General features: G+C 40.0%; 2 protein-coding genes and 1 pseudogene across 5 annotated transcripts in view; all 3 read left to right on the plus strand.

Moving 5' to 3' along the window:
• Window positions 1-1195: 1195 nt before the first annotated feature.
• LOC126689507 (UDP-glycosyltransferase 87A1-like) lies at window positions 1196-24893 on the plus strand (annotated as a pseudogene).
• Window positions 13705-17453, plus strand: LOC126689516 (uncharacterized). Of its 2 annotated transcripts, XR_007644542.1 has the most exons (3): window positions 13705-15980; window positions 16065-16736; window positions 16809-17453. XR_007644542.1 is itself a non-coding variant. In XM_050384761.1 (2 exons), exons 1-2 carry the CDS (start codon window positions 16635-16637, stop codon window positions 17061-17063), a joined length of 357 nt encoding a protein of 118 aa, XP_050240718.1. In that variant the 5' UTR covers window positions 16314-16634; the 3' UTR covers window positions 17064-17453. The 2 variants fall into 2 exon arrangements, 1 of the variants encoding a protein (XP_050240718.1); XM_050384761.1 differs by lacking the exon at window positions 13705-15980 and having other exon boundaries at window positions 16314-16736.
• Window positions 24894-59570: 34677 nt separating the features above from the next.
• The window catches only part of LOC126689525 (LEAF RUST 10 DISEASE-RESISTANCE LOCUS RECEPTOR-LIKE PROTEIN KINASE-like 1.1), a 13596-nt gene continuing 1077 nt past the window's right edge, over window positions 59571-72089 (plus strand). The window contains exons 1-6 of one of the 3 annotated variants that reach the window (XM_050384779.1): window positions 59571-60174; window positions 64989-65066; window positions 65382-65462; window positions 70238-70270; window positions 70693-70947; window positions 71096-72048. In XM_050384779.1, the coding sequence (XP_050240736.1) occupies window positions 59571-60174; window positions 64989-65066; window positions 65382-65462; window positions 70238-70270; window positions 70693-70947; window positions 71096-72048 (2004 nt within the window). Of the gene's footprint in view, window positions 60361-64988; window positions 65067-65381; window positions 65463-68942; window positions 69917-70237; window positions 70271-70692; window positions 70948-71095; window positions 72049-72089 lie in introns of those variants that run through there. The other 2 variants (XM_050384770.1, XM_050384786.1) reach the window with 2 other exon arrangements.

The raw sequence follows: 72089 nt of genomic DNA on the forward strand, positions 1-72089 counted from the left end.
TTAAGGATGAAAAAAGAATTTTTTAAAATTTAGAGAGGTAAAACAAACATTTGATAAACTTTAAGACCAAAATAGTATTTATAAAAAAAAAAAAAGGAAAAAAAAATTGTAGCTTTTTTGTGCCTCCGTCAGTAATAATATATATAAATTAATCTTATACATGTGCACTGTGCAGGGACAATTTACTCGTATAAGCTTGAATAAATTAATCTCATACATGTGCAATGACAATTTCGGAGTTTCCTCGTACAAGTAAGAGCATCCACAGCAGTGGAGCTAAATTTTTAGCAATTTAGCTCCACCAAAAGTTACTTTATCTATTTTACCTACACACATACTGCAGCAGTGGATCTATTTTAGCTTTCAGCATAATAAAATAATATAAACATTACAATAAAATATTATAACTACTACAATAAAATAATATATTCCACTACCAAAAAAAATATTACACCACCAACCTCAACCACCTCTACCATCAACCACAGACACAACCACCACCACCACCACTACCGGCAGTCCGCAGCAAAAAAAAAAAAAAAAAAAAACCACAACGAGCACAAGCCCACTGCCACAAACACAAACACAAGCCCACTTGCCCACAACAGATCGGAAAACATAAACACAAACCCACATCGGCGCTGGGCCTCGCAGAGAGAGGGTGGAGCTCGGTTGGCGCTGGGCAGTGAGGAGTGGTCGGCGCTGGGCTGGGCTTCGATCAGCGATCGGTGCTGAGGAGTGGTCGACATTGGGCTGGGCTTCAATCGGCGATCGGCGCTAGGCAGCGAGGAGTGGTCGGCGCTGGGATGGACTTCGATCGGCGATCGGCACTGGGTAGTGAGGAGTGGTTGACGTTGGGCTTTGGAGCAACGGACTGAGCAGAGAGGTCGGTTTGATTAAAATGGAGGACTGGAAGAGGAAGAAAGAGGAAGAAAGAAGAGACACCGGAGAGAGAGAAAGAAAAAGAAAAAGGAAAAAATATTTTTTTAATAAAAGAGGAGAGAGGAATTTAATAAAATAATATTTTTTCTTTTAGATGTTATGAACAGTGCACATCTATTTATAGATGTGCACTGTAGCAATGGAGCTAAATTTTTTAGATTTAGCTCCACTGCTGCAGCAAGGTTTTTGGGTTTGAGGAGCTAAATTTTAGCATTATAGCATTTTAGCTCCACTGCTGCAAATGCTCTAACTAGCTTAAATACTAGCATGAAGTAGCATTGTAGGTGTATTGTCTTAAGCCTTAATACCAGCAGCCTGTCAACTTGTTGACTTTTTCTTCTTCTTCAATCTTCATCAGATCCATTCAGTTTCCGATTATGGATTCTACCGGTGCCGAACCAACCACTGTCCTCCACGTGGTGGCGATGCCTTTCCCATGCCAAGGACACATCAACGCCCTGATGAGCTTGTGCAAGTTATTATCTTCAAGAAAACACGACCTCCTCATCACCTTCGTTGTCACTGAAGAGTGGCTACGCTGCATCGGCTCCGAGCCTAAGCCAGACAACATCCGCTTCGCTTCTATCCCTACAGTCATCGAGCGTGCAAAAACTGTTGACTTTGGTGGCTTCAACGAAGTTGTCAAGACCAAGATGGAAGCTCCCTTTGAGCAGCTCCTTGATCGGCTTGAGCCGCCGGTGGCTAGAATCATTGCTGACTTTGAGCTGCAGTGGTCATTCGGGGTCGGAATTCGAAGGAATATTCCGTTGGCCTCGCTTTGGACCATGTCCGCTTCTTTTTCTCGTCCCTACATCATTATCATGTTTTCGCACAAGCTCAACCACAACTTTTGCCACTTCACTTAACAGGTTTGCGCACTAGTACTAGTGTTGCTTGCTATGCTATAATTTTTATGCTAACATATTTATGTCTTTTTTTCATAAAATAATTATTAATGTTGAATTAGTAGGAGTTAGGAGACAATTTTTGTATCAAAATTTTTATCTTAATTCTGATGTGGTCAATTAAAAATAGTGGAGAAAAAGTATTAAGAATTAAGATCATATGAAAGTGATGGTCTATTACATACAATTGCCCTATTTAATAATTTATGACATCTACCTTTTCTGTCCAAAAAAAAAAAAAAAAATTTATGACAAAAGTTGTTGCAATTGTGATCATATATAGAATTTTTTTTTTTTTTTTATTTTTTTATAAAAAAAAAAAAATCAAAACAAAAGAAAGCATAAAGGATAGAGTTGTTGACTTTCCTAAGAGCAAGGAATAAACTGAGGCATCATAAGTTGAATCTTAAGAATATTCAATTGATAAAGTCTCTAAAGATTGTATAAGAGATCTAGGGTTTAATCTCCACATATACTAAAAATTGATTGGTGTCTTAGTCTGATGATAAATAGCTATCATTAGGAACGGACGTCATAAGTTGAAACTCTCTCAAAAAAAAAAAAAAGAATATTCATTTAATACTCACATGATAATGATATACTATAAATAACATATAACTACTCGAAAATGATTAAAATTCAATGTGAACTATATTAAATTACTAACGGCAGAATAGATCTACACCTTATTGAATAGATTATTGTGGGGGGTAAAATCTGTCAGCTGATGTTGGGCCCTAGTGCATGTACCAAGCCTAGCCACGATAAGAAGAAAAGGCATGGGCGTAGGATATCCCATCCCAACCATGATGGGCCGGGCCTGCTTAGGGGCGTCCGAGGAGGAGTACCTCCTCGGACTCGCCAAGTGAGTGTTCAATGCGCACTCCATACCTGGCGAAAGGTCACCCAATACGAAGGAATAGTGCGTGACGTTCAAGAAGGGGGGCAACCACAACTGCCGCATTAAATGCCAAGGAACTACTTTTCCAGCCGCATTAATGTGGAAAGGACAGGAACGCAGAATCATCTTGGCCAGTGCAACTCACAGAAAAGAGGAAGGATGACCTATGGGACAGGCACTCAAGTAGAGGGTTAGATGGTTGACAAGTGTAGGGTCATGATCTTAGGAAGGATGCTATATAAGAGAAGGAAATCCCCATAGAAAGGGGATCGCAAGCAGGAAGAAGAAAAGGATAGAAAAGAGAAAGGAGATAGAAGTAGAAGAAACAGCCTCAGGGACCGTTACTCAAAAAGTTTGAAGGAATATCCATATGTCCAACGGGTTGCATGGCTTGGTTATAATTACGTTTCCTCTGTCCAAGACCTAGTTCTGTTACCTACTCTCTACAAATTCATTGTTGAGGGACTTTTGGGCCAGAATCACCCGCCTGTTGGGCCTGAGCCCCAGAACCGCTCCCCCTACAATTGGCGCCGTCTGTAGGGAGAACTCGTGTCTCGACAAGTGAAACAGTAAGGGATGGAAGGATCAGGTCCGCGCCAAACTGGACGTGCAGAATCTCAACGACAGGACAACTTTGTAAACCTTGAACGGGCAAAGGACCAAGATAATCAACGAGAGGGCAGTGTGAACACCTCTCACACGAGTAGAAGTCGCTCGAAAGGGAAAGATCACGCGTCCCACCAGCACAACGAGCGGAGGGCTCTACAGCAAGAGATTAAGGATTTAAAAAAGAGGCTGCGTCAAGCCCAGCAAAAATATCCTTCGCCCATTTCAGATACTAGCAGCGGTGAGGATGATGAATACCGACGTAGGACGAGAACCCCTCCGAGTGAGACGTTCTCCTATGAGGAAGAGCGGCCTCACAAACGCGGTCGCAAAAGCCCACCTTACCAAGGCTTGGTCAATGACGCCATGAGCAAGGCCCTGGATCGAATCTCCCAGTCGCCGTTTACCCGAAGGATAGAGCGGGCGGTGCTCCCTCGGCGGTTTAATCAGCCAACTTTTACCCTGTACAATGGTCGAACTGACCCAGTGGAGCACGTGAGCCAGTTCAACCAAAGGATGACCGTTCACTCCAGGGACGAGGCGTTAATGTGTAAGGTGTTTCCATCCAGCCTGGGGCCCCTGGCCATGAGATGGTTTGATGCCCTCCCACCAAACTCCATAGACTCCTTTAAACAGTTGACGCAAGTTTTTGGCTCCCGCTTCATCACCAGCACTAGAGCCCCTCGGCCCCTCGATTCCCTTTTATCCCTGTCCATGCGAGAAGGAGAAACGCTGAAGGCCTACTCGAACAGATATTGGGAGATGCACAACGAGGTAGAAGGAAATCACGATGATGTCGCCATCAGTGCCTTTAAAAGGGGCTTGCCGACAGAGCATGGCTTGAGAAAGTCTCTTACTGGGAAACCAGCCACCAGCGTGCGGCAACTTATGGACATGATAGACAAGTATAAGAGGGTCGAAGAGGACCAGCAAACCGGGAAGGGAAAGGCGAAGTTTGTCCCTCAGGAGAGAAGGGACTTCAGGTCGGACCGCTTCGGTAGCAGTAATAAGCCGAGAAGAGATTATACAGAACAATCGGGATCTACAGGGGCTCAGGTAGTCCACGCTGTGTTCCGAGAGCCATTACACGAGATTATGGAGAAAATAAAGCACGAACCCTTTTTTCAATGGCCGAATAGGATGGCAGGCGACCCCTCAAAACGCAATCAGAATCTATATTGTGCATATCACCAAGAGCCTGGTCACGTCACTGACGAATGCAGGAACCTGAAAAACTATTTGGATCGACTTGTCCGAGAAGGAAAGTTAAGGCATCTGTTGCAACGACCTGAGCAATCAAATGTCGATACCAGGCAGAGCGCCTTAAGGCCACCAATAGGCACGATAAATGTCATTCTTGCCGCACCTGGGAGAACCGGTTCCGGCCCGTTCAGAGTGATGTCAGTGGGTAAGTCCCCGACAGAGCCAGGTGAAAGGGAATCCAGGAGTGCTAGAGGGAGGGCCTTGCCGTTAATTGGGTTCACGGAGGAGGACAAGGAGGGAACTATTCAACCCCACGAGGATGCCCTAGTCGTGACGCTCAGAATAGGAGGTTATGACGTGAAGATGGTGTTAGTTGATCAGGGTAGCGTCGTGGAGGTGATGTACCCGGACTTGTATAAGGGGCTGAATTTGAAGCAGGAGGACCTGTCGCCATACGATTCCCCCCTACTTAGCTTTGAGGGAAAAATCGTTATCCCGAAAGGCATGATTAGGTTGCCAGTGCAAACAGACATAGAAGTAGTGGAAGTGGACTTCATCGTGGTGGACGCATACTCACCTTACACAGCTATTGTGGCACGGCCATGGCTTCATACACTAGGGGCTGTGTCGTCTACCCTGCACCAGAAAGTGAAATATCCGTCCGAGGGCCGAATCAAAGAGATAGTGGGGGATCAAGGGATGGCCAGGCAATGCATGGTATCTGCAATTGCTCGACAATTAAGCAACGGGCCCTCCACTTCAGCCGGGAATACCTTATAGCAATCAAGGACCCCGGTCCTAGCTACGGGTAATGAAGGACCGGCCATGGAGGTGAGTTGTGAAGAGCTGGAGAAAGTGCTCGTCGGCTCAGACCCCGAGAGATTTTTCCAGATTGGCTCAGAGCTACCAGCACAGGAGAAGTCGGCGTTAATTAATTTTCTGCGCCGAAATGAGGACGTATTCGCTTGGGATCCTTATGAAGCCCCTGGGGTTGACTCAGACCTAATACGCCATCACCTTAACGTTAATCCGGCTATTATCCCAAAGAAGTAGCCTCCTCGGCGCCCGTCAAGGGAGCATGCAGACGCTGTAAGGGAAGAAGTGGCAAAATTGAAAAGAGCTGGGGCTATAAAGGAAGTGTTCTACCCCGAATGGTTGGCGAACACAGTCGTGGTGAAGAAGAAGAGCGGGAAATGGCGAGTCTGTGTGGACTTCACGGACTTAAACAAGGCCTGCCCGAAGGATCCTTTCCCAATGCCGCGGATAGACCGACTGGTCGACGCAACTGTCGGGCATCCCCGAATGAGTTTCTTGGACGCTTTCCAGGGCTACCATCAGATATCCTTGGCTACGGAAGACCAGGAAAAAACTGCCTTTGTCACCCCAATTGGCAACTATCATTATAAGGTGATGCCTTTTGGCCTGAAGAATGCCGGGTCGACCTATCAAAGGATGATGACTAGGATGTTTGAGCAACAGATGGGAAAAATTGTCGAGGTGTATATAGACGATATGGTAGTAAAGAGTAAGTTGGTGACCGACCACATCAGGGACCTTGACGAGGTGTTTCACATTCTGAGAAGGTACAAGCTGCGACTGAATGCATCCAAGTGCTCATTTGGAGTGGGATCGGGGAAATTCCTTGGCTACATGGTAACCCACCGGGGGATCGAGGTTAACCCTGACCAAATAAGGGCCATTCACAGTATGCAACCTCCTCGGAATCCCAAAGATGTCTAGAAGCTTACCGGCATGATAGCAGCCTTAAACCGTTTCATCTCCCGCTCAGCGGACAGATGCAGACTCTTTTTCCTCCTATTGCACAAGTGGAAGGGTTTCGAGTGGACTGAAGAGTGTGATTTAGCATTCCAACAGCTCAAGGAATACCTCGCCCGACCTCCGATCATGTCCAGACCTGAGGCCGATGAGGTGCTGTATGCGTACATCACAGTCGCCGATCATGCGGTGAGCCTAGTACTAATCCGAGAGGACAACGGCACGCAGCGGCCTGTGTATTACGTAAGCAAGTCGCTACAGGAGGCAGAAACCAGGTACCTCCCCCTCGAAAAGGCAATATTGGCTGTCGTGCAAGCTACAAAGAAGCTTCCCCACTATTTTCAGGCACATACAGTGGTTGTACTGACCCAACTTCCATTGAAATCAGTCCTCCGTAGCGCCGACTACACGGGGAGAATAGCCAAATGGGAAACCATCTTAAGCGCCTTCGACATTAGATACATGCCACGCACCGCCATAAAAGGTCAAGTCCTCGCCGATCTGGTAGCTGAATTTGCGGAGCCTACCTTGGAAGGGGTGGAAATGTCGGGATCACCGAGTGACGATAGGAGATTGGTCAGCACGATTTCTCTGCAAGAACACGATAAGTGGAGAGCATACATCGATGGTGCAGCAAACCAAAAGGGCTCCGGAGTAGGGCTCGTTCTAATCTCTCCCGAAGGTATAATCTTGGAAAAGTCGTTGAGACTGGGATTCACAGCAACGAATAACGAAGCCGAGTACGAGGCACTGCTGGAGGGGATGTCCATGATCCGGAGGTTGGGTGGGAAATGCGCGAGCATATTCTCGGATTCGAGGCTCATAGTGGGGCAAGTAAGCGGGGAGTTGGAGGCGAAAGATGAAAGAATGCAGCGGTACCTTGCCCGAGCTAAACGCCTACAAGCGCACTTTGACAACTTCCATTTAACACATATACCCAGAAGCGGGAATACCCACGCCGATTCTCTGGCAACACTGGCCACATCCTCGGCTTAGCCCCTTCCACGGGTTATTTTGGTCGAGGACCTCTGCCGCCCCACGGAAGAGGACGCTAACGGTATTCGGGTGCATAGCGTCGTTGAGGGACCAAGCTGGATGGACCCTCTTGTCCGATTCTTGAAGTATGATTCCTTACCGGACGACAAAGTCGAGGCCGACAAAATCAGGAGGAGGGCTCCTCGATTCTGGTTGTCTGAGGACTCCAAGCTTTACAGACGTTCGTTCTCAGGGCCATACTTGCTGTGTGTGCACCCAGGGGCTACTGAACTCATTCTGGAGGAGTTGCATGAGGGGATTTGCGGAAGCCATACGGGGGGCCGGTCCCTCTCCCACAGGGCTATGACGCTGGGTTACTGGTGGCCGAGCATGCATAAGGAGGCTCTGGAATATGTGAAGAAGTGTGACCAATGCTAGAGGTTCACTCCGAATATACATCAGCCGGGTGGGGTACTTAACCCATTGTCCAGCCCTTGGCCATTCGCACAATGGGGCCTAGACATATTAGGTCCGTTCCCCAAAGCTACCGGGAACAAGAAGTTTCTTCTCGTCGGCACCGATTACTTCACGAAATGGGTCGAGGCTGAAGCGCTGGCAAACATTAGGGATGTTGATGTCAAGAAGTTTGTCTGGAAAAACATCGTCACCCGGTTCGGTACCCCACACACCCTAATCTCGGACAATGGCCTGCAATTTGATAGCAAGGCCTTTAGGAGATATTGCAGTGAACTGGGGATTATCAACAGGTACTCTACCCCAGCCTATCCGCAGAGTAATGGGCAAGCAGAGGCAATCAACAAGACCATAGTGAATGGGCTGAAGAGGAGGTTGGACGACGCGAAAGGGAGGTGGGTTGAAGAGCTCGCCCATGTCTTGTGGACGTATCGCACCACGCCCCGCCGATCCACGGGAGAAACCCCCTTTTCGTTGACCTACGGGGCCGAGGCCGTCATCCCATTAGAGATAAACTTTCCCTCCCAGAGGACTGCTACATTCGACCCCATTGTTAACAACGGGCTTCTAGAAAAAAGCCTGGACCTCCTTGAAGAGAGAAGGGATTGCGCGATGGTGCATCTAGCTCAGTATCAACAAAAGCTTAAGCAGGGCTATGACGCCAAGGTGAAGTCGAGACCCTTGACGCTTGAGGACCTGGTGCTGAGGAAAGTCCTGGGCAACGCGAGGAATCCTGCATGGGGAAAGCTCGGACCAAACTGGGAGGGTCCATACCGTATCACCTCTGTGGCTGGCATTGGAGTGTACTATTTGGAAGACTTGGACGAACGTGTAGTGCCACGTCCATGGAATATAAATAACCTGAAAAGGTACTTTTATTAATGAAAAATACTTTACTTGACGTCGTTTTACTGTACATTCTCAGTAAGTGTTAAACAGAACCCAAGTCCTGCATGGCTCCTCGGACCACAGACTTGGGGGAAATTAACCACGCAACCATTCTCAGTAAGTGTTAAACAGAACCCAAGTCTTGCATGGCTCCTCGGACCACAGACTTGGGGGAAATTAACCACACAACCATTCTCAGTAAGTGTTAAACAGAACCCAAGTCCTGCATGGCTCCTCGAACCACAGACTTGGGGGAAATTAACCACGCAACAATCTCAGTAAGTGTTAAACAGAACCCAAGTCCTGCATGGCTCCTCGGACCACAGACTTGGGGGAAATTAACCACGCAACCATTCTCAGTAAGTGTTAAACAGAACCCAAGTCCTGCATGGCTCCTCGAACCACAGACTTGGGGGAAATTAACCACGCAACAATCTCAGTAAGTGTTAAACAGAACCCAAGTCCTGCATGGCTCCTCGAACCACAGACTTGGGGGAAATTAACCACGCAACCATTCTCAGTAAGTGTTAAACAGAACCCAAGTCCTGCATGGCTCCTCGGACCACAGACTTGGGGGAAATTAACCACGCAACCATTCTCAGTAAGTGTTAAACAGAACCCAAGTCCTGCATGGCTCCTCGAACCACAGACTTGGGGGAAATTAACCACGCAACAATCTCAGTAAGTGTTAAACAGAACCCAAGTCCTGCATGGCTCCTCGGACCACAGACTTGGGGGAAATTAACCACGCAACAATCTCAGTAAGTGTTAAACAGAACCCAAGTCCTGCATGGCTCCTCGGACCACAGACTTGGGGGAAATTAACCATGCAACAATTCTCAGTAAGTGTTAGCCGTTTATGATTCTCAAAAGTGTTAAACAGAACCCAAGTCCTGCATGGCTCCTCAGACCACAGACTTGGGGGAAATTAACCACGCAACAATCTCAAAAAGTGTTAAACAGAACCCAAGTCCTGCATGGCTCCTCGGACCACAGACTTGGGGGAAATTAACCACGCAATAATTCTCAGCAAGTGTTAACCGTTTATGATTCTCAAAGGCGTTAAAGGGAGCCCAAGTCCTGCGCGGATTCTTAGCCACGGACTTGGGAGAAGTCAGCATTGTAATCGTTTTTGCCCAATTACAAAGCGTCACCATTCTAACGTATTCATTCATTATTGCTTGACTTTCAGTAGTAAAAAGGCAAAACCAATATCCATTCATGATGAAAACAAAATAGAATAAAGCAGCGATATGTGTAATGAAAGAACTGTTGTCATATAATGTTCAAAGTAACTCAGTTCTGGAATATTAGCGAAGATCAAACAAAATGAAGTACAAAAAGCAAAACAGACTAGTTCCTATTCCACGTCCCTAAGGGCCCTGAGACGGGGCAGGCTGATCATCCGTTACTGGGTTCTCCGGGGCGATCTCCTGGGCCTGGGCAAGGATCTCGCTGATGCGAAGACTGTCCTCGGGTGACTGGCCCTGCGTAGCTTGCTCTGTGCCCCCGGTCTCGGGAATGGAGGAATCTGCTGGAAGAAGCTCAGTGGAGGTGGCCTCGCTAGGAATCTCACGTATTTCCGCAGGGAAAAAGATGTTCTCATCTTTCCTGAGATCAGAATCTGCGGGGACGGCTGCCCGATCCATGGCCAACCCCCAGGTTGAGGTGACGTATTCCCTGCAGACGGTGGCAACTTCCTCGGCCAGTCTCTCCTCAGTATCGTGAACTCCACGTTCATACGAAGCCGCCACAGCCTTCTCGGCAACCTCCCTGGACAAGCGAGCTTCCTCCTTGGCCCTTGCAAGCTCAGCCTTAAGCTCCGAAACCGCATGCTGTTCCGCTGACAGTCTTTCCTCAGAGTGACGGAGCTGCTTGCGCAGTTCATCGGCTTGCTTTTCGGCATTCTTCAAGCCAGCCTCTGTACTCGCGGTGGCCTTTTTCACCTCTTTTAGCTCATTATCCTGACGATCAAGATCTCGCTTGAAATCGCCGGCGACCCTCTTAGCCGCAGCACGGGACTGAGCCTCCCTATGCATATCCTCACGGGCCTTCTTGGCCCACTCCTCGGCAACATAAATTTGTTGAGTGACCTGCGCTCAGACGGAAATGAAGACGATACCAAGATAAGACAATAAGAAGGTTCTCAACACAGAGACAAGATAGAAGATTCCACTTACCACAGCCATGTCCCTCTTCAGTGACATGAAAAGTTCTGGCTGACGAATCTTCCTAAGGCCTTCCATATCACGGGGCAAGAGAAGAGGCTGCTGCAGCGCCTCGGCCATGAACGAAGCTTGCTCTCGCTGGGACTCCCATAGGGTCGCATCCCAGAGGATTGGAGCGCCGTCTAGCTCGATCCGAGGAGACCATGTTCGTGGTCCCCTCAGAGTGGCCGCCTCATCTCAGCTTTTAGTGGACCTGGTTCTTTTCTCTCGGGGCTCTTTCGTTTCCTTGCCCTTCTTTTTAGGCCCGGCTTTCTCACGGGCAACCTCTCCCTCCTCCGTCTCTTATACAGGCCTTTTTCGCCTTAGGTTGGGCATAGGTTTCAGCGCCGCACCTGACGAGGGAGGGGGAGGAGGAGCGGGGGCTTTGGGGACGGTTTGTCCTTTCGAGACTTCCTTGGAGGTCTGCCCTTTGGACCTGTTGGATAGAAGACCCCTGAGGCCAGTCCTCGGCTGGAGGTCCATTCCTTCTTCTTCTTCTGTGTCCTCGCTGAGATCAGGTTGTGCGATGACCAAACCAGTACCAGGAGTCGCTGAGGCACGGTCTAAATCAGCGTTAGAGTCGGAGATCTCTACTACTCTGACCGAAGCCTCCCCTTCCTCAGTAAATTGGAACTGGTCTATCTGATCCTCTAAGGATGAATGTGAAGAGCCGACCTCCTCCTCTGGGATAACTACTGGGGGAAAGACACGTTGGGGAGGTAACTGAATAGGAGGCAGGTCTGTATCAGCGAGGAACCCTGGTATGGACACGTCAATCCGTGCTAATCTTGGACTACCGGCCCTTATAGCTTATCCGGCTTCTACCTGGGCTCGAGTGAGCGGAGTGTAATCCAAAATCAAAGGAGCCGACCGTAGTTGTCCGTCCTCGCTAACAAAAATCTCGGACCTCAAGAGGTAATTTAGGGCCGGGATATTGACTAGGCTCAGCCGAGGAGTGGTTCGTCCCTTGTCTGCAAAGGCCGTTAAAAGATTTATGTTAGTCCGAGGAGACATGCAATCAAACCAGCAAGTTTAAAAAAAAAAAAAAAGAGGGGGAGAAGCTTGAAACCAAAGTCCTCCCCACGGAATCTAGTTCTACGACACCCCACCTGGCTTTCCCGCCCTAGTCGGACAGTGAGGGCCGTCATACCATGGCCCGGAGACGATCAAATGGTCGTCCTTCAAGCCTTTGCTAGACTTCGGAAGGCAGGATATCAACCTCACTTCGTCAGTCCTAGACTTTAGATAGTATGTGTCGCCGAGCTTATGGCATTCATAAAGATGAACCACGTCATGCCATGAGAGGCCGAGGTTCATCTGATCGTTCAGGGTTTCGACACACCCCAGGATCCGGAACAGATTAGCGGTGCATTGATGGGGGGCCAACCTATGACCACGTAGGTAATCCCTAGTTATTCTCCCCATTGGAATAGTCATTCCTCCTTCCACGAAGGCTATCATTGGAATTGCGACTTCTCCTGTTCTCCGTTTGAGCAAAATGTCCTCCAGATGACAGTACTCTAAACCTACCTCAGGTGGGATACGACACTTCGCCCTGAAGCCCGCCATACCGGCCGGAGAATCTACCATTTTCTCAAGCCTACCCATCCCCTCTAATCCTAAAAACAACTTGAAGGCAGTACGATTAATGAAGAATAATGGAGAAGAAGCGCGCACTTACGGGTAAGAGGCTCGAAGGAGTTTTCAAGAGAATGGCAGCGGAAGTAAGAACGGACTGAAGGAATAAGCTCTGAGAAGTTCTGAATATTGGAATGCTCGTCAAAAGTGAGGGACGAACGCCCTTAAAGCCTATTATACTCGGTAGAAGTTGAACAGACGTACTCGCATCTAAGGCACGTGAAGCGCTGTCCACCGTAGATCCTGCCTCCAACCGTTGGATTGGGCGAGTGTAAAGCCTCGAAAGCTGCGGTTACTTTCCCCTGGGCCATTAACTGCCCACAGCATTAATGAGGCACGTAAAGGCGTGCCTTCCCCCCCTACACGTGTGAAGCAGTGATTCACCACGAGCCGTCTAGTGAGCATCAAAATCCCGCCTTTTCTCCTCGGACCCAGAAAAGGCCGGCATTTTGAGGGGCTATTGTGGGGGGTAAAATCTGTCAGCTGATGTTGGGCCCTAGTGCATGTACCAAGCCCAGCCACGATAAGAAGAAAAGGCATGGGCGTAGGATATCCCATCCCAACCATGATGGGCCGGGCCTGCTTAGGGGCGTCCGAGGAGGAGTACCTCCTCGGACTCGCCAAGTGAGTGTTCAATGCGCACTCCATACCTGGCGAAAGGTCACCCAATACGAAGGAATAGTGCGTGACGTTCAGGAAGGGGGGCAACCACAACTGCCGCATTAAATGCCAAGGAATTACTTTTCCAGCCGCATTAATGTGGAAGGGACATGAACGCAGAATCATCTTGGCCAGTGCAACTCATAGAAAAGAGGAAGGATGACCTATGGGACAGGCACTCAAGTAGAGGGTTAGATGGTTGACAAGTGTAGGGTCATGATCTTAGGAAGGATGCTATATAAGAGAAGGAAATCCCCATAGAAAGGGGATCGCAAGCAGGAAGAAGAAAAGGATAGAAAAGAGAAAGGAGATAGAAGTAGAAGAAACAGCCTCAGGGACCGTTACTCAAAAAGTTTGAAGGAATATCCATACGTCCAACGGGTTGCATGGCTTGGTCATAATTACGTTTCCTCTGTCCAAGACCTAGTTCTGTTACCTACTCTCTACAAATTCATTGTTGAGGGAGTTTTGGGCCAGAATCACCTGCCTGTTGGGCCTGAGCCCCAGAACCGCTCCCCCTACAATTATTATTATTATTATTTTTATATACAACTGAATATATTATTAATGCTTCTGTTACAATGACATTTGAGCTTGTCTTATCTTTTTGTTTTTGGTGTTCCTCTTTATTTGGATATTTTTTTTATATGTTCTTTGAATATCAAATTTGTTCCTGGACACGATTTGACAGCCTCATGGTCTGCTACGTGTTATATATATCTATGGAACCTTCCACATCTGTCCATCCTTCCCTCTTTGGTTCTGTTTGTGGTGAAAATGGAACCTCGTTACAAAACTAAAAAACCAAAAACAAAATGCAAAACAAATAAATTTTAATTCATCAATGTTGTGTGCAATGGAATTCTCTCACAATTTAATTTAGTACCAAATGCCCCTAAAATTGAAGGTGGGTGATGAAGTGCAGATTCGCCAATTGTTGTAAGTGCGTCCAAATGGAGCCGAGTCTTCGTTTGTGTCATCGTGAAAATGGTAAGATAGCTCCCTTAAGGTGGTCACCGGTGCGATGCCTACCACAACGTCTCCGATGCCAAATTTAGTATAAAAAAGCTTTTAGGAAATAACAGAGTGTCAGAATAACTAGTAGTACTTTTAAGTGTGTCTATGTACCTTGTATTGTTGCTATGAGGGCTTTATATATGTTTCCACAGCCCCTAGCCGTTGTGGTTGTTAATGTGGTTTTAATGCCTCTCTTGGTAACACCTCATTCTTAATAATGTGATTTTTAATAAGACTTCCAACGGTCTATATAGCTGGTCTTGTAACCGTTCGGGACATTATTGGTTGCATTGAATGGCTTTGTTACTCTCGTCAAAGATATGGACATGTGGTTAGCTTGTCTCAGAGGACGGCCTCGTTGGTCTTGATGAGATCGTTTAGTTGAGTTCGTCAGTCCCATCAACTGCCCCCAAATTCTGTGGTCTTCGTGACATGTTATGACGATCATAGAAGATGAAAGGTCCTTGGGCTGTACATGACTCTTGGGATTTCGTTCCACATTAAATGCGTAGTGGCGGCGCCACACGCGTTGTGGCCATGTGACACGTTCTGATCAGTGGAGTTAATGCTCCAATTTGTATGACTCTTGGGTTTCCCGCTGAATTTCAGTTTTTTGAGCCTTGGTTTTTAAACTTCTCCTCTTCTCACTTTCCCTTTCACTTTTCCCAAACTCCCAATCATTGCTCTGAGTATATTCTTCTCCAACCTTTCTCTGCAATTCTTCTCCAAGCTGGTGCGTGGCGTGGTTGAGCTTCCTACATTTCCCTTTTTGAGGTACGCTTTTCTCCCTCTTTCTTGCTTCTTTTCTTTTCTGTTGTGATAAACTTTTGGTTTTTTCTTTCTCTTCTTTTTTGGCGTTTGTTCTTGGTTTTTTGGGGATTTAGCATTCATCTCTTTCCCTCTATGTGTTTTTTCTGGTTTTCACGGTCAGTAGTTCTGAGGTTAAGGTAGTATGCCCCTTAGTTTCCTTTTTGTTTGCTCGTTTGGGGGCTTCCTTAGATACTTCCCGTGCTTTTCTCCCTTCGGTTGGGAATTTTGTTTTTGAGGGTTGTGGGTTAGGTGTTGTATTGGGTGAGTTGTTCCTTATGCTTAGCCAATCAGTCAATTGGTTTGGGGGTTTGGTAGTAAAGGAGAAGAAGAGAATGTTTGAAGTAAGATCCAGTGAGCTTGAGACTGGGTTGTCTTCTAACGACGACCTAGTGGGGGGAGATACCGCTGTCTCTACCCCTCGAGAGGTTAGGGCTTTTCACGCCCTTGAGGAGGTGTTTGGGCTGGACGGCGAGACACTTGGTAGGTTTAAGGATAGGTTTCAGTTCTTGGAGAGGGTTAGGGTTCGTTTACCCGGAGAGGAGGAACGGGCTTGCCATTTCTTTCCTGAGGAGGTATGCTTTTACGAGGCTGCCTTCTTGTGTGGGTTGAGGTTCCCCATCCATCCATTTCTTATGGAGTTGTTAGATCGCTTTGGTATTGCTCTTGGGCAACTTATGCCCAATTCATGGAGGATAGTGGTCAGTTGTATGGGGATATGGCTGGCCGCTACAGATGGGGACATGATTAAGGTAGATGAGCTCATCTACTTATACCGTTTAAAGGAGTCCAAGGAGCACGGGTATTATGAGTTGGTGCCCTGGGAGAGGAGGACTAGGATCGTCAGAGGTCTACCTTCGTCCTTTAGGTATTGGAAGTCCCAGTTCTTTTTTGTATCCGGGGATGACTTTGAGACCCCCTCCAACAAGGTTTGGGGTGATCTCCCAAGGTTGCTCCGTTGGTGGGGAACCCCATGCTTAGGTGTGTCATTATTTCTTCTCGTCCATTGATTTTCGTTGTGTTTATTTTATCGTCACTAACTCTTTTGCTCATTGTTTTGTGCAGTTAAGAGAAGACCCAAGCTTAAAAGCAGGCACAAGGAACGTGTTGAGAAGGCAATTGAATACGCAAAGATGATTGAGGATTGGGACTATCTTGTGGACCCATAGACTCTCGCCTTCTATTGCCTTAGTCCCAACCCGTCTACCTTTGTTCTACACAATATCGAGATTGAGGAGAAAAAGAGTAAGTGCTAAGCTCGTCCGTGTTGATCTTCTTGGATATACATACATACATATATATATATATATATATATATATTACAAGTGTTCTCCTCTTACGGGAATGACGACTAAGTTTAACTAAGACATGTACGCGAAAATGAGGACGAAAAAGAATGAGCCACTGTCCACTCTCGGGAAGAGGACAGTGCGCGTTACAGGGAAGGGCCCCATTACTCCAGGTGTCTAAGTGGCTCCAATTGTCCTGGGTACTGAGACGGTGAGGACAACCTCTCCAGCCACTTCGGTTGAAGAGATTCCTACTCTTATCTCTAAGAGGCCACGCGTGGCTGACAAAAAGAAGGAGAAGGCTAGTTCCCGTTCGTCTAGTGTTTGGGACGATGTTGAACTTTTAATGGAAAGGGTGCACGAGGTCATCACTACTGAGGACCAGAAGGTTTTCTTGGGTGTGCCTTCTAATGAGGTTATGACCCGGCATGTCCACAAACTCGTTCAGGTAACATGCTTATGCAACTTTAGTCTTTTCTTTTTCTTTTCTTTGTCATGAAGGCTTCAATTTTCTTTTTAGGTGCTGGGGGAGAGCCTTCACATCATTACGGAGTACCTCACTCAGGAAGCCAAGGTCGCGTCTCTGATGTCCAGGATGGAGGCTCTGGAGGCGAAGAACTCCAAGCTGAAGAAGGACCTGATTATTGCTATGGAAGAGGCCAACACCTCTAAGGAAAAAGCCAAGACCTTAAGCGACGACCTCAGAGCCGAGTGGCAGCTGACTCTGGAAAAAGATGAACAACTTTTGGCTGGTAAGGCTGTTGAGGCTTTCTAGTAGACTGACGAGTACAACACAGTACTCTTCAGTTGGTATTTCAAGGGTTTGAGCTTCTGAGAAGGTACTTCGACAAGCATCCCACTGGGGTAGATCTATAAAATTTGGATTTGGAAGAGGTGGATAAAGAGATGGCAATTGACGAAGCCTCCCAGTCCTCGGCTTCTGAGCATGATGCTCCTAAGAGTGCTCCTATCGGTGGTGACACTGCTGCCAGTGCCTGAACCTGTTATTTTTCCTTTGTAATCTTTCTTTCTCTTTTTTTTTTTAAGTGCTCAGTGTGTTTTGGGCTTTTTAATTCTATTTTGAGAACAATATTCTAATTTGAGAACAACCTCACCTAGTGTTTATGGGTTTATAATGATAACACAATGCTGGTTGCCCGCTGTCTTTAGGCCTTTACTTACGTTTGTGATTCTTCATTCACTTGTTTACATTCTCGTCTCTGTTTGCTTTGCTTCTTCTTCGTTGGTAGTTTGCACTGTTGGTACTTGGTTGAAATTTTTGTTGAGGCTTGTACTCGTCAAAGGAATATCGTCTCGTTGGTAACTCACATTTGTTTAGGTGGAGTTTTACTTAGCCAATTTTATGACTTACACCCATTCGTCATTTTTGGCTGTGTTAGTAACTTACATCCATCTAGGTGAAATCTTATTACTTAGCCAATTTTATGTTTGACTTGCACCTATTTAAGGGATCTTGTCATTTTTGGCTTCGTCAGTAACTTACATCCGCTTGGGCGGGATCTTGTTACTTAGTTAATTTTATGTTTGACTTGCACCCATTTAAGGGATCTTGTCATTTTTGGCTTTGTCAGTAACTTACATCTGTCTAGGCGGAATCTTGTCACCTAGCCAATATTATGTTTGACTTACACCCATTTAAGGAATCTTGTCATTTTTGGCTTCGTTAGTAACTTACATCCGTCTAGGCGGAATCTTGTTACTTAGCCAATTTTATGTTTGGCTTACACCCATTTAAGGGATCTTGTCATTTTTTGTTTCGTCAGTAACTTACATTCGTCTAGGCAGAATCTTGTCAATTAGCAATTTTATATTTGTTCGCATTAAAACATAGGCTGAATAGTTCTTTTATTGCTTTAAAGAATGAGTACAATCGTCTGTTACATCTGTTGGTGGTACTTCTTCAAGTGCTCAATGTTCCATGGTCATGGAAGTCTCTGTTCGTCTATGGTCTCCAGGTGATAGCTGCCTTGCCGGGAGTAATGGATGACCCTGTAGGGTCCTTCCCATGTGGGGTCGAGTTTTCCTTGGGCAGGGTTCTTGGTTGCTGGGGTGACTTTGCGCAGGACGAGATCCCCTATGTAGAGTTGTCTGAGCTTTACCCTTTTGTTATAGTACTCGGCCATCTTCTGCTGGTATTTTGTCGTCTTGTTAGAAGCTTTCTCTTTGACTTCGTCCAGACAGTCCAGGTTTATTCGTAGCTGATCATTGTTACTCTCCTTGTGGAACATCTCTCGCCTGATGTTGGTTATTTCCACCTCGACCGGGATTACTGCCTCGGTGCCATAGGTGAGTCTGAAGGGGGTTTCTCCTGTTGGGGTTCTTGTCGTAGTCTTGTATGCCCACAAGACATTGGGAAATTCTTCTGGCCAGGTCCCTTTTGCGACGTCCAATTTGGCTTTGATAATCTTGAGTAGCATCCGGTTAGTCACCTATATTTGTCCGTTTACCTGTGGATGTCTCAGGGATGAGAACTGGTTTTTGATCCCTAGACTTGAACAGAAGTCCCTGAAACTTTAGCTGTCGAACTGCCGCCCATTATTTGATATGATCATCTGTGGGATCCCGAACCTGCAAATTATGTTCTTCCACACGAAGCTCTGGATTCTTACTTCGGTGATGGTTGCTAGTGCCTCTGCTTTGACCCATTTTGTGAAGTAGTCAATAGCTACTAGCAGAAACTTTACCTGTCCTTTTCCTTAGGGCAACGGGTCGACGATGTCGATTCCCTATTGTGCAAATGGCCAAGGGGAGGCTATCGTCGTCAGTCTCTCGGTCGGAAGGCATTGGACATTCCCAAATTTCTGGCACTTGTCACACCTCTTGACGAGTTCCATTGCGTCCACCTGCATGGTAGGCCAAAAGTAACCTGTTCCGATAACCTTACTTACCAAGGATTTAGGGCCTGCATGGTTACCGCAAACCCCTTCATGGATCTCTTCCAGGATATACTTGGCTTTCTCTACGTCGATGCATTTCAAGTAAGGCATAGAAAAGCCTCTCTTATACAGGGTGTCATTTAGGATCGTGAATCTGGCTATTCTCTTCCTAACCTTCCTGGCCTTCTCGACGTCCTGTGGGAGGTGTCTGTCTTGAAGGAAGGATATGATCGGTGTTATCCAGTTATTTGTGCTCTGGATTGCAAATGTAGAGACTTCCTCGATGCTTGGGTGTTTCTGGATTTCCATGTCTAAGCCCATACTCGTTGATCTTTCTTCTAACGAGGCCAGTTTTGTGATCTCGTCTGCTATCATGTTCTGGCTTATTGGGATCTTCTCGAACTCCACTCTATCGAACCCTTGTGTTAAGTGCTTCGTCAGCCTGAGGTATTTTTGAATTCTATCCTCCTTCGCTTCATATTCCTCCTTTATTTGCCCTATTACCAGCTTCGAATCACTCTGGAGGAGCAGGTTTTTAGCTCCCAGTGCTTTCCCAACTCTTAGCCCCGTCAGTATTCCTTCGTACTAGGCCTCATTATTAGTGGTCAGGAATTTTAGTTGAACTCCGTATTTAAGCATTTCTCCGTCTGGGGTGGTGATGACGACCCCTACTCCCTTCCTTTATTGGGTTGACGAACCATCGGTCTGTATCGTCCTCTATTCTATCTCGTCAGTGAGGCTATCTTCGTCTGGAAGGGTGAACTCGGCGATGAAGTCCACTAGAGCTTGTGCCTTAATGGTAGTCCTGGGGTGGTACTCGATGTCGAATTGGCTAAGCTCGATTTCCCATTGGGCCATTCTCCCAGCTGCCTCGGGCTTGTTCATGGACTTCCTGGTGGGTTGGTCTGTCATTACCAAGATGGGGTTCACCTGAAAGTACGGTCGTAGCTTACGCGAAGCTACTATTAGTTCAAATGCAATCTTTTCGATCCTGGGATACCTGGCTTCTATTACTTGGAAAGCTTGACTAATATAGTAAACTGGGAGTTGTTTCTTGTCCTCTTTTTGAATCAAAGCTGCGCTCACAGCTGTGGCTGATACTACCAGATACAAATATAGGTTTTCTCCTTCCTTGGACGGACTTAGGAGGGGTGGATTGTTTAGGTAGCGCTTGAGTTCTTGAAACGCTGCCTCGCATTCGTCAGTCCAGGCAAAAGCTTGCTTCAGTGTCTTGAAGAAGGGCAAGCATTTGTCCGTTACTTTAGAGACGAACCTGTTGAGTGCTACTATCCTTCTTGTGAGCTTCTGGACTTCTTTGATAGTATTGGGTGATGCCATATCGAGTATGGCTCGTACCTTCTCCGGGTTGTCTTCTATCCCCCCTTTGGGACACCATGAATCCCAGGAACTTCCTCGCGGCTACTCTAAAGGCGCACTTGCTGGGGTTTAACTTCATCTGGTATTGTCTGAGTGTGGCAAATGTTTCGTTGAGGTCGCCTAGATGGGCAGACTCCTCCTTGCTCTAGATGAGCATGTCATCCACGTACACTTCCATATTTCTCTCCATCTGCTTGTTGAACATTTTGTTCACTAACCTCTGGTAGGTTGCTCCTGCATTTTTCAGTCTGAAGGGCATTACCTTATAGCAATAGAGCCTTTGACTCGTGATGAAAGCGGTTTTCTCCTGATCCTCTTCAGCCATTTTAATCTGGTTGTATCTTGAAAAGGCGTCTATGAACGTCACTAACCTATGCTTAGCTATAGAATCCACCAGCTGGTCTATCCTTGGTAGAGGGAAACTATCTTTTGGGCAAGTTTTGTTCAGGTCCATGAAGTCCAAGCACATTCTACATTTCCCATCCGCTTTCTTCACTAGGACGACGTTAGCAAGCCAATTTGGATAGTAAACCTCCCGAATAAAGCCTACCGATAAGAAGTTGTTAACCTCATTCGTGACTGCTTGGTTCCGTTCTGGAGCAAAGACTCGTCGTTTTTGCTGGACGGGCTTCATCTCTGGGTCCACACTTAGCTTATGTTGGATGACTTTTGGGGATATACCCGGCATGTCCTCGTGACTCCATGCAAAGACATCCAAGTTCTCTTTAAGGAACTGGACGAGTCTCGTCCTCATCTCGGGACTTAGTGTCATCCTTATTCTGGTCATCTTTGCTGTCTCACCTTCGACCAGCTCCACTGTCTCCAGGGCTTCCACTTTATCTTCCTCTTTCTTCTCGATCATCCATGTATGGTTTTCTTTTGTAGCTAACATGGCCTGGTAGCATTCCCTGGCCAGGACCTGATCTCCTCTTACTTCGCCAACATCATTCTCCATTGGGAATTTTGCCTTCAGGCAATAGGTGGACGTGGCTGATTTCCAATAGTTGAGTGTGGGCCTCCTGATAATCACATTGTAAGACGAGGGGTAGTCTACTACTAAGAAGTCTAACTGACGGGTTAGCTGCCTCGGGTAAGTCCCTATTGTTACCATCAATGTCACTATGCCTTTGGGATATACCTTGTCTCCACTGAAGCTGACGAGGGGGGAGTCAAATGGTCGCAGCCTTCCCAGATCTAGCTTTAACTGCTGGAAAGCGGACAGGTAGATGATGTCAGCGAAGTTGCCATTGTCCACGAGGATTCTTCTGGTATTGAATCCTTCTATTGTGAGCATTATGACCAGGGGGTCGTCATGAGGCTGCTTCACTTCTATAGCATCTTCTTTTGAGAACGACATGTCTCGGTCTGTCTATCTTTGCTTAAATGGGGGCATCCTGTGGACGCTGTTTACCTGTCTCTGGCATGCCTTCCTAAGGGACTTGAACAACCCACCTGTGGATGGGCCACCTGCGATCATCTTTATCTCCCCGATCACACTCGGCATACGTTGGGATGTGTGATCCTTGTCCCTTGGCGAAGATTCGCATTGGTTCTTGTTGTTGTCCCTAAATCTATTGGATTCCCCTTTTTTCACATATTTTTGCAGTTTCCCCTTTCATATAAGTTCCTTTATCTGCTCCTTTAGGTCCCTACAATCCTCAATATTGTGGCCGTGATCTTTGTGGAATCGGTAGTATTTCTTTTTGTCATGCACGTGTGGTGACGAATGTAATGGCCTTGGCCATTTGAGGTAGTGCTCATCCTTGATCTACGCTAAAATTTTGTCAACAAGCATAAATAATGGAGTGAACCTTACCATTTGTGGAGTATTTTCGTCTTTCCTTTTACTCCTGTCACTAGTTTGACGATCTGGACACTCCCTTTTTCGTCCTCTACGATTGTCCTCCCTCTTTCCCTTGTCTCCTGTCTTCTCCACGTCTTTTATGGTGGCTAGTGCATCCTCAGCATTCATGTACTTCTATGCTTTTAGGAGCATCTTTGCCACCGTCTTAGAAGGATTCTTCGCAAGTGAAACTACAAACTCTCTGGATTTCAATCCAGCTTTAAAGGTCGTCAATTATACCTTATCGTTAGCTTCGTCTACCTCTAGAGTTTCCCGAGTGAAGCGTTTCACGCACAACCTCAGGGGTTCTTTCTCCCCTTGCCTGATGGTGAGCAGGTAGTCTGCTAGTCTCTTCGGGCATTGTCCTCCGACGAAGTGGTGCAGAAAGGCGTTACTCAACTACTCGAAGCTGTCGATGGATGATGTGGGTAACTTCGTGGGCCTTAATGAGGCTTCCAACAGTTTGTACAGCTGGTCTTGTAACCACTCGAGACATTATTGGCTGGATTGAATGGCTTCGTTACTCTCGTCAGAGATATGGACATGTGGTTAGCTCGTCTCAGAGGACGGCCTCGTTGGTTTTGATGAGATCGTTTAGTTGAGTTCATCAATCCCATCAGTGGGGGATATTGACTTGATGAGATCGTTCAGTTGAGTTCATCAATCCCATTAGTGGGGGATATTGAATGCTGTTCTATAATCTATTATACGCATGTGAAAATGGAAGTACTGAAAATATGTATCCTTTGAATTTCATTTGTTGGTAAAATAAAGCCTTGAAAGTATAACTATCAAAAATCAGGGTTCGCTACTAGACTAATAGTAAGCTAGTTTACACCCACCATTGAGTTATTAAATTGATTTTACCAGCACTCTATAAACATACAAACATTTGGTAAATTAGAATATATGTATAATGTATATATTGTTGAGCACAATCCTGCGTATGTGAAGAAGAAGCCCAAGCCCACTGTGTCTACGAAGAAGAAGCCCAAACATGAAGAAGAAGAATAGTAAACGCGCCGTTTCATTTATCCAAACGCAACGTTTTGGTTTACTGAGGCTTGTTTTTGTTTTAAGTAAAACGGTGCGTTTGGTTCTGTTTAAAGGGATGTTGGATTAGGCGCAATTTTCTAGATTCATCTTTTCTCTCTCTCTCTTCTTCTTCCTTTGACTTTCTCTCCCTTTCTCACGCTTTCTCTCAGTTTCTTAGATATTTTCTTTTCCGTGTGTAGCCGTGATTGTTGACTTGTATTCAATGTTACTCAGTCTTGTGTAGCCGTGATTGTTGACTTGTATTCACTATTATTCAGTCTGTGATACTGAGTTTTTCGTCATATATAAATATGCAAGTGGGAGCAACCTCAATTCTATTTCAAGTTTTCGTAACTAACCACTCTTTGTTTTTTCACTAAGCCAACCTATATATATGTAGTGCAAACAATTGATTTGCTATTGGTGCATATTTGCTTAATTTGGTGTGATAGATCAAGGAGAAGAGCGTGTGGATAACATATTGGGAATTTCTTCAAACCATCTAGAAGACTTATGAACAGTGTTTCATGAAAACGACCCACGGAGAATGGAAATGGTCATGGAATCAATTTCAAAGGGGTCCGAAGCACAGTATCTTCTAATCAATTCTGTTTATGAGCTTGAACCTCAAGCCTTCGACACTTTGAAAGCAATATTTCATTTCCCTGTGTACCCTATTGGCCCTGCCATACGTTACATGGAATTTGAACTTGAACATAGTTCCTTTATAACTACAACTAGTGACAACAACCCTGAGTATCTAAAATGGTTGGATTCCCAGTCTGCAGGCTCTATCTTGTATATTTCATTGGGAAGTTTCTTTGTGCTCACAGACACCCAAATGGATGAATTTGCAGCTGCGCTTCGTAATAGTGGTGTTCGGTTCTTGTGGGTGGCTCGTGGAGAAGCTTCTCGGCTGAAAGAGAGTTGTGGTGATACAGGGTTAGTAGTGCCTTGGTGTGACCAATTGAGAGTGTTGTGCCATCCTTCTATAGGGGGGTTTTGGTCCCATTGCGGATGGAATTCTACTCAAGAAGCTGTTTATGCAGGCATTCCTATACTTTCTTTCCCCTTATTTTTGGATCAAGTTCCTAACAGTAGGCAAATTGTGGAAGACTGGAAGATTGGGTGGAGGGTGAAGAGAGCACAGGTGGGAAGTGAAATATTGGTGACAAAAGAAGATATATTAGAACTCGTACAAAGGTTTATGGAGCTTGAAAACTGCGAGAGAAAAAAGACTTGGAAAAGAGCAAGAGAACTAAAAAATATGTGCCATCAAGCGATTACTGAAGGTGGATCTTCTCATTCTCACTTGGATGCATTTGTTAGTGACTTTTTAGAAGTCAAAAACCATTAAGAAGTTTGCTACTTTGTTCTGAATGACTAGGCAAATTGTAGCCACTGAACAATTTTTCTTAACTTAATTATAATAATTTGGCCACTTGAACATTTAGACTTTGATTTTTGCTATTTGAACAATGGATTAGAATGCATATTTATAAAACCATGTAAATTTAATTAATGTGTCGAAAGGTTTGTTTGTTGATCCAGTCAATTTAATGTAATTGATGACCATAAGTTGCTTAATTAAGGTGACCAATAGCATCATCATAGCAGGAGAACTAAAAGATATTTGTCATCAAGTGATTATTGAAGGTGGATCATTTGATTCTCACTTTGATGTATTTGTTAACGACTTTTTAGAAGACAATAACCATTTAAAAGTTTCCTTATTTGTTGTCAGCAACTAGACTGAGTTGTAGTCATTGAACAATTGTTCTAAAATGATTGTCATTAATGTTAGTTTGAAAATTCGAAAAAAAAAAAAATTTATGAAAATTTTTGCTACTTGAACAAGTGGATTTTTTATTTTATTTTATTTTATTTTTATTTTTAAGTGAAGTTGAAGCTATGGGAATTTAATCAATATATGTGTTGAAAATTTTGTTGGTCGTTGAACCAGTCAATTTAATGCATTGATGACCCTATGTTGGTTAAGGAGATCAATGGCATCATCATAATTTTGTAATTTAAGCTTCTTATAGATGGGGACAAATGTGAGATGAGACATAAAAAGCCACATCCTGTTTGCAAGGCTTGAACGTGTTAGAGCACTCACAGTAGTGGTACTAAATAGCTATATTACTAAAAATATAGCTATTAATCACAAAAGGAGAGCTGCAGCAGTAGCGGTAAAGCTAAAAAATTTAGCTTCTCAGCTACAGTGTAGGTGGTTGTGGGTTGTGGGTGGCAGTGGAGGTGGCTCGGGTTTTGGGTTTGCTTATTGTTCTTCAGAATCTTCAAATGATCGGTTTGTGGTTTTTTTTATCTTATTTTTTATTTTTTTTATTTTACAGTGGGGTGTATTATTTTATTATAGTAGATATATTATTTTATTGTGATGTTTATATTATTTTATTGTGTTGAAAGCTAAAATAAATCAACCGCTGTAGGATGTTTTGTAAAATGAGTAGGTAAAATAGATAAAGTGACTTTTTGTAGTGCCAAATAGCTAAAAAAATAGCTCCACTACTGTAGATGCTCTTAGACAAGTAGATAGAAAATTTCTCACTCTCCTTTTTCAGTCAATATCTGTTGGAAAATCCACATAGCTGCCTCCTTGATTGATGAAGCTTATTCCTTTAGAGCAATTGTATCAGTCTGACCAAATTTTTTCGTCTATTTTACAATAAGAACATATTTTTTCTATTTTACACTACCACTTTTCCAAAGCACCCACATTAATTCATCTATTTTACAATCTATTCTATTTAAATAATAATATTTATTATTATTATTTATTATTATTTTGTTTCTATCTCTTTATCTTTGTCTTTGTCCTTATCTCTCTCAGACCAATCTGTTGTCCCTCCTCTTCTTATTTTTCTTCTTCTTCCTTTCACGGTCACGGTCAGATCACCTCCCTTCCACAAACATTTTCTTCTTCTTCTTCTTCTTTCTCTCACAGTCTGATCAGCTCTCCACCACAAGCACCACAAGAATCAAAATCCACAAGCACCGATCTCCGTCAACTCACAAGCACTGACTCTGTCGACCCACAAGCATCGATCTCCATCGCCAACCCTGATCCACAAGCATCAAAACCTATTTCTGTCGACCCATTGGCCGCTAGCACCGATTCACAAGCATCTAGACCCATTTTTGTCAACCTATAAACTCTAATCTCCGCCACCAGCACCGATCCACTAATCCACAAGCGGCCAACACCAACACCAATCTCTCTCTCTCTCTCTCTCTTTCTCTCTATTGGTTTGTTAGTGTGGGTGTGTTTGTGTATCTCTGTGTTGATTTGTCTGTGTGGATGTATTTGTGTGGGTGTGTTTGTGTGTATCTGAGAAAAAAGAAGATGAAGGTCTTTTTGCACACGGAGAAGAGATAGAAAAAAAATGAGCGAAATTAATAAAATAATAGTATACACAGTTACAATAACTGTGTATATATGTACGGTTACTATAGCAAATGTGTAAATATACACAATTTTAGAAGGACTGACATGGGAAGTTTTGTGACTCAAATGTGTAAAATTCATCTCTTTTCCTATTATACAAGAGCTAGTGTGGATGCTCTCTATACTTGCCAATTTACAAACCTAAATCTCAAAGCTTAGGGTCTATATGGTTAGCTGAAAAAAAGTAGTGTTTTTTGTTTTCATTTTCAGTTTTCAGTAGGACCTACCAAAAAAAAAAAAAAACTTGTTTTTTTTTTGTTTAAGAATTTGTACTCAGTTTTCATTTTTAGTATTCTAAAAGTTGGATTTGAATACAAAAAATAAAAACACATTTTTAGCTGTAGGGTCACGTTCCGCGACAAACCGCAGTAGTGTTGGGTTCGCACGTGAAGGGGCCCAAACAATATCATTTGTAGAGAGTGGATTCGAAAGGCTAGGCCTTAGTTACCCAGCGGTGGGTTTTTGTGGTGTTCATATGTGATTAAAGTGCCTTCTCCCTTGGAGTCTTTCTCCTGGAGGTGGACTGGAAGCTCTTCCTTTTTTGGCCAATCCCCCCCCTTCCATATTACTTACTTTTCTTTTATACTAGCCTGCGTTCACTTTCCTTCGTCCACGTGTAGGGTCGACATTTCCAAGACTGATACTTGTCCCGTCAATCCAAACCTAAAGTCGTTGGGGATGGTTGATAAAGCTGACGAATACGACTCTGTTAGGTCAGAGCCTTGCATGGGAAGGGCAGCTTTTCCTAAATATTTTGGATTTTCTTTCAGGCTTGTTCCTATACCGTTTTTGCCCTTCTTCTCGGTGGAATTTTGGGTCTGCCGAGGACTGAACTGTCCTCGGCAACATCTCTGGGCCATTTTGGGCTTTATGTTATTGAGTTTGGATTGTAACCCTCTTCGGCTTGGGCCTTAGGGCTCCCCATGAATAAATGGGTTCGGCCCATAAATTGCTGGGCCCCACAATAGCCCCTCAAAACCCTGCTGTCCGACTTCCTGGTTGGAGAGGGGGGTTTTGATAATACCGAGCCTTTATTATGGCTCATTTAATTCAGCCCTTGACTGACACTGGCGACTCTTCACTTGCCCAGGGAATGTACCGGTTTACAAGATGTTCCCCTTGATTTGCGCACAATGCGTTTATGCTGTTTGGTTATCTGAAGCGCGTATTTAATATCTTCCCTTTACGAGACCTCCCAGGTTCAACGGTTTTTGATGGCGTGGGGGAATGAAACGGACGTATTTATGTTTGCAGATTTCCTTGGAGATCTGAACTCATTAAGCACTCTTTTCTTCGTCCCCTATATAAAGAGAAGAAACAAGAGTGGTTTCTCCCACAAATGAATCCCTTTACTCCCACCAAAATTTGAAACCCTTAGATTCCTTTCAGAGTTTACTCTTATTCTCCGGTTATACCTTAGCCTAAAACACACTCACCGTAGTAATAAGCAATGAAAAAACTATTCCCCTCCCAGAAACACCATGTTCTAACGAAGCTCGAAATGGCTCGATCAGGGCAAGGATGGCGGAGACTCAAGATTTGTCTCGCCTTTCTTTCAGCCAAAATCCGAAGCAGGGACTCGTCACGTCACATTTTTGGCGTGACTGAGCCGAGGACACACATCATCAGTACTACCCGCTCTCTCATGAGCATATCTAATATGGCGCCAGTGTGTTAAGAGTCAGGACTGGGGCAAGGACTAAGTGCCCCTGCTTCTTCCTCTCTTCGTTCACTGGCGCCTCCTTCCGCCTCTCTTTCTTCCTTCTCATCTTTTCCCTCTTCTTCTCCTTCTTTTTTTACTCATGTCCTCCATCTTCTTCATTCATCTCCTCCATCTTCCTCATTCATCTCCTCCATCCTCTTCTTCCTTGTCCTTCATTTTCTTCTTCCTTCTCCTTCAACTTTTCCTAAAGAAAGTTCTTCTCTCAATATGAACAATACTGAGGCAGAGATTGGAGACACTTTGAAGATGAGTTTAAAAGACACCTGACTATTTACTTATCTGTATTGCGAATATTATTGTTGCTTCGGCAGTTTACCTTTTGTATAGGCTTGTTTAATCCCCTCTTTGTACGTTGTAATAATTTTTCATATTAATAAAAATTGTTGTTATCTTACTTCGCATATTCTGTTTCTATGTTTTTACAAGTTTACAAGCGCTGCTCAGCACAATAATATAGCATTTGAATTAATGACAATTAAGGCCGAAATACTTGCTAATAAAAAGATGTCACCATAACTTTAATAGCATTATTTGACACAGCAATGCCTATCTGTGAATAACGATACTTACCCAAAACAATGCCGACATTAGAACTGGATGCTCTATGCGGTGTAGGAAGTAATCATCCGAAGACTTATTTCCCGCAAGAATGAACAACCCCCGTAGGCTACCAAATAGTGGGGCGTCTCGCCATCATCCTAACACTTTTATCGGCCTCAACATTTTAAAGTATTTGAGCCAAGGGCTTTCCCCATTTGAGTAGTGGACGTCCCAATAGGTTTGAGTCCGAGGACTTCACAACGCCTTGGTTCTGTCCGAAACCTAGTTTTGTCACCCAGGTAGTTGGTTTCCCCATAGGCTTGAGTCCGAAGGCTGTAGTTCAGTTTCTCTCTTTCCTTAGGTATTTCGCGAGGTGCCGAGCAGGAGGTTGTCCTCGGCAACGGCTATTCCTCGGCGTGGGCCATTGTCCCTAGGCCCCCATGCAGAACGGGCCTGGGCCGCGAATTCATTAGGCCCACAACTTAAAGGGTATTTATGTAGTTTTGGTCACGCAGTACTTTTTGGCGTCCCAATGTTCGAGGTGCACCTTCCCGAGACTCCTTTAATCCCATGGTTGCAGGTGGCGTTGGAGATTGAGCCAGAGCCATCTTGTCTGTAGCGTTCCTTGGGACGCTGCGTGAATTAAATGCTACCACCTTATCTCTTTAAATAAATAGGAGAGAAAGTTGCTTCACCTACGCACCAATTCTTCAGTTTCCTCCCAAATCACAACTCCCATATCCAGTGCTATCCCCCCTTAGCATAACATGTTTGAGGCGAGGGTTGGGGAGAAGAAACTCTCTCCGCCACAGAGGCGCCGTGTCCTCCTGAGACTCAGAATAGTGAGGTACGGGCAAAGGAAGCATAAATTTAAGAGAATACTCCACTTCGATAGAGGGGAAAGGGTGTTTCTCCCTCTTCTAGTCAAAATCCGAAGCAGGTTCTGTTCATGCCAGAATTTTGGTGTGTCAGAAGAAAGAATCTCCGACATTAGCGTCTCTGCCCTGTCACAGGCAAATTTTTGGTGAAGGCTTCTCAACTTCTGGCTCCCTGCACCTTTCCTTTAGCGGTGTGAGGCTCAAGTTGGGTTTCTTTTGCTGCCTGAGTTATGGGCATGTAAAGGCATTGAGGAAGAACAAGGTCTTGGAGCAGTAGCCAACCTCTCCTCTGATCCACTTCCTTGGCTTTATCTTATTCTCTTGTATCTTTCTTTCTTTTTGGTTATGTGGTTAGCTTTAGAAGCCAACCTCTCGTCTGTACTGCCTCTTCTGCTTTGTTTTATTCTCTTGTATCTTCATTTTCAATTATGTAGTGAGCTCCGACATAAGCTGATTCCAGCTTTTCATTGTACGCTGTACTGTTTCTTTGTTTTAGTAAAAATGGAAACTTACTTACTTGTTTTGAATACTGTTCTTTTGGCAACACCACTTTGTGAATGGGTGTGCTCCATGTGTTTGTTTCTTCTCGGCGATATTTAAAGCAAGAACCCGTGAAATACAATCCAACTACTTCTAATTTTCTGACACTACCAGGCATAATAATAACAATTCATAGTAAGTTGAACTTAGGAAACTAACCGAGATAATGGTTGAACGTTCTGTAATAAGTGCGAGAATACTGTTTGAGAACGACAAATTCTAAATAATTCATCCGAGGGGATGACCGAGCATTGAATGACTTCGCTTATGCTTTTGGAAACATGTTGCTCCATCCCGTACTAGTCCCTTTGGTGTTGAGGATCCGAGGGCAAACTAGAGAATCCATGTAATTCAGGAATTAACCCAATTGTTAATGGAGAGTTTACCTCGGGGAGATTCTAAGGTCCACGTAACGTAGTTTTTCCTTTTAAATAGTTGGTTTCCCCAGAGGCTTGGGTCCGAAGACCATACAGGGCCTTGGTTCTGCCCAAAACTTGTATTGTCTTTATAAGTAGTTGGTTTCCCCAGAGGCTTGGGTCCGAGGACCATACAAGGCCTTGGTTCTGTCCAAAACTTGTGTTCTCTTTGTAAGTAGTTGGTTTCCCCAGAGGCTTGGGTCGGAAGACCATACAAGGCCTTGGTTCTGTCCAAAACTTGTATTTTTCTTGTAAGTAGTTGGTTTCCCCAGAGGCTTGGGTCCGAGGATCATACAAGGCCTTGGTTTTGTCCAAAACTTGTATTCTCTTTGTAAGTAATTGGTTTCCCTAGAGGCTTGGGTCTGAGGACCATACAAGGCCTTGGTTTTGTCCAAAACTTGTATTCTCTTCGTAAGTAGTTGGTTTCCCTAGAGGCTTGGGTCGGAGGACCATACAAGGCCTTGGTTCTGTCCAAAACTTGTATTTTTCTTGTAAGTAGTTGGTTTCCCCAGAGGCTTGGGTCCGAGGACCATACAAGGCCTTGGTTCTGTCCAAAACTTGTATTCTCTTCGAAAGTAGTTGGTTTCCCCAAAGGCTTGGGTCGGAGGACCATACAAGGCCTTGGTTCTGTCCAAAACTTGTATTCTCTTTGTAAGTAGTTGGTTTCCCCAGAGGCTTGGGTCCGAGGACTATACAAGGCCTTGGTTCTGTCCAAAACTTGTATTTTTCTTGTAAGTAGTTGGTTTCCCCAGAGGCTTGGGTCCGAGGACCATACAAGGCCTTGGTTCTGTCCAAAACTTGTATTTTTCTTGTAAGTAGTTGGTTTCCCCAGAGGCTTGGGTCCGAGGACCATACAAGGCCTTGGTTCTGTCCAAAACTTGTATTCTCTTCGTAAGTAGTTGGTTTCCCCAGAGGCTTGGGTCCGAGGACCATACAAGGCCTTGGTTCTGTCCAAAACTTGTATTTTTCTTGTAAGTAGTTGGTTTCCCCAGAGGCTTGGGTCCGAGGACCATACAAGGCCTTGGTTCTGTCCAAAACTTGTATTCTCTTCGAAAGTAGTTGGTTTCCCCAGAGGCTTGGGTCCGAGGACCATACAAGGCCTTGGTTCTGTCCAAAACTTGTATTCTCTTCGTAAGTAGTTGGTTTCCCAGAGGCTTGGGTCCGAGGACCATACAAGGCCTTGGTTCTGCCCAAAACTTGTATTGTCTTGTAAGTAGTTGGTTTCCCCAGAGGCTTGAGTTCGAGGACCATACAAGGCCTTGGTTCTGTCCAAAACTTGTATTCCGTTTCTTAATTTACCTACTTCCTAGAGGTTAGCTCCTCGAATAAAGTGGGGGAAGCTAACTTGATGTTTAAAGCCCCTAAACTTGCTATGCCATTGGCACTACGAGGCGTAGCCCATAGTGGGAACTTGTGTCGGAACAACAACAACGTGTCGCCGGTCGTAAAGGCATCTTCGTAGACCCTTGTTCGACAGAAGCTCAACTCCACCGCCGCTCGAGCTAACGCGCAAGCCTTTCCCACAGACGGCACCAATTGTAGGGTCACGTTCCGCGACGAACCGCAGTAGTGTTGGGTTCGCACGTGAAGGGGCCCAAACAATATCATTTGTAGAGAGTGGATTCGAAAGGCTAGGCCTTAGTTACCCAGCGGTGGGTTTTTGTGGTGTTCATATGTGATTAAAGTGCCTTCTCCCTTGGAGTCTTTCTCCTGGAGGTGGATTGGAAGCTCTTCCTTTTTTGGCCAGTCCCCCCCTTCCATATTACTTACTTTTCTTTTATACTAGCCTGCGTTCGCTTTCCTTCGTCCACGTGTAGGGTCGACATTTCCAAGACTGATACTTGTCCCGTCAATCCAAACCTAAAGTCGTTGGGGATGGTTGATAAAGCTGACGAATACGACTCTGTTAGGTCAGAGCCTTGCATGGGAAGGGCAGCTTTTCCTAGATATTTTGAATTTTCTTTCAGGCTTGTTCCTATACCGTTTTTGCCCTTCTTCTCGGTGGAATTTTGGGTCTGCCGAGGACTGAACTGTCCTCGGCAACATCTTTGGGCCATTTTGGGCTTTATGTTATTGAGTTTGGATTGTAACCCTCTTCGGCTTGGGCCTTAGGGCTCCCCATGAATAAATGGGTTCGGCCCATAAATTGCTGGGCCCCACATTAGCATTTTCAATTTCATAGAAAGTGAATATATTGGCAATTTCGTAAATATTGTGAAAATGCAAAGGGCCAGGGAAAATGAAAATAGTGGCAATTTCATAAATATTGTAAAAACACAGAGTGCCCCACTTGATTGATGTGAGTGTGTGTAAGTGAAAAAAGTAACTTAAAAAGAAAAGAAAACAAAACAATGTTAAACAGTATGATGAATTTTATACCCAAATTATGTATTCAAAATAACTTACTAAACATCCTCACATATAAAAATAAATAATATATATATATATATATAAAGCTGAAGTCTATGAAACTCTTACAATTTTCCACGTCAGCACAATATTAAAATATACATATATATATATATATATATATGTGTGTGTGTGTGTGTGTGTGTGTGTATAATAAAACTTTTCTAAAATCTGAACCCAATGCTCTGCCTTTTCTTTCTCCAAAATGCACGCCCTGCCTTCTCTCCTTCTACCAGCTCCCCCAACCCAACGCTCCTCTATGCTCCTCCTCTACTAGCTCCCTCAACGATCAGACCCACAGCAAACCAACAACAAAGCATCTAAAGACACCATACCCACCATACATACAAACCAACAAACATCTTATTCTTCAAAACAGAGGTCGATCTCCTTCCTCAAACTGAGTAAATTGAAGCCATGGTAGGAAGCATGAAGGTTCAGAAGAAACAGAGAATTGAAAGAGATGATGACAAAGATGAAGACGACATGATAAGCAATCAACCTTCCAATACAAGACTCTGTTGGAAAAACTATTTCTCACTATTTCTTCACCTGATACTTTTTCTAAAAAACTCTCCACCAATCTCCTTCTCCTTTCCAAAAAAAAAAAAAAACGGATCAACTCTTTCTCTTCCTTTCATCCCCATCTCCCTCTATATCACGAGCCCATAAATCACCAAAACCAAAATAATCCCATCTCTCTCTTTGTCATCTTCCTCTTCATCCCATAAATTTCTCCAAACATAGTACACAACCAGCACAAACCAAACCCATATCACAAACACAAGCCAAATCCACAAATCACAACCACTACCATTACAACACCCTCCTTTGCCGTGAGAGGATGAAGAGAGGAATAGATGTGGTGAGAAGCCAATTTTTTTTAGACTCTGCCCATGATTAAGTAGAGGAAGAAGAATGCTTGAAATAACTAGATCTAAAGTCATAGCTCCACCATAGACTTTGTTCTTCACTGTTTCAGCTTCACCGTGGACTAGGTGATACTTCACCTTGTGATTTTGGTCAGAGATAGTGAGTTTTGCAGAACATTGGTTGTTTGTTTACGAGAAAGAGGTGAGTGTATGAATTTTCGATTCTAAAGATATTTTTATATTGACTATTGCACTAAAAAATATTTTGAATGATAAATATTTATTTAAAGTCTATAATAAATTGCTAGAAATATCGTTTGTTTTTAAGCCTCCTTTATACTTGAATATCTTCGGATATTTTAAATTTTAAATCAAGATCATTAATTTGAATATATTTATTTTATTTATTTCATATTAATTAATTACTAAATTAGTTATATATGACATTATTGCGGTTCGACCTCGGTCAAACCCAGATCTGACCTTAAAAATCTTTAACCTCTTTCTTTACCAGGTCTGAAAACCAAACCACATTTCATTTCAATTTTGAGACCCTCCATTTCACCATGTAATATGTATGTCATGTTTCTCTCTTCTTTTTTTGTCAACCTATTCTTCTTCTTTTTCAATTTTTTTTTTCATTATTTTTAGGTTCATATTATAATTGTAATATTCTAGAAAATGTAGTTGTCATTATTATCAGAGCAACCACATCAGTTAGTGTATTTTACACATCTATTTTTACACTAAAAACCTACTTTTTCTATTTTACACATCTATTTTTACAAAACACCTACATCAGTTTATCTATTTTATCACCTCTTTTATTTAAATAATCAATTTTCTCAATTTTTTTTATTATTTCTGTCAACTACCCCCTTTACGTACGCACGCTCTCTCTCTACCCATTTTTTCTGATTTGTTGCTCTCTCTCCATACCCATCTCTCTACCCATTTCTGAACACAAATCAACTCTCCCTCTCGGTCTAATCCACACCATCTCGGTCACAAGCACCGATCTACAGCTCCGATCAGGCAAGACCAAATCAAGCATCGATCTACCTAGCTCCGATCCACAAGCACCGATCAGATCCAACCAGATCAAATCTGATCGAGATCTCCCTAGCTCTAATCCACAAGCATCGACCAGATCTCCTTAGCTCCGATTAGATCCGAGATCTCCCTAGCTTCGATTAGGCAAGACCCATACCCACGAGCTCCGATCAAGCAAGACCCATAAGCTCCGATCAAACAAGACCCACGAGCTCCGATTGTTCCAGTCAAGCACTGATCTGTCTCTTTGTTGTTTGTCCGTGTGGGTTTGTTTGTGTGTGGGTATGTTCGTGTATTTGTGTTTTTTTTTTTTTTTTTTGAGCGAGTGTATCTTTGTGTTGATTTGTCTGTGTGGATGTGTTTGTGTATGGGTGTGTTTGTGTGTATCTGAGGAAAAAGAAGAAGATGAGGAGAGAAGTTACTAAGTTCATTGAGCACGGAGAAGAGAGAGAGAGAGAGAAAAAAAAAGGAACGAACGTTAAATTAATAAAATAATAAATGGACGAGCTACAGTAACCATGTATATTTACACGGTTATTGTAGCTCATGTAGAGATATACACATTTTTAGAAGCACTGATGTTGAGCATTTTTGAGGCAAAATGTGTAAAAGTTGTATCTTTTTCTATTTTACATGATTTTGCATCCACTGATATGGATGCTCTTATTGGGTAAAGATTTGGGTCTGGTATTAATATTGTGAGGCAGAAGAATTCAGATAAGGTACTTGTGCCACGTGTCGTATTCATGGTTGAGGAGCCCATTATCGTGCCGAGGAGGCCACATGCTCGGACAATAAGACCACGTCACTGGCACATTGCTAGAAGAGGTCCTGCTGTTGAGAAAAAGTTTCGGAAAGGGGGTTAGCCTTGACATGACTGGCAGGATGGTGGCTGCCTCCACATTCAATGCATCCCACCAAACCTCTTGGTTGTATTTATGTGGAGAAGACTCCTGATGGGACAAACACTCGAGTAGTGGACTGGACAATCAACAAATGGAGGGTTAAGATTGCCTGAAGGGAGCTATATAATGTAAGAGACCCTTCAAAGAGAAAGGAACATAAAATCTGTAAAGAAAACACTGTAGTATTAAGAAAGGTAACTGTAATCAAAACTAAGAGAAATATATTCAAGAACTACTCTCCTCGGACATTGCCGAGGAAGAATTTCTGTGTATCACATTTGTCTATTTATTGCTTTTCCTTGCTCTCTTACCATCCTTAGCCCATTAGGGTGTCGTCCATTTCGTTGAAGCCTAGTTTTTTAGCCCACTCTCTACAAATTTATTATATTGGACTCTTTGGGCCTTAGTCCATTCATCTTTTGGATATAAGAGCTAAAGCCCGCCCTTACAGATATATTAGTTAAAACATCTTAAGAAAATTATATGACCTATAATATATAAAGAAATATATGTCTCTATATTAAATTGGACTATTTTAATTAATTTTTCTATTTGTACTAATTTAATATATTTATTTATATTTTGAATTGGACTATTGTTATTTTGAAACCTTTTAAATTGGACTATTTTAGTTAATTTTTTTATTTATACTAATTTAATATATTTTTTCACGAAAGGCTTTCTCTCTTTGTGAACAAATTTCAAATCCATTCTATGGGTTTGTCTCAGATTTTTAAGATTGTTTAGCATTGTCAACAACATTGCATAAGTGATAACTTAAATTATTCATTCATTGTTGGATTTTTTTCCATATTCAATAATTTTTCCGTGCATCAAATGGGTTAGCGACTAGTTTTTTCTATATTCAATTTTAGAATTTGAATACAGAAAAGATAAAATAAAAAGTGAATATAACACTTTTTAGGGTCCTTAGTCATTCATTAATGGTTCTTCAGCCTTCTATAATAGAAAGACAAATTAATAATTTAACAAAAAAAAATTCACCCTACTATACAGCGCCCCAAACTGATTCTATGAAAAACTGAAACTCTCCCGATATTAATGCACTGTACACTCCATTCTTTTCACTCTTACTTTTGTTGATCATTGGATTTGTTGTGGATAGCTCCATACCTCTATCTCTCATTGAAGAAACAAGAACCACTCATCCTTTCATACTAGAAGATGGTCCAATCGAAGGTTGTGACGGTCTGGATTTCGACGGTCTGGGTATTCTGACGGTTGTCCGAACGGATATTGTTGATGATGGTTGTCCTGATCCTAACAAATTAGTTAACACCACCCTTAATAGTACTCTCTTCGATTATGCTGACCAAAGTAGTGAAAACCTTACTTTTGTATACAATTGCGCTGATGGGATTCCAGATTGGGTGCAAAGCGGCTCTGCATGTACAGGAAATGGCAATGCTACTGAGGGTTTCTACCTCCTCTCTCTCTCTTTTTTTTTTTTTTTTGACATAAAAGATAGAAATTCTATTAGATAATACAGGGGAAAACCAGACTTATTCTACTGAAAACAAACACTACAAACAAGGAAAAGCTAGACTTATTCTGCAGAAAACAAACACTACATAAAAAACAAAACTATAGAAAAATTAACACTCTGCAGAAAAACACCACTGTATAGAAAAATAACACTGTGCAGAAAATCAATCATGCAAAGGCAGAATTGAAATTCCAGCTCTAGTTGGTTCTCTCCATCTCCAAGATATGACCTTATGTGATGCTTCAAGGAAAGGTTTTAACTTCAAATACAAAGATTGTTTTGTGTGCATTAGAACCCTTGTGTGGGCGCAATGGGGGAGTACGCCTCAGTCGAGTGGACCGGGGTGGAGAAAACAAGGAATCACCACACCTAGTTTTATGGTCTAAGAACCATGAATATAGCGCTCCTATATAGAAGGACTAGTTTTACTACCAGAGTATGGATTCAGAGTTTAGATATGGTCATGGGAAGGTGTTAGGCACCCAAAACCACCTAACTTGTGAGTCGGCTTCCACTCATTGTGTCCTACGTTTTAATCCTATTAAAGACACATTCAACATTGTATTCTAACTCATACAGTAACACTAGCATACATCTATGTATATAGCATGACATTTCATCTCAAACTTAACATATAGTTATCATGCTTATCAACCATCACAAATCCTAGCATACATCTATCCATACATGTCATATCATCCAATCCAAGGTAGCAAACAAAACAAGGCAGAAAGGTAGGCATGGCAATAAAGCTTCAATCGTCAAAAGTGACGCAATCATATAAGCATAGTGTCCAAACAACAAACTACATTTTTATCATAAAAAAATGCATGTTCATATGAATGCATGTTCATATGAATGCATGACTTACCTCACTTACTTTACTACATCACAACATCTATGGCATCAATGCATGGACACGTGAATGTATGTTCATGGCATCAAAGCAAGAAGTAAAAGAAACCCTAATCTAGCATGTTAAAGCAAATAAGTATACAATCAAAGAAACAGAAAACAGAGACTTAGAAAGCATAAAAAGAAATCAAACAATGGCATATTACATGAAAGGAACAAAGAAACCAAAGTAGCAAAATCTCATATTAGAGTTTCTAGGCTTGAGTATGCGTTTGCATACATAGGCCTTGTATGCAGGCCAATTGTTGGTCGTGTAGGTGTAGCTTACCATTTATATAATAAAACTAGTGTGGGTTGCATGTGCAAGGGACGTGTGGCCTCTTTAATGTGAGAATTAATATAGGTTTTTGTTTGTTTGTTGAAGAAGTATAAAATTATGTACTTAAATTGAAAATAGCTATTTGAATATCTATTTAGTATTTACTATGACAATTTCTTAGTACTTATTTACTAAATGTAATATCTACTCACAAAAAAATGCTACAAAGAATGATAATTAGTGTCATTATATTTTCACAATATTTAAATTTATTTGCAATGAATGATGATATATGCGCATACTTCGAGCTTGTGTACGCATGCAGAAGCATGCGCACACAGACATGCCTTAAACCTTAACACAACAACACAGAAATGCAGAAAACAGAGCAGAACTTAAATATAACAACTTAACATGCATACAATCATAAAGCAAAGAAAACCTAGGGTAAACAGACATGTTATAATACAAAGAAGCAAAAAAAAAGTGAAGAAAAGCTTATAACTCAATACTTCAAACAAGAAGCTTTTCGAGCTTGATTTTGACTATTCCCTTCAATCAATCTATTCAAAATCAAATATAAAAGTGATTAGTAATCTTAAACTCAAAATATCAAGACCAGAAAAGGTCCCAATAAAATAAAATTGACTTGAGTATGTTTGGTGAAAAATTCCCTTTTTGATTCACTATTTCTAGTGAATCTTAGGTTTTCCCTTAGGATTTTCTGTATGTTTTGAAAAGGTGCAATGTATGGCTTTATATAGTGAGAAAATAGGGGTTTGGAATGGCTCCGAGACGATGTGAGATTCGTTCCAAACCTTAACATTAATGCAGAAAAATTGCCTTTCATAGGTTTTTGAAACCCTAGCTATATGCACAAGTCCTTGCCTGCGTACGCATGCACAAGACTTGTGTATGTAGGCCGAGGGTTTCCTTGGCATTTTTCTTTTCAAAAATAGATTTATTTGCTCATAAAAAGTTATATTTTTCATTTTAACATTCTGAAGTCAATTTTTAATCTGATTAGACCCTAAACCAACCTTGGGTCTTAGAATTTTGGCATCATTGAGGAACAGGGGCCCGAGTCTAAGGGGTACAAAATGAGTTGTCTACAGATGCCCCTCTTTTGATTTGTGAGCTTTGCTAATGAAATCAAAAGAATAAGATACAAAAAATTTTGTTTCGATGTGCGGCTCGGGCCCAACCCACGTACACATCGCACAACACACATACATGGGGCGGGGTGTAACTCCGTAGAGTCGCTTGGGATTTTTTTGTTCGAATTCCTACCTTTGTTGCTTGGGAAACGAGCAACGACAGGTTCTCCATCCCAAAACCTGTTTTGCCAATTGTAAGCAAAAGGCGAGTGACTCACTATCCTCGAGTCATTTAAAAAGAAAAACAAACAAGGCCAACGGCCACAACCACCAACCAAACAAATGAGGTGCTCTTACGAGTTGAAAATGATATATTTTTGTGGTGTTCATCTGGGGCTCTTGCGCCAAACTTTTCTGGGTGGCTTGTGCCTCAGGGTAATACTTGTCTTCTCCATCTATATCTCTCCCTGTTCTGATGAGGCTCTTGCCTCAAGGTGACCTTGGTCTCTGTCTTTATCTTTACCTCTTCCACTATGCCTGCATGTTCAATTCCCGGAGGATATGTGCACAAATTCTATATTCCGACTTGCTTGACTAGTGTGTGGCCCATGCCTACATATTCAATTCCCGTAGGATATGTGCACGAGTAGCCATGGTGTTTCGACCCACAAGGGAGTCTTGGATGAAGAATCCACTAGGGATGATGAAAGACTCACTGGGGAGTATGATTTGTTGAGAAGTTTTGGTAACTTATGGGGGAGCTTCCTTGGTATGTAGCTTACTGGAGATGGTAACTTGCTGAGAACTGTGTTGGTGATTGTGACCTATGAGGAAGTATTTAGTAATGTGTGGTCTACTGAGGAAAATTCTTCTTTTTCTTCATCGCTTGCTGGGGAACTTGTGTTGATTCTACTCATAAAGGTGTCCTGTCTGTTTCATGGGGAAATTTCTTCACAACTTACGAGGGGGTTGCCTTTATACCTCGAACTTAGGAGGGAGTCATTCCATGATACTGTACTTTACTAGGGTTTTGGTTGATGATCTAAACTTACAGGGGAGCTACCTTGGTGACTTTTGATCCACTGAGGGATGCTTTTGATGCCTTCAATCCATTGGGGATGCTTTGTGTCTTTTACCCACCTATGGGTATTTCTGTCATTTTGGATGCATTCTTGAATTTTCTTTTGCACTTCCTACCTCCCGAGAACCTATTGTGGATATTTGGAAATTATTTATTTATTTACTAAACTACACGTAGTTTAGCTACCAGATGTGTTCCCGCCTCTTCATTTTTTTCCAATGGTTATCGACCTTTTCTTTTCTCTTCATTCTCTTCCTTATCTCTTCATATTCTCTCTAACTCTCTAACTTCCATCTTTTCTCTCTACAAAAATCCTGGCCTCTCTGTCACTTTCTTTCATAATCTGACTCCACACTCTTAAATCCTCTTATCTGAAACTCTCTTCCTTTCTGAGCCCTTTTATTTTCTCCATGGCACCCAAGTCCAAGAACACCTCCTATGTGCTCTCTAGTGATGCATTCAACCTTACGCATTGGAATGGAGTGGTGAGGTTGAATGAGTCCCCTCCGTTGACATATAGGCCATAAGATCATCTTTCAAGGGGTGCTAAGACCGGATTAGTTAGTTTTTCAAAGTTTTCTCATTTTTGAGTTTCTCTTTGATCTTCTATTTTAATATGTTTTTGGATATGTAAATGCTTGGGTTTTGTTGTAGGATGGGTTTAGATGAAAACCTGATACTTTAGGAGAGGTTAGAACATATTTTGGATGATTTTTGATCGAAGCATGCTTGAAAATGTCGAAGAACGACCCACTATCTGTGTTCATGACTACGTAGACTCAAGCCTATGTATGCAACTTAGACTCATGCGTGCACAGGTAGGTTTCGTGCGTACGTGGACTTGTTCATGCATATGCGTATCTGTTCTTGAATTCATGTGTACGCAGTTTCCTACCTGCGTATGCATGTCGCTAGTCAGGAACCCTATTTTAACTCCTATTTCATCTGTTTCTTATCCAAATGCAAATCTAACACCCTCTTTTCATCGTTTTGTAGAATTTTCCCTTGTTTTCAAGTAGGGGAAGCACCAACCATGTGGCAGCATGGTATAGGGTCCCTACTGTAGAAACAAGGGTCTACATTTGTGTAGCAGGCTTTGAGCCAATCATTCGTTTACTACCGAAGTGGTCTGCCAGTGCTATTTTGGTGGCTAAGAGGTGGTGGGACACTACCCACACCTTCCACATTGCTGATAGGGAGATACTATAACTCCTTACGATTTTTATTGCATGACTGGCCTTAGGTTCGATGGGGCTCTCATAAACTTGGACGGTGAGTCGGGCATTCAACTGGGCATAGAGTTGCTCTGGAGGAGGTACACCATTGAAAGGATCCATCTTGCAAACTATCATCTTGCAAACTATTCATACTTGTTCATATTTGTTTCTTGCAAACTATCATCTTGCAAACTGTCATCTATTCTTTCTTTCCAGTGTTGGGCCGTCCAATACGGCCTCATTGCTCGTGGTGCAAATGTGGATCAGAAGAGCTTCTCCTCGGTTAGGGCTCATTTTAGTGGACTATCTTCTGATGAGGTGATTTAGGATTTTGATGCTCCTTGTTATTTCTTTTGCATGTCTCTTAGGTTTTTTTTTTTTTTTTTTTTTTTTTTTTTAATTTTTTTAACCTTATGTGCTGATATAGGTCATTTGGAGTTCTTGGGCGAGTGCTTCTCCTATTGCGGGCCCAAACTTGGAGGTGGCTTCCATTGTCATCTTTGGAATTACTCAGCCCTTCGAGGGGTTGGCTTGAGGGTGCTCTACCTGGCAGAAGGGGTATGCTGCCAGTTGGTGGGTAAGGATGCCCCACAGGTTCCGATTGACCCTTTGGTGTTTATGCTTGCTCTGCATTCCATGGTGGATGCGGAATACCAGTTGTGGAGGAGTGGCATCCCTTATACCCAGCAGGTTTCAGATGAGTTGGACTATGAGGAGTTCAACGACACTTGCCTCATGCCTTCCTTCACTCTTATGGTATGTGTTCCCCCTTCTCATTCATTTCCTTCTTTCCTTTGCACTATTTCGAATAATGATGTTCACACAAGATACTCATATCTGACTATCCCTATTACTAGTGCTCCCATCGACCCTCCTCACTTATTGTGGTTGGTCTATCTCTATAGTCTTGATGGTTTTGCTTATGAGCATCCAGTGGGCCGCAACACAAATGTCATGGGCTAACCTTTTCCTGAGGGTACACGAGTAGTGAGTTCTTCTCCATTCATTCTCATCTCTTTCTTTTCTATCCTTGAATTCCAACACTTGTTCTAACACCTTTTTCTTTCAAAAATTTAGCCCACTATATAGGAGCATAAGTAGCTGGTTTGCCTACCCAGGTGATAATGATGGTGGTGATTTAGAGACCATGCCTAGTTACCAATCGAGGAAGAGGAGCTTCTGGTGATCCTGCAGTTCAGACAGACAGACATAGTCAAAGACAAAAAATGTATTTCCCTTTTTTATTTTCTTTTTTCCTTTTTAGCATGTATTTCTGCATTTAATCCTTTATTTGAGACAATGGGTTGTATTTACGAACATCTTTTACATTTCTGCTTTTATTTAGGATATGTACTTAGTTTACAATTCATGGGGATGTTTGAACAATTTTTATGTAATTTTTCTTTTCTCAATTTGTGATGCTTGAAAATTTGAGCTTGATTGTGCTTTGAGTAGTCCTTTCAACTGTAGGAATCATGGGAGGGGTCTTGGTGGAGGAATCACATTCCAAATAGGAAAAGGAATTTGGCTTTGCCTTTCTTCTTGTGTATGCATACGCGGGCCTGTGTATGCGGGTCTTGACCATGCGTACACAACTTTGACCTTACGTACATGTGTTGTGGGTCAGAAAAACCCTAGCTGCCCTATTTAAGTATAAAATAGCCATTAAAGGCCTCTAAACCCTTACCAAATGTATTTCAAGCTCAAAAAAAATACTCTTTAAGGCTTTCCAATGGCAGAATTTTCTCCCTTAGAAGTCTTGGCATGGATCAAGAAGGTTGGCCCTAGTTTCAAAGAGGCTTTCATTCCTTTCGGTCTCTCTTGCATCTTCCTATATCACCAAATCAAAGTGGATGAACCTCTTCTTCATGTTGCTACCAAATTTTGGATTCCTACTCAGCATGTTTTTCAATTCAATGGTGTGGAGATATGCTCCATTCCTTTTAGGGATTTCTCTAGCTGTGGCGCAGCAATGGTGCACACTTGATCATTTGAACATTCGCATGGTTTTTGCATACTTCTCTCGGCTGACTATTCCAGTGACTAGCATGAGACACTTTCACTATCTCAATGCCTTCTGTTTATGCCTCCCTTGCGAGGTTCTTCTTGGCGCATGAAACATATTGAGTAAATCAAAAGATGTGCTTGTTGGTCAACAATCTTAACAAGGGAAGCCTTGTAGGTATGATTTTGACTGATACTTTCAATGGCTTGGACGCTGTTCATAGGGAGGAAGTAACCTTCTTTGCAGGGAGTCCTTTCCTTCTTCAAGTATAATCCTTAATTTTTGCCTAAATTCTCAACCTAATGGGATTCCTCTAGTTTTTGCATAGGTTGCCTTTCGGTTTTCAACCCATCGAGGCTCCTTATATCATCTTTGTCATATCATTCATTTTGTTTTTTCTTTTTGCCTCTCCTTTTTTGTACTCATGCTTTCTCTTTCTTTTCTTTTACTCTTCCTTCCTAGGCCTATTCAGGATTTGACCAGCACCAATGAAACCAGCCGATGTCAAATCGATCCGAACGATTCAAAGCTCCACTGAAGGTGCTCGGACAGGTGGTCGGTAAAGATATGATAATACCGAAGGCGGCCGATGTGGCGATCGACGGCCATTTTTCACTCCGATGAGAAGCCGCACCGCATCGATGTGTATAATATATTTATATGTTGTATAATTTATATATGTAGTTACTATAGGTTTTAGTAAAGAGAAGGTGAGAGTTTGAGAGAGGCAAGGAAGGAAGGAAGGAGGAGGAAGAAAGGGAAACGGCGCAAGAGAGAATGAGATGGGAAACGTAGGGTTTTTAAATTTTAACTCTACAATACCAAAACAATGCCATTTGAGCCTGATATTAATTTAAATATTAGTTCCAAAAAAACTTCATTTTGGTATTAGATTAAAAAAAAAAAAAAAACTTGTAACGTTGGCGTTTTATAAACCCTAAATATATTATATCCCTATCCCTAATCAGTTCCCTACCTCTCTTACTCTCTCTTCCCGTTAGTCTCTCACCTAAGTGTCTTCGTCTCTCCTCTCTCTCCCTTCCTTCCTTAGCCTCCGCTACTTGCTATCAGTCTGTCACCATACTCTACCACTTGATGCCATTGTTCTTGGAGTTTCACCCTCTCCCCTCCCCTTTGTTCTAACAGGTTTGTTTATATATTTTGCTTTTGATAGTTTTGTTTCATCTTTTATGACTTAGGTTTAGTTTAGGTTTTTTTTTTTTTTTTTTTTTTTTTTTTTTTTTTTTTTTTTTTGTGTGTGTGATTTGAAATGAGATATTTTTTAGAGAGATTGTGAATTTGTTAGTATTTTTTTTTCTTTCGTGTATATTTGTTTTTTGTATGGAATATTTGGGCTATCTAATGATCATGTTGTGGTTTGGGAGTGTTAATTGTGTTTGGATCCTGAGAAAATTGAGGAATTCATCGAACTAGCCACACCAAATCGGCATCATGCACCGCACCTTGTGTAGACTGGTTTTACTCCTCCACTAGTGAGGAGCGGTCAAGCACTAGGGAAAATTGCACCTTATAGGTGCGGTGCTAAAAACGCTCTTATGACTTGCCGCACCGCACAGTGTACAGGCCTACTCCTTTTTTTTTTCTTTTTTTTCAAGATATGGCTATATGAGAGGCTTCAATTGCTCCATCCCCCTATTGTTCCTCGTCAATATCTCCCCAAGCACTATCGTGACCATAGGCCCAAATGTATTGAGATGGTTTTTGATGAGTTCACTGAGTTCATGAAGCGCATTGATGTCACAGGTATTCAATGTGTAGTGGAATGGTGGCACATTTCAGGCATGGTCAACTGTCTTTAAAGACTAATGTGTTCCTTTGGTTGTGCTTCACCGTTGCTTCACCGTTACTCGCCAAGGGATCCCTAGTGATGATGGTGTCTTTCATATCTCTGTTTTCACTGAGAGGGTCATGGGCTGAATCCTTGAGACTTGGTTGAAAAGGATGGTGGCTAAAGACATTCGTTTCCCTTGGTTCCTTCATCCTACTTCAGGCTACAAAGCTTGGCAAGAGGCAAGGGGTTCTCATGGATGAGAAAGCTTACAAGAAGTCCAACAAAAGAAAGAGGACTAACTGACTACCTTGATATGTCCCAAATTTTACTTTTCTGCACTTTATGATTCTCATGTTTTTTTCTTTTGAATTTAAAAAAGGATTAGAATGTTCCAAATACCTTATGGAAACAATTTATTTCTTTTAATTTGAGTAATAAGAGAATCATCCATTTATTATCTTTACTTATTGTCATTATTTTTCTTTTTCTTTTTTTCTTTTCTTTTTCTATGCCATGTAATTTTTGCCCATGATGTCCTTGCAAAAATATTTGCCATGCCCATGGTTTTTTCTCCTATCTTTTGCCTAGACCGCCCTTTTAGGTTTTCAATCTAGCAGGGTTCTTTTTGCCTAAGCTGCTTTTTCGAGTTTTCAACCTAGCAGACTTTTTTTTTTTCTTTTAAATGTTATATCTTTGGAGCCTATTCATGTTGATTGGGGGAAGCATCTCTTCTCCATCCAAATCTGTAATTCTTGTTGCGCCTCCTAGCATGATTTTTTTGATAATAAAAGGCCTAGACCATCTTGACATCATCTTCCCTCTTGGATCAAAAGCTTCATCTCTAAGCACTTTCAAGACCAAGTCCCATTCTTTAAGATTTCTAGGTTTCACACTTTTTGTTGAATGCTCTAGCAGTCCTCTTTTAATATACTTGTGCATGGTATTGTGCTCTAGCTCTTTTCTCATCTATTAAAGCCAATTGTTCGTACCTTTCTTTCATCCAATCTTCCTCTAAAACCTTGGTTTCCACTAGTACTCTTAGTGATTGTATTTCTACCTTAATGGGGAGGACTACCTCGCACCTATAGACCAATGAGTATGGGGTTGCCCTAGTTGATGCATGGATAGAAGTTCTATAACCCCATAAAGCAATTGGAAGTTTTTTGGCTCAATACTTGTATTTTACTACCATCTTGGTTAGAATGTTCTTGATGTTCTTATTGACTGCTTCTACTGCCCCATTAGTCTATGGTCGGTATGGTGAAGACTTGTGATACTCAATGTTGTACAAATCAATGATCGTTCAAATCTCTCCCTCAAAGTGGGAGCCATTATCTGAGATGATCTCTTGTGGTACTCCGTATCGGCAAATGATGTTATTTTCTATGAATCGAGCCACATGCTTGGCTTTCAATACGGAGTCGGAGGTTGCCTCCACCCATTTAGTGAAGTAATCAATCGACACTAGGATATACTCATGTCCATTTGAAGCCTTTGGGGCTATCCTTCCAATCACATCTTCGCCCCAGATTGAGAAAGGCCAAGGTGAGGTCATGCTGTATAGCTCACTAGGTGGTACGTGATTTAAGTTCATATGTGTTTGGCAGTCATGGCAACTCTTCACAAAGTCTACACAATTGGTCTCCATTGTGTTCCAAAAGTATTCCATTCTTAGTATTTTCTTGGCTAACATTCTTCCATTCATATGAGGACCACAAATCCCTTGATGAACTTCTTCCATAACCCTTTTGGCTTCCTCTTTCTTCAAACAGTAGAGGTGTATACCATTATAAAATCTCACGTAGAGTTGTCCTCCACATAGGATGTATTGCATAGCCATCATCTTTATCGAATGGCATTCTCTCTTATCGGCACCGTCGGGATACACTCCCGATTCCAGGAACTTCATGATGTCATAATACCAAGGAACCCCTTCTTCTTCTATAGCCAAGATCGCAGACTCGCTTTTCCCCTTGTGTACTAGTTCATAACTCTGTTCAATTTCTAAGGGTCATGTCCATACTCCTTCAGGTATTTCAACCATGGAGGCTAAGGTAGCCAAGGCATTTGCAAACTGATTCTGAGCTCCAGGGATGATAGTGTATTCAATCCTCTCAAATGTTTTAGTCAAATCCTCTAAATATTGTTAATAAGGCTACAAATGTTTCTCCTTTACTTTCCACAATTTCTATGCTTGGGCTATGACTAAAGTCGAATCTCCAAACACCTCTACTTCTTTTACCCCCAATTCTCGGAGAACTTCCATTCTGGCAATACAAGCTTTATATTCTGCCATGTTATTAGTTGCCTCAAAGTTCAATTTGATTGAGAAAGGCACATAGGATCCATCCAGGGTGATCAAAAGTACTCCTATTCCATTCTCATATTGGTTCACAGCTCCATCGAAGTACATTTTCCATGCCCCTAATTTAATGTCCAAAATATCCTCATCTGGGAAATATTCTTTTCCACCATCTCCTTTTATAGGGTTCTTGGCACAAAAATCTAAAATCGCGCTTCCTTTGATTGTTTTCCTTGCCATATACTTCAAATCGAATTCTGCTAATAGGATCAACCATCTCGACAATCTTCCACTTAAAGCGAGTTTCTCAAATAGTACTTCAACAGGTCCATTCTAGCTACTACCCATATCTGGAATGGTATGATGATGTGTCTTAACTTTTGCATGGCCCACACGAGTGCAGAACATGACTTTTCTATGGGCGTATAACTAGTCTCATAATCATGGAATCTTTTGCTCAAATAGTACACTGCTCTCTCATTCTTATCATCGTCCTCTTATGCAAGCCTGCTCCCTATTGCATCTTCTATGATAGAGAGGTATAGTAGTAATGACTACCCATGCTGTGGAGGCACTAGGATAGGTGGATGGAGGAGGTATTCCTTGATAAGTTCAAAGGCTTTTTGACATTCATCATTCCATGCATGGGGTTCATTTTTCCTTAGGAGCTTGAAGATGGGCTCACAAGTGGAGGTGAGTTTGGCAATGAATCGACTGATGTATTGTAGTCGACCTAGGAATCCCCTTATTTCTTTCTCACTTTTGGGTGGAGACATCTGCAATATGCTTTAGTCTTGGATGGGTCAACTTTTATCCCCCTATTACTCACTAAACAATCTAGCAATTTCCCAATTGTTACTCCAAAGGTACACTTTCGGAGATTTAACCTCAATCTATACTTCTTGATCTTTTTGAAGAACTTTCTCAAGTTCATGATGTGGCCTTCTCTATCCTTAGATTTAACGATCAGATCATCCATGTATACCTCAACCTCATTGTGCATCATGTCATGTAACAAAGTTGTTGCCATCCTTTGGTAGGTTACTCCTGCATTCTTGATCCCCAATGGCATTGCCGTGTAGCAATAGATCCTCTATTCTGTGGTGAAGGTGGTCTTAGTTATATCCCTAGGAGCCATCTTTATTTGGTTAAAACCTAAGAAACCATCCATGAAAGACATCAAGGCACTACCAACCGTATTATCCATTAAGGCATCTATATGGGGAAGAGGAAAATCATCCTTAGGGCAAGCTTTGTTTAAATCTCTAAAATTTACGCACATCCTCACTTTTCCATCCTTCTTTGGCATGGGCACTACATTGGCTATTCATTCAACTTGGTGTATGGGTTTGATGAACCTTACCTTCAACTGCTTAGTGACCTTATCTTTAATCTTTAGAAGCCATTTGGTTCTTATACGCCTCACTTTTTGCTTAACAGGTACCATGTAAGCATGAGTATCAATGTGGTGTTGAGCTATCTCGGGATCGATACCGGGCATATCCTTATACGACCATGCATACACTTCTTGGAATTCTATGAGAAGCATTTTGAGATCTTTCCTATCTTTTTTCATTTAGGGTTGAGCCAATTTTAATTAAGCGTGGATACTCATTATTGCCCAAATTAAGAGTTTCAAAAGTTGGTTCTATGGGTTCAATTTTCCTTTTCAATTGTTTATTAATTTCATTTTCAAATTCATTAGAATCATTTAAGTGCAGAATTTCAATATTATGGGACATGTTAGGACAAATGTGATTCACTTGTTAGGAACATATATCACTATTTTATGTAATTGGCTTATCCTTTGACAAAACGCACTTTACTTGTATTTGGGTAGATTTAGGATGTGTTTAATACTTCAAGAAACTGTGTTTCAAGATCAAGTGTTGAAGACATGCAAGTCTGTCCAAGATTCAAGCTGAAGAAGTTTTGTTCATTAAAGCTCGACAGCTAGCTATGCATCAAGCTTAAGAAGCTGTTCTAGCCTCGTGGCTCGACAGCTGCTCCACAGCATCTCGATAGACAGGTATCTATCGAGCTTTATGAAAAACAGAATTCCAGTTCTGTTTTGACTCTAATCCGTAATTATGTGTTTGGGCTTTCTTTTCTTCTAACCCTAGACATATAAAAGGATTATTTTAAGGTCCATCAAAGGGTATACAAATTGCATAAGTTTTGAGCAAAGTTTGTTCAAGCAATTTGTAACCGGAGACAAAGTTTTGCCCTAGTTCATCATTCTTGTGAAGAAGTTGCTGTGTATATGTACCGTAGGGTTTTGTGACCAAGCATCTTCTTGATCTTCATTGTTGGGATGAACTAAAGAACTTTGCAGCAACAACCTTCTCTAGTTGGTGATTGAAGTCACAAACTGGGATCTGCGCATTGGTTAGTCACGTATTTGGGAGCCGTGCATCAAAAAGGGAAATTATCATTACAGAACAAGTCCAATTGAGAATTGGGGTAAGGGTTCAACTGTAGGTTGGTATAAGGTACTGGGATTCCTTTACTTGTAACCGCTTGTTTTGATAATAGTGGAATTTCGGGAGTGGTGACCTGAAAATCACCCGGTGGGGTTTTTGCCGTTAGGTTTTCCCCATTCGTAAACAAATCACCGTGTTACTTATTTTCTGCTGCATATTTAGTTTATTGGTGATTTGTTTGTGCTATCATGCGTTTTTATGTTAATTAACTTAATTAATTTACTTCGCTAAATTAATTGGTTAATTTATCACAAGGGATCAATTCATTTTTGGCCTATTAGGACATATCAAAATAAGCCAAATCAGAATTCATCTTATTAAAAATGTTGAAAAGTACATTGGAACTTACATTGCAAAATTCCCTCATTCTTAGAAAACCTAACCCAAGTCCAATTATTAAGGTGCCTTTCAGTAGGCACGATGAAGGTAGAAGGATCACTTGGCTTTTCATTGGTGATGGTGAACACGTCCCCCTCCATCTTTAACATAGTCTCCATTGCTTTAGCATTCATGTTGTCAAACCAGTTGACCTCCTCTTGAACTTCCTTGATTTCTCCTTGAAAGTAAGCTTCTCATTAAAGAACATCTCCTAACTTGGATACACCTTTCCATCCTTACCTACCCAAAGTTCTAGAAAGCCACAAAAATGAAAGTCTCCTCTTTCCTTCACAAAGTTTCCATTATGGGTACCAATTGGTTCTTCTTGATTTCGTTGTAGCCTTTAAAGAATCCCAAACCTTCTTTGGTTAGTTGAGTCTTAAAATTGGGGAATCCAGCAACCCCTTTCCCAAACCTTGTGAACACTGAACAGTAGTTCAAACTTCAAAAGCTAACCCCTGCCTCCGCTTTGTAGGCTATGGTTTAGGCCTAGTACGCTATCCTTGGGATTAAATAATTTAATCACAGTATTGCTAGGGATGGGTTCATCAAAAAAAAGTATTGCTAGCTGGGGATGGTAATTCAAAAACTTCAGGTTGATTAGTTTAGGGGTTTAGCCCTCCAGGCTTTTTTTGATGCTCTTAATCATGATGTAGTCATATTCCATCAGTCTTTACGTTTGGCGGATTGAAATATCAACTAGTATTACCCAAATAAAATAACCGAGTAGTAAGTATTTATTTTAGAGTAATATTACAAACATAATATTTTTTGCAACTTAGTAAATTGGCAAGTTGTTAGTAATTTTCACATAAATCCACCATGACACCTCATTTTGTGGGAAGGAGGAAGGAAAAAGTAACTACAACTATATCCTGAAAATAAGATACTTGGCACTGCGTTAGACCATTTATCGAACAACTCCGTTTTTTTTTTTTTTTTTTTTAAATTTTTTTTTAAATTTTTTATGATGTTGTTCATCAAAAAAAGTTTCCTCCATTGGATCAAGTTTAGAGTGCATGATCTAGAGCGCCCGTCATACAAATGGAGTCAAGGCTATTGTCCTCAAAACTTTACCTAATTCTAGAAACATGATTGTCAAGTTATGTATGGTCAAAAAGCCACAATGGTCACATAAAGAAGAGAAACAAGACAAATGAAGTCAAACGAGAACAATTTGAAACAGAGCCTCTAAGAGGGGCTAGTGGCGACTCTAGGAATTTTTTTTAAGTGGTTATTAAGAAATTAAAATTATATAAAATCTAATAAAACGATAACTTGACTATATTAACATCATAAAAAAAATACAAAAATACATTATCATAATTCTTTTCCACTAATAAAGCGAAAAGGAAAAAAAAAAAAGAATTGATAACAGATAAAGTGAGAATTGATATTAATGTTGAGATGAGAGTAATAAATTAAGTGAGAAAGTTTGAAATGATAATAAAGAAGAGAAAAATAGAGAGAGGGATATATATATATATATATATATATATATACATTTATAGAATTGTGAGTCGAGTCGCTAAAGGAGTAAAATTGTTGTGATTGTGAAACCAAAAAAAGTATAATTGTCATCACCATCATGGAGAACTCACAACTATAATATTTTTCTTGATACCATTTTTTAAGGGAAAAATGAAATTAGGGATTATTTTCAATGAATAGGTTGAATGAATTACAAATTTAAATGATTAGTGGTTTTTATCTTTTTGTTCACTTGTTGTTGGGTCTTGCCTTGTTTTTATTTGGTTTATGTTTGTTGTTATTTGGACTAATATTTATTATTGTTAGTTAAGCCTTTTTTTTTTTTTATAGGGATTAAGGATTATGTTTTGGGTAGAATTAATTTTGGAGTAATGTTATGCTCACAACATTTTTACAATAACTAATGCAAAAAACTGTTATTGGTGGGTAAAAAATTAATATCACTATTGGGCCTAAATTGGAATCAGTAACAGCTTACTACATTAGATTTGCTATGAAATTATTACGAAATTGTTGTGAATCATTACTCTTATTTTTGTTGAAACCAAATTTTTGTAATTTTCAAGTCAGGGTGTTCAACATTTTTATTAGGATGATCACAATAAATTATTTTAGCATACAATTTTTTTTGGCAAGTGTATATATATGTATACATTTTTTTTCCTGCCTCGCATGTGGAGCCACTCCTGTGAGGCCAGAAGATCAAACATGATATTACCTTGGTAGTATGCTTTGATGAGAGTAAACTTATCCAAAATTGGGATATTCATTCGATGTAATTCCCACCAATTGTGTCCCGTACTAGCATCAGGGAAGATGGTTGTATCAAATGGTCATTCTCTTGAAGACTTCTATCTCTTTTTCCAAAAATCCAAACTACTATTATGAATATCATTTCTCTAGCTGCTTGAGAAATTTTTTCTAAGGTAATTGTGGGGACGAGGATCTCAAATCTGATTTAAATGGGCAGTCAAGGTAATTTTCGAGGATGCACCTCGGACCTCGGGGACGAGCACTAGTTATGTGAGGCACATAAAATTAAAAAATCAAAAAGGAAAAAAAGCAGACTTGGCACGAAATACGATAATGATGAAGAAAGAAGGGTATAGAAGCCATCCCCTTTGCATTAAATACAAGACAACTACTCTTCTAATCGCATTAATGAAGAAATGATCATGAATAGTGGTGGCACAACTAGGATTATAGGGTAAAGCTTGCTAGTATGTTCTGGATGGGACAGGAGTTCTAGTAGTACAATCTTAGCCTTCTAAGTGTAAGATTCAAATGAGTTGTAGTGGGGGATAAAAGAAAAAGGAAGATCCAGATGCCAGGGGAGAGAAAAAAAGAGAGAGAGAAGAAAGAGTCTATCTGTCTGTAACCACAACCTCGGACTACACTCGAGAACCAGTACTTGTATTTTTTCTTAACTAGTTCTTAAATTGTGAATTAAGAGAAGAGGCTTCCTTTCTTATTCAATTCTATGACATAAACCTTCTAAGTTCGCGCATTGGATATCATAATTAGATTTGACTTCCCGTCTCTAAACAAATTTATTGTGATAGCAAACTGTAAAATCCTCATTTATTTCCACAAGTTGATGAATTGCATTTTTCGCCGTTACAATAATTATTAAAAAATTTAAATAATATAAAATATAATAAAAAGAAAACTTTATATATTGAAAAAACACACACACACACACAAATGCGTAAAATCTTACCATTTCCTCATACAAGTTTACTTATTTTAAAATGGGTAAATTGCAAATTACACTCCTAAATTTCAGGGGTGTTTAAATTTTATACCTTGAAGTTTCAGAATTTGATTTTTTCCCATGAACTTTAGAGATGTTTGGATTTTACACTTTGGCGTTTCAAAATTTGAATTTTACCCCATAAATTTTAAGAGTGTTTGGATTTTACTCTCTAATAATAATAATCTTTTTTCATGGTCAGGTAGTCACAAGACCACTCTACCTTTAATGTGGAGCCGCCCCTAAAACCATGCCAATTAAATAAGTGTCCTAAATCCCTGATCCCTATCCATAATTAGGCAAGCATGTCAGGTCTCTATTAGAGTCTTAAAGCAGCGCTTGGATCTTCCAAGCTCACCTTCTCAAGGATCCATGCCTTGTAAAAAAAATTGTGAGCAAAGTTGTTTCTGGACTTATTATTGTTTATTTTTGGTAGTTGAACACTTGAACCCTTGACTAAAGATAATTATGTGGTTAAGAAATGATAAATTTATAAATTTATTTATTTAATACAAAAACTTGATTATTGTATTTTGAAGGTGCAAATAGTTTTCTCATTCCACAGTACACTTGGTGCTCCTTTTCAACTTCTCGTAGTCGGATGAAAAATACTAAACCTCCCATTTTAGACTTTTTTTCGATAAACACCTCCCATTTAAGACTTGTGATCAAAGGGTTGAACTTAATAAGGAGGCTTAACAAATGAAAAATTAAGGCAGAGGACCAGAGGTAACGTCTTGAGTGGCTGTTCAAACTTCAAAGTGGTCGGTTTGACTTAGTGGTCACGATCGAAAGAAGGACCACATCTCTGCTTGACGAGTGAACCCACTGCAACTTGGTGATCACGTTACGTTCACTCAGTGAGAGATTTTTGAGAGAATATATATATATATATATATATAGAAAAAAAAAAAATTTTCGTAATATTTTTAGATATTTTCTTTCTACTAATATTAGTGTTGTTTATAAAAGAACGGGAAATGATTTTGTACTCCTAGAGTATCATAAATGCGTACTCCTTCATCTCACATGAATGGTGGATCCCACTAATTAAATTCATTGTGGAACCTACCATTCATGTGAGTAGGGGAGTACACATTTATGATACTTCGAGAGTAGTTAATAATTTTCCTAAAATGACTTATTTATACAATAGGGGATAAATTTCTCTAAAAAATACAATACTTTAGAGATAGAATTAGACATGACAAAATATGTTAGAATTTCCTGACCTAACTTGAAAAATACCTAACCCAAATCTGATTTTTTTTATTTTTATTTTTAATTCGAAGCAAAAAGGGTTGACTTGTGATCCGACCTGTTTTTTGCAGGTCAACCTAACCTGACCTGAGACTTGAACCATTTAATAAAAAAAATTTGGTAAAAAAAAAACAATATTGATTTAATTGTTTGTTGTGAGTTTTAAGGAAACAATTAATACTCTTACATAACATAATACAAATGAATTGAAAGATGAATGGTTGATGCATTCTATAACGAGTAAAGATTTTTTTATATCAGATAACAAAGTAGATGCCAAGTTAATTTGGTTACAGTAGAGTTAAAAACATATATTTAAAATTATAGACATGTATGAAAAACATTTATAAGTGTGAAAAGAGTGAAGCCAAAGTATCAATGAAATTAGCATAAATTATGAATGTGTAGGCTTATTTTTTAATAATTCTTGTCTAAAATAAACGATTTCTCAAATTAGATTATAATATTTCCTAAAGTGTGTGTTGCTTAATAATGACATGATATTCATAAAAGATATCATGTATAAATAAGTAAATAATCAAACTTTAATGTATATTCTCAAACTAAAAGAGAGTGTCAATCACAATTGATAATAGATTATAAAATTAGTTTTTAAGATTATAAAGTTCTTATATGTTTTTATTCTTTGTCAAATTAGTTATCCAATAAGAAATTTGTAATTTTGTTTTATGTTTTGGGATGTTGATATTGTGTAAAAATGAAACTTGTGTATTTGTTTTACTTATCTTTTGTGCTATTTTGTTTTGGTTAGTAATAGGAGATTTGTATAATTTTAAAATTATTAAACAAGTATTAATTTGTTTAGCTGAGCTCATTCTTGATATGAGTGAGAAATTCAAAGTAATGCATTTATACCAAGTAATTTGTTGTGTGACTTTCCAAATAACAAATACATGTTGTTTTCTTTGTAAAATAAATAATTTATATAAAAGGTACTAGTCAACCCAACCCAACAAGGCAACAAGCAATCCAATTTGACCCGACCTGAATCCAACTTGACCCGCACGTTTGCTAAATCTAGATAGAATAGGCCCAATGGGGGATATATTCTACCGGATTGGTGGTTGATACAGAAAAAATTCTGACCAACACAAAACGGGCAAATCATAAAAAGTTCCATGGCATCTTTATTGCATATATACGCTTTGCCAGATTTAATTTGTTTAATATAAAAAGTAACTTCATGAGATTAATATATATATATATATATATATATATATATTTATATAGTAACTTTATGTACACATGGAGTAGACCAACTAAATATTAACACGCAAAGGTAGGTCACATGACCACATAATTGTTTTAATCAGGTGCATATAGGCCCAAATCTTGTGTTTATGCAAGGACATTTCACAAGTTCTCCATTTGAGGATTATATTTAAAATTTTATCTCTTCATCTCCTCCAAGACCTCCACTTATTTACTTGACCGTCAAGGGGAAAAAAATTAGAAGGATAAAATAATATTTTGAGCTTTATGAGGTTGTTTTATATTAAATGTCACTATTATGAAATTTTAAATTACACCCTCTACTTTTAAAAAGGTTTTGACTCCAACGTGGACAAACTACACAAAATGTCAATGACCGATCCATGCACACAAATCAATGGAGATGGAGGGTGGCCATGAAAAATGTTATTAATGACATAATGCCTCCATTTGGATTGAAATGAAAAATAAAAATTATTTTATTATTTAATTTATTTTTGTTACTATTTATAGGCATCACTGCATTTTTTGATATTATTCATGGTCCTACTGTACTATTTCAACTAACTTTTACCTTTATCTACAGTACTTTCAGTAATAAATTTTTAGTTTCAGCAAAATAAGCGATATCCAAACAGATCCAATGTGTAGTTAATTTTGTGGTAGATGGTGGCTGTTAATTTGGTGTATTAGGTCTCTCGCATGCACCAATCCACACAAATCAATGGAGATGGAGGGTGGCCAAGTCCAAATGTATAATACCTAGTTTGGGTTTTGGCTAGGTTGTAACCACACTAAATAAGTTTGTTTGGGTACGATTTAGCTCTCTCTCTCTCTCTCTCTCTCGGAAGATCACATGATCAATTGGATAAGATTTGTGTTTGTAATCTGATTGCGTTGATTAGAAATTGGAGATTTCTAGGGATCATGTATGGGTCAGTTTGAAATTGTGTTTGTGATTTTGTATCCTTGTGAATTTTTGTTTGTGAATTGGTTTTTGGCTATGTAATTGTGTGTGTGTGTGTGTGTGTTTTTTTTTTTTTTTAAATAAAAATTATTGTGGATCTCACGCCTATAAACCAAGGAAGTTAATATTGTACCAATACTGGTCATATTGGGGAAATATATTGTATGAGCTATTAAACTGATACTGGTACTTCTTCAAAATGTGTTGGATAAAATACTAGATTGTATCGATTGTATTAAGGATATTTTGGGTGTTTCGGCTGGTACAATAAAATATTTTTTTTTTGAAAATATGAAAAATTGGAAAATTTGGGTTAATTTACTTGAACTAATTTTTACACTTGTAAAATATGTGAGTTTTTAATTTTATATTGATAAACATAAAAATTAATAAATTCATTCTTACATAAATAAATTAATACACACACACATATATAACAATAATCTCAAAATAATACAAAAGTATTAACCGACACTAAAATATTTTGTTCCTTTGACTAAACTGAAAAGGCTTCCGATATAAAATTGACTCCATTGTCAGAAACTTGTAGGTGTGCAATATTGTGTGGCCGAAAATGGTGAAAGAATTTGGAGAGAGAGTGTTTTGCTACTAGTTTGGAAGGAGAGAGAAAAAATAAATATTTAAATGAAATTGGGAATAAATTACTGAGGCCAGACAAAGTAGGAATATTTGAAAAATGGTTAGTTAAACTAGAAAAAATTTAGTGTCTCTTTTTTTGGGGGGTTTTGCTAAAAAAACAACTAGGCGTGTGGTTTTGTTGTTTAGTCAGTAGTCGCTACTTGATTAAGGGTCTGTTTGAATACAACTGAAAACTGAAAATTGAAAAATACTGTAGCAAAATAATTTTTAAATGTGTGAATAGTACCGTGGGACCCATTTTTAATAAAAAAAATAACTGAAAAATAAAATTTGTGGATCCGTGAACAGTGCACACCGTACACCATTAAAAAAAGAAAGTCAAATATTACTGTTACTGTTTATAAACAGTAACTGCAACAGTAAATGAACAGTAAAAAATTGGCCTGAAACGCGCAGACAAAAAAAAAAAAGAAAGCAGGCTGAAAAGGTTGAAGTCAGATCAAGTATCGTGGAACCCATTTTTAATAAAAAAAATAACTGAAAAATAAAATTTGTGGATTCATGAACAGTGCACACCGTACACCATTAAAAAAAGAAAGTCAAATATTACTGTTACTGTTTATAAACAGTAACGGTAACAGTAAATGAACAGTAAAAAATTGGCCTGAAACGCGCAGACAAAAAAAAAAAAAAAAAAAAAAAAGAAAGCAGGCTGAAAAGGTTGAAGTCAGATCAAGTTGCAAAACATTCAAATGCATAATAATGATAATATATACATATAGGAATGGCTTGAATGTTCAACGGTCTAAGATTTGAGGCGGATATGGACAATCCCCATCCACTACTTCAAGTTGCAGTTAGCAAGTCAAATTCATCCCCCTTAAGGCTTAACTCCACTGTATCTTTCTTCTCTTCTCTGTCACCATATACAATAAATCTTCTCTCTAGCTATATCTCTACCCTCCACAATTTTTAAGATCCACAGATGAGTCAAACAAACTTGCTTCCCACCCTTCTATCACCCATTTCTCGGTTGATAATCCTATGCATCCTCTTCTTTTCCCTTGTACCAAAAAAATCGCTAGGTGCAGTGGACCCATACTTCCAATCCTGCAGTGTGCCTAAAACCTGTGGTGATGGGCAAGCCATAAGATTCCCATTCTACATCCAAGACAAGCAAAACTCCTCTTGTGGCTACCCTGGATTCAACCTCTCTTGCAACAATAATGGTCATCCAAATATCGTCATATCCAATAACAATTACACCATCCATGAAATTTTCTACCAAAACGAGACGCTTAGAGTCTCAAACTCTGCCTTCTCAAATCCAATCTCCAGTTGTATACCTTCTATAAACAGCATATCCCTTCCGGGTAGCCGGTTCGATCTAGCACCAAACCAAACCAATCTATTTTTGTTTTATAATTGTAGCTCTTCGGTGCATGAGAGTTGGCCTTCAGAGTTTTATCCTAGTTGTTATGGCGAAAACGGCACCGTTCTGGCCCTGTCTGGACGGGACTCGAAGCTAATCAGCAACGTATCAATGGAGTGCAAGTCTAAGGTTCTAGCACTGGTTGAAGCTTATGGAGGTGGGATTGGAGAGTCGTTGAGAAATGGGTTTGTGCTAAAATGGAAAGCCAGCAACTGTAGCATTTGCGAGAAGAGCGGAGGGAACTGTGGGTTCGATAATATTATGTATCATTTCAGGTGCTTCTGCCCGGACAGGCCTCATGCTTGGAACTGTACTAATACTACACGTCTGGAGTATCTTCCTGGTCAGTTTTTCTCACTAGAAATTTCTCTTTCTCACTCTAGTCTTGGCATTATTATGAAACATTTGAAACTTGCTGTCCATTAGCCAAATTTGTCACATGCTAGGCTTACCACATCCACCTGTTTTTACTTTTAGCTTTAGGAGTAGTTGACCATCCAATCGGGCCAAAATGAAAAGACTTCTGACTGTTGAGTCCAAAATTTTGTAGAACAGTGGAAGTAGAGGTAGAACAGTAAATTTCAGTGGCGGATGAGCTTTATCAAACTTCTTTACAATTTCCATTCCTTTTGTCAAACAAGCAAAATACCGTCATCTCAAACAATCGAAACCCCCCGTGTTCTTATTTGATTATATATGAGAATGAGAATAGAGAGATTGTAATTTAAGTACGACGAGTACAAACGCTGGTCCAAATTATAAGAACATTGACCCAATTTTATAAATTAAATTTGGAAGGAACTTAGATAACTGCATGTGATATGGGTACTTTTATTATTTTAATGTCAATTTGGACTTGACGTCCAACTTAGGTTGCTCTTTACGTTGTATCAAAAGTAAAGTTAATACCCGTGAAAAGCTGTTTCTAGTTCAAAATTCAGATTATCTTCATTTCTTTAATTAATGCCCTATCGGACAGACTCAAAAGCGTGCTACCTGCCTTTTAAGTGATTATTCTAATTAAAATTGGGTTTGTTGTTTAATTATATAGAATAATATTTTTAACCTCTTTATTATATATTATCCAATAAAAAAATATCTCTACCTAACTAGCTTAAGTAATCTTTTCGGTGGTATAGTGGTCCATTACTTTATCAAAAGGTATTGTGGTCCAATATTTGCATGGTTTATATTAATGAATAGTCTTGATATAAAATAATGTCTCTGGAAAATGTGGGGTGGAAGTCATTATCATACAATTAATATTATAGGGTCGGTTTATTCTCTATCATCAAATTTCATTTCTGCATCTTTCTCAAAAAAAAAATATATATATATATATATATATATAATAAAATAAAATTCTTTTCTGCATCCCTACATGTAAATTTCATCAGATTCACCTCCTCTATAATTAAAATTGCGTAAAAACAAAAGGGAAATTAGTCAATATTCTTAAGAGTATATTCCCTCTTCTCGTGTGAAGGGTGAACTGAATTTTGAACTCCCTATTATATAAGATAAATGGATCTTACTTTGGAAGTGCTGAAACTTGCTTGAATTCCACGTACCAACAGGTCATTTTAACTATTTTTATTTATTTATTTATAATTTAATAGTTACATAGAGATGATTTAAACTCTGAATATTTCCATTAAAAACATCAAATGTGCTAATTACTTGTGTTACAATTCTCTTAGAGTCTTAGCTTTTTATTATAAATCAAGAGACCAACTGATTTTTAATATAAATAGAAAAACCACCGAAAGAAACGAATCTACATAATATATAACTCTTTTTTTTTTTTTTTTTTTTTTTTTTTTTTTTTTTTTTTTTTTTTTTTTTTTTTTTGAGAAGAAGAGTCTACATAATATGAGTGCATGCATTACAATGCCAACGATAAATTATAAGTTTATAACCCATTATTTCAAATCAAGCACCAGACTCAGGTACTCATTTTTAAAGTCGTTGTCTTACGATTTAATACTACTAAACCCCTAATTGATGCGTGAAGGGCACACTTTCAAACTCAATTATTGGATATCAGTTGTCAATTTATTTCCAAATTGATAGGGAGGAGAAAACGGACTTGGAAGGTATAATTTCAGTTTATATTAGAGGAGACCATCAGACCCATGCCATTTTAACTTTAAATACTTCAACTCCAATTATATGTCTATTTCTATTTCTTTTTGATAAATATGTCTATTCCTATTTCATTTAAATATTATTGTTCAGATATTTTATTTTCTTTTCATCCGACCTTTCCCAATTCAACATTTCCGAATCAAACCTAACCACTCATCCAAAATCCACAACCCATTTGAACTTGCATCGATTCACACAAAAAAAAAAAAAAAAACAAAACAAAACAAAACAAAAATTTACAACCCATTCAATCCATAACCAACATCAACCCCAAAAAATCCACAACCCAATGAACCAGCAATAATCCAAAATTTTGTAGTTTTTGTAGTCACAGTGAATTAATGGTGGTCGTGGTAAGGTCTTGGCAGTTGAATCTGTTTGTGTGGTAGTTAGATCTATTTTTGTATTAGAGAGGGAGAGAGAGCTTTGGCGATGAAGAGTGTTTCACTAGAGTTATTTAGGTACTGTTCATTCGTTAAATTTTCTTAGTACAAAGTTGAGCCTAATGCACGATAGTTTTGGGTGACTTTAGTTATAAATTTACTAAAACATTAGTTTGACTAAACTAATAAGAGTGCTCTTACATTACAAGTACTCACTATTTGAGATTCCGTGCAATAATGTACATGAAGATTTTTTTTTTTTTTTTTTAAATATGAAATTTGATGATAATGATAATTATTAATAAGCATTTGTTATGATTGTGTTTATATATGAAACTATATATTTTACCATTAGGCATTTATTATGATTGTGTGTGTCTTTTTTTTTTAATGGGTGTTATAATTGTATTTGTATATGAAGTTATATATTCTTCCATTTAAAAAAAAAATGATGTGTTAAGATAGAAATTATATATTATTCCATTTGAGTGAAAGATAGAAACATGTTAAAACTAATATAAGAAAGAAAAAGAAAAACAAGACAAAGTTCAACTTTAAACTTTTGGAGCCTTAGACTTTAACCCACACTAGGAAGATGATGTCTTTCTTATGTACAATGCACATGACTCATTTAACAACATCTAAATAAATATTTAAACGAAATTGGGAATAAATTACTGAGGCCAGCCAAAGTAGGAATATTTGAAAAATGGTTAGTTAAACTAGAAAAAATTTAGTCTTTTTTTTTTTTTTTTGGGTTAGTTTTGCTAAGAAAAGTGTAGAGGTTGACGTGAATACTATTGGTAGCAAATAACTAGCTAACTAGGCGTGTGGTGTTGTTTTTTTTTTGGCTAATCAACAACATTATCATTCAACAAGCAAAACAAAGGCTGTCAGCCTTACAAGCATCAGCAATCATTGCTGGGATACAATACATATTGAAACAACATGCTCTACAACATCTAAATTCATACTTTACAGCCACATGGGCAGCAGTATTGCAACATCTCCTAACCCAACTAAACTAATCCTAAATGGAATGTAACGACGTAGGGATCCATATGTAAACATAGTATCTATTTAGATACGCTCGAAAAACCCCTTCTCATAATTCGAATGTATATAACCTAATCCTATTCCGGTCTGTCCCGGTATGGAATGAACTTATAATCTATAATTTGATGATCGAGTCGATTCCATGATTATAAGTTCATAACCCTAACCCATTCCCATTTTGGGCGGAACAGATCTACTAATATTCCAGTTAGGTTAAGAGGGATCTTGAACTAAGAAATAGATTCTAGAAGCTAAAAAAGGGTATCCTGAGCAATTTCAATAATCGGGTTCATTGATATTCCTGGTATAATAGATGCTATCACACATATAATCATACTCAAGTCGATGGAATTGTTTATAATTCAAAAAGAGTTTACCCAGATTAAGTATATTACTAATAGTAGTAGCAATGGACCAACTAGGCGTGTGGTGTCGTTGTTATTAGTCGGTAGTCGCTACTTTATATGTAACTAACTAAATAAAGTTTGAGGATAAACTCTACATTAAAAGGTTGAAGTCGGTTTATCAAAAAAAAGGTTGAAGTCAGGTCGGTCAAGTTGCAAAACATTCAAATACATAATAATGATAATATATACATATAGGAATGGCTTGAATTTTCAACCGTCCAAGACATGAGGCGGATATGGACAATCTCCATCCACTACTGCAAGTTGCAGTTAGCAAGTCAAATTCAATCCCCCTTAAGGCTTAACTCCACTGTATCTTTCTTCTCTTCTCTCTAGCTATCTCTATACCCTCCACAATTTTTAAGATCCACAGATAAGTCAAACAAACTTGCTTCCCACCCTTCTATCACCCATTTCTCCGATGATAATCCTATGCATCCTCTTCTTTTCCCTTGTACCAAAAAAATCCCTAGGTGCAGTGGACCCATACTTCCAAGCCTGCAGTGTGCCTAAAACCTGTGGTGATGGGCAAGCCATAAGATTCCCATTCTACATCAAAGAAAAGCAAAACTCCTCTTGTGGCTACCCTGGATTCAACCTCTCTTGCAACAATAAAGGTCATCCAACTATCCTCATATCCAATAAAAATTACACCATCCATGAAATTTTCTACAAAACCGAGACGCTTAGAGTCTCAAACTCTGCCTTCTCAAATCCATACTCCAGTTGTATACCTTCTATAAACAACATATCCCTTCCGGGTAGCCGGTTCGAGCTAGCACCAAACCAAACCAATATATTTTTGTTTTATAATTGTAACTCTTCGGTGCATGAGAGTTGGCCTTCAGAGTTTTATCCTAGTTGTTATGGCGAAAACGACACCGTTCTGGCCCTGTCTGGATAGGACCCGAAGCTGATCAGCAACGGATCAATGGAGTGCAAGTCTTCGGTTCTAGCACCGGTTGAAGCATATGGAGGTGGGATTGGAAAGTCGTTGAGAAATGGGTTTGTGCTAAAATGGAAAGCCAGCAACTGTAGCATTTGCGAGGATAGTGGAGGGTGTTAGAGATATATATTAGACATATTAGCCCAATGTAATAGGCCCAAGCCCATTCCTGCTTGTACTAGTAGTCTAGGGTTTAGTCGCCTATATATACTCATGTTAGGGTTCATTGTAACACAGGACGTTATTGTACTACACTCTCATACAATAAAGATGTAGCCCTTAAGGGATTCCTCCGTGGATGTAGGCCGTAAGGCTGAACCACGTAACCCTCGTGTTCTCAGTGTTCCTATTCTATGCTTCCTCTTCCGCATCCACTCTAGCATACACAACATGGTATAACACATCCCGTTGCTAATATTTAACAGAGGGAACTGTGGGTTCGATAATATTATGTATCATTTCAAGTGCTTCTGCCCAGACAGGCCTCATGCTTGGAACTGTCCTGGTCAGTTTTTCTCTCTAGAAATTTCTCTTTCTTTTTGGTAATAGGAAATTTCTCTTTCTCAGTCTAGTCCTGGCATTATTATGAAACATTTGAAACTTACTGTCCATTAGCCAAATGTGTCACTAGTACTAATAATTCACTCCTCACCAGTCACCATGCCTCTATACTTCCTAGCTAGTTCTTTCCTCCTTGTGTTGTTCCTCAATCATGTCCCTCCTAATGGTCTTACACAACTCATTCAGTTGGAAGGCATTTTTCTTATTTAGGATCAACATCCTCATCTTTTCCTTCTTGTTAGAGTCTGTTCTGCCATCAAACAGTACAAGATATGAAGCTTGCAAACCTACAAATTGTGGTACCGACCCAAACATAAACTTCCCCTTCTATGTTTTTGGGACGGAAACAGATCGCTGTGGCTACCCAGGTTTGGGAATTGTCTGTAATCGAGGTAAGCCTGTTTATAGGACCCTCGAAAGGCAATATGTCATCCAAGATATCTTCTATGAAAACCAGACATTTCGGCTGGTTGATGAAGAATTCGCTAATAATTCTTGCTTTCCTCCTCCTTACAAGTTCTCCTTTGAACTCTCTTTCCTTGAGTTCACTCCCAATGATGCTAAACTGTTTTTCTTTAATAACTGCACGGAACCACTTTCTGTTAGTTTTGAGACATCTTTGATTCCATGTTCTACCAGAGCCAAAAATAGTTCTTTTGTTGCGTTAGTGAAGAAGGATGAGCACTTGAGCGAGAGTACTGCCTGTAGGCCTTCTGCGATTGTACCTGTTGAAGTGGAGGGAGGGAATTCTAATCAAACAATAAAAAAATGTTGACATTGAAATGGAGAGGAAGAGGATACAATTGTGCTGACTGTCAAAGAAGTGGTGGGCGATGTGGGTTTGAAAAGGGAAATGCCGTATGTTATTGCCTCAATGGAAAGACCCATAAGCTTTATTTCTTTTTCTCGATGAATTAGCTTTGCTTCTTTATTATTTTAGATCTAGATCTTATTCTTATACTAGCCTTATTCTTATTCTTATTCTAGAATCATCACATACTCTTTGCGTTCAATGAATTTTTTTTTTTTTTTTTTTTTGGTTAGTGTAATAATTTTCTATTCATGTCAAATTTTTTTTTTTATACAAAATAGAATTTTTAATCTAACCTAATCTAAGTGTATATGTGTATGAGTCTTTCTTCTGGAGACTTGAACTCCGACCTTTACTCCTCACCTCACAAACATTTATATTTGTAGAATAATCACTGCACCAATGATGCACGGTGGTTCATTTCAATTTTTAGATTATGACACAACATAAAAATTAAATAAAAGAAATCAGCAAGTCTTGATAAAGTTAAACAAAAAAAAAAAAAATTATGCGATCTTGAAGGAAATATACAAAGTGGACTGAAAAGTTTTTTTTTTTTTTTTTTTTATAATTTTTAATTCAAATTTTGGATAAGTTTGTTTTGAAAATAATGAAGTGTCTTATTTTGTAAGCATTTTAAATATAGTTAGAGATATATTTTTATTAAGCTATTTTCAAATTTTGTCTCTGTTAAACATAAAGTTTATATATATTTTTGAATTACGTAAAAGTCATCTAAAGAGGATAATACGGTTATATAGATAGTATGTATAGATAGATATATCTAAGTTACAGGAAAACTATAAGAGCCATAATTGGCGTGTGGGCAGTTCAAAGTTAGTTTCAGGTTCTTTCTAAAAAAAAAAAAATGAAGAAATTAGTTTCAGACTTTTAGGTGGGCTCAATTTGGGTTCAGCCGAGTTTTATTCGACTAGTTTGATAAACTTCATCCGGGGCATTACAGTTTCACATAGGGCCTATAAAATGGCTACCCAACCCATGCGAATAAATTCAAGGTAGCGAAGCCCAAGGCCGACTAGGCATGATAAATTTATCACCTCTTAAATGGGATCAAATCCACAACTCTTCAAGTCCATGATGTTACCGTTTTGTTTTGTTTTGTTTTTTGTTTTTTTCGTTTTTTTTTTTTTTTTTTGGTATAGAATATGGATTAGTACATGGCGGTACTTAAAAAGTTATATTGCTATTTTTAACACCATCAAATACCAAAATGTGATTACATTGGTAGAGTCAAAGTTATATTTTTTGGCTCGACAGCTATAGTGCACAGCTACTTTTAGCTGGGCACTATAGCTTACAGGTTAAAAAAATTATATATATATATATTAAATTGTTATATTCACACAACTTTTTAACAAAAAAAATCTCTTTTGATTGTGTTCATACTACTTTTTAATGAATTTTTTATATTATTTTAATCAAATTATTAAAAATATAAATCTATTGATATTAAGTGTATTGCAAATTAAAAAGAAAAAATAGATAAAATAATTTTTTATAATATTATATTGCTAAATTTATGGGTCCATGTGTCGAACATGTTTCACGTGACTCAATTAGTTACACACAAAAAAGGAAGGTACATAATTTTTATTTGCCCTTTGTTTTTTATTGGGTAGGGAGGAAGTCAAGCTCAGCTTTTTAGTGAGTCGGTGTGTCGAACCTGATCTCATCCTTGGGAATGCCTGAGGCGTTACTAAGTTAAAAGGCCTACACAAAAATTTTCGTTTGCTTTGATATTTGTTACAGACTTTTGTCTTTGTCAATTTCGGTGTTTGAGATAGAAGATTCCTACTTGATTGTTTTTTTATTATACCTGTACCTCATTCATTAAGCAACATAGAAAGCCCCATGGTGTCAAACGTTGATGCAGAAAATTATAATCGCCAGTTGTTGCATTGAGCCCCATTTGTCTGTTTTGATTACAAACAAATTTCATAGCTTCACTCCACCTGCTCATCTAAAAATACAGAATTGGGGTAAGCTAGAGAAACGAAAAGGCACGCACATCCCTCAAGCCGCCCTAATGAATTTGAGAAAGAGATGGAGATTTGAGAGAGCTAGGAAAAGAATGGCTACAATTTTTGAAACAATCCTGAACTTAAATATTTATCTATATATATATATATATATATATATATGACTTTACAATAACTGTACGTTCCTTTGTCAATTTTCACACTCTTTAGTCTTTTACTACGTCTCATATTTCACTAACAACTCACAATGACCGCAACTGAAGGAAAGGCCTATTTTCTACCTATTACATAAACTTTCAGAAATCAGATGTGACCATGACCAGGATAAAAATGTTTGATATGTCCCTCTAGCACCCACCACGTTAAAATTTTTCAAAGATGCCAGATGCTTTTACTCTTTAATAAATGGATTTCTTTTTTTCCCACACAAGATTGCCGGAGACTTTTCCAAAGTTTGTGGACCACACAGCAAGCTTTTTGGTTTATCATGAGAAAGACGCGTATTTTACTTAAACCAGCAGAAAAGATTTCATAACAAAGTTTTGAGTGTTGAGAGGTTTTGAGGAGTCAAGGAATCAAGTTTTTCCACTGCGGCTCAATGGGGAAGGTGAGTAGGAAACTCTCTTCTGTTGACTTCGTAACTTGGCATATATGAAGGGATTTCCCGATGCACATATCATGTTTCACATGTACTTCCACCTTGCTCTAACTTTTAGTCTGCTTTTACAAGTCTTTCATACCCAATTTCCAAGTCAGCTACTGTGTTAACCAGAGAAATTACTTATATTAGTGACTTAAGATGAACAGAAGCTACAAGAACACGTGGTTTTGATTAAGAGTAAGGGATTCTTGGTGGTGATTGGAATCTTGAAATGGCTTCTGTCTTTCTGTGTGTTTTTTTTTTAATCTCGCACCTTGTGTTGCTTTATTCGGCTGAAGGAGAAGAGATATACCCCCCAGGCTGTCCGCCCTTTGTTTGCGGAAAAGTCGGCATGATTCGTTTTCCATTCGCCAATGACACAAGCCCAGAATGCGGTTTGCTCATCTTACATGATTGCGGAGATCCACATCAAAAGAAAACCCCGAAGATCAAACTGGAGAGGAATGGAACACTACTGTCGTACGATGTTGAAACCATCTCTCAGGCTAATACCATACAAATTAAAGACCCACAATTGCAGTCTGTGTTGGATTCCAATAGTTGCGGATCCTTAAAAAATTGGACTCTTCCCAGTCCCAGCTCTCCATCCATCTCTTTTCAACGAGTCTCACACAACCTGACCCTGTTCAAATGCAACCGCACTCTCAATATTCCTCCCCCTACAGGTTTTAATAGAACAAATTGCAGTAACTATGACATCTATTATGGTCCTCCACATTATAATTTAACGCCCTCTCCACCTAAATGTCCAATTATTCAGCTCCCATTGAACTGGCAAAATAAAGGTAATGACCTATTTAGATTGTTATCTGCTGAGATTCTTCTTGAAGTGCGTGTGACTGAAGATTGTCGCGAGTGTTATATCAAAGGTGGTCAGTGTAAGACTGACAACAAAGGAAAATATTATTGTACCAAAGGGACGAAAGGTATGGGTATAGGAATAATGCAAATCTATTTGGATGTGCATGACATACATTCATGAAAAAAGCACATAAATTTCTTTATAAATTTTAGGTAGTTGTAGTTATTCCTAATACATGTACTGCTATTTCCGCCCAAATTAGTTTCAAATTTGAGTTATGAGACGGAAATAATTATGTTCAATAAAACTTATATTAGATACATATGACACAGTTTTGACTGTTTTTTGTGTAAAGCAGTTAAGATTTCCATGCATGCCAATTTGGCTGCATCACATTAATCCTCATTGTTAAACTAACACCATATTTGTATATCTCTTCTTGCAGGGAATAGCAAAAGGGTATTAGTGATTGGATTTGGTAAGATGCCTCAATCATATTACTTCTTGAATTTGATATTCATACATAAATAGAAATCCAATTATTCTTTCTGAAAGTGATAGATTTTGCTTTTAATCGCATCTAACTTGTCAGTTTGAAGAGATCATTCTTTTCCCCTTCACTGTGTATGGCTAGTAATCAAAGCTTTAAAGCATTAACTTCATGCTAAATTTCCTCATTTTCTTCACTGCTGTAATCCCGGAGGATTTGCATTGTGCTCTCAATATAATGATGAATAATTAGGATAACATCACAAGACTTACAAAGATGTCCTTAACTATTAAAATTTATGTGTCCGCATGAATACCTTTGTAAACTTCAATAGAAAATTTTCACTCTCATGAATTTCCTTCATTGCTGCCTGACATTCTAAACTTAAATTCTTCCTCTCTTTGCTTTAGCTACTGGATGCTCGGCCCTCATAATTTTCTTGGTCATTGGCGTTGCTACCTGGGTTGTTTACACGAAAAAACATGCTTCGCAAAAATTGCTTTCGAAGACTACTTATTCTGATAGATCCTCAAGATCAGACCTGGAAGGGGGCAGCGTCTATTTTGGAATCCCTGTTTTCTCCTACACAGAACTTGAAGAAGCTACAAACAATTTTGATATTGAGAAAGAACTAGGAGATGGAGGATTTGGAACCGTCTATCATGGTAAGATGATAAACACACTGCTTCAGTTTCAAGATCACCTAATTACAGCATAAACGTTTCAAGCAAAAGCGAAAAAAAAAAAAGGTATAAAATTAAAAGAAAAAGACTTGGCATGCATCTTATTACATGGTCTGTTTTTCTCAATTAGGCAAACTCCGTGATGGGCGGGAAGTTGCAGTCAAGCGCCTATACGAACACAACTACAGACGAGTAGAACAGTTCCTGAATGAAGTTAAAATCCTTACGCGCTTGCACCACAAAAATCTTGTCTCCCTTTATGGGTGTACTTCACGCCATAGCCGTGAACTACTTCTTGTGTATGAGTTCGTGCCTAAGGGTACTGTTGCTGATCATATTCATGGCGATCGGGCAACACCAGGTTCACTCAAATGGGCAACTCGTTTGAGCATTGCCATAGAAACTGCCAGTGCTTTGGCTTATCTCCACGCTTCTGACATCATACATCGTGACGTAAAGACTAATAACATTCTCCTTGATGACAACTTTTGCGTCAAAGTTGCGGATTTTGGGCTTTCTCGGCTGTTCCCCAATGATGTCACCCATGTCTCTACTGCTCCTCAAGGGACACCGGGCTATGTTGATCCAGAATACCACCAATGCTACCAGCTTACTAGTAAGAGTGATGTTTACAGCTTTGGAGTTGTCCTTATCGAGCTCATATCATCTCTGCCAGCTGTTGATATGGCTAGGCATAGGCCTGAAATTAATTTGGCTAACTTAGCCATAAACAAGATTGAGAAGTGTGCATTCCATGAGTTGATTGACCCACATCTTGGATTTGAGTCGGATAATGAAGTTAAAAGGATGGCCATGTCGGTGGCAGAGTTGGCCTTTCAATGTATACAAGAGGACAAGGAAATGAGGCCTTCCATGGATGAGGTTTTGGAGGCTTTGAAAAAAATTCAAAGTGGTAACAATGATCCAGAGGAAAAGGCATATGATGATGCTGGGATCTTGAATGTGCAGCAAACAGCTTCACCGGATTGTGATGAGGTTGGATTGTTGAAGACCAAGCAACTGCCGCCACCTTCACCAAATGATGTGACTGGTAATTGGACTAGTAGGTCTACCACACCTAACGTGAGTGGTTAAATTTCTTCTCCCTTATAATTTTTCAAGTA

The sequence above is a fragment of the Quercus robur genome, chromosome 1 (assembly GCF_932294415.1).
Source record: "Quercus robur chromosome 1, dhQueRobu3.1, whole genome shotgun sequence".
Lineage (NCBI taxonomy): Eukaryota > Viridiplantae > Streptophyta > Magnoliopsida > Fagales > Fagaceae > Quercus > Quercus robur.

Coding starts and splice junctions, on each gene's coding strand:
- LOC126689516 (XM_050384761.1), top strand. CDS start 16,635: ATGGAAAGGGTGCACGAGGTCATCACTACTGAGGACCAGAAGGTTTTC. Junction 16,737..16,808: donor ATGTCCACAAACTCGTTCAG/GTAACATGCTTA, acceptor TTTTCTTTTTAG/GTGCTGGGGGAGAGCCTTCA.